At 44.7% G+C, this 72,089-nt stretch overlaps 3 protein-coding genes across 4 annotated transcripts; all 3 read right to left on the reverse strand.

Moving 5' to 3' along the window:
- Positions 1–4,380: 4,380 nt before the first annotated feature.
- On the reverse strand, positions 4,381–8,480 carry LOC109742413 (ribose-phosphate pyrophosphokinase 3, chloroplastic). Its single transcript, XM_020301499.4, has 7 exons — positions 7,821–8,480; positions 6,807–7,122; positions 6,617–6,712; positions 6,450–6,518; positions 6,221–6,349; positions 5,958–6,057; positions 4,381–4,817 (listed from the first exon to the last, which is right to left on the reverse strand). Exons 1-7 carry the CDS (start codon positions 8,198–8,200, stop codon positions 4,684–4,686), a joined length of 1,224 nt encoding a protein of 407 aa, XP_020157088.1. The 5' UTR covers positions 8,201–8,480; the 3' UTR covers positions 4,381–4,683.
- A 4,960-nt stretch (positions 8,481–13,440) lies between these two features.
- LOC109742414 (B3 domain-containing protein Os01g0723500) lies at positions 13,441–15,535 on the reverse strand. 2 transcript variants are annotated; one of them, XM_040404202.3, is made up of 4 exons: positions 15,215–15,535; positions 14,528–14,966; positions 14,070–14,416; positions 13,441–13,977 (listed from the first exon to the last, which is right to left on the reverse strand). In XM_040404202.3, exons 1-4 carry the CDS (start codon positions 15,305–15,307, stop codon positions 13,708–13,710), a joined length of 1,149 nt encoding a protein of 382 aa, XP_040260136.1. In that variant the 5' UTR covers positions 15,308–15,535; the 3' UTR covers positions 13,441–13,707. The 2 variants fall into 2 exon arrangements, with proteins under 2 accessions (XP_040260136.1, XP_020157089.1); XM_020301500.4 differs by having other exon boundaries at positions 14,528–14,969; positions 15,215–15,533.
- A 3,868-nt stretch (positions 15,536–19,403) lies between these two features.
- On the reverse strand, positions 19,404–25,278 carry LOC109742405 (NADP-dependent malic enzyme). The gene is made up of 20 exons (XM_020301491.4): positions 25,112–25,278; positions 24,638–24,978; positions 23,626–23,746; positions 23,480–23,554; positions 23,236–23,387; positions 23,051–23,156; positions 22,751–22,816; positions 22,570–22,665; positions 22,409–22,480; positions 22,204–22,287; positions 21,938–22,036; positions 21,388–21,435; positions 21,239–21,292; positions 21,050–21,148; positions 20,846–20,935; positions 20,690–20,767; positions 20,499–20,573; positions 20,321–20,411; positions 19,973–20,101; positions 19,404–19,879 (listed from the first exon to the last, which is right to left on the reverse strand). The coding sequence occupies exons 1-20, from the start codon at positions 25,130–25,132 to the stop codon at positions 19,791–19,793; spliced, it is 1,986 nt and encodes a 661-aa protein (XP_020157080.1). The 5' UTR covers positions 25,133–25,278; the 3' UTR covers positions 19,404–19,790.
- Between the last annotated feature and the right edge of the window lie 46,811 nt (positions 25,279–72,089).

Consider the following 72,089-nt stretch of genomic DNA (forward strand, 5'->3'; position numbering starts at 1 on the left):
AGTATGCCATGCCATCTTTCCAAGGGTGTATGCCATGTATTTTTGTGATCTCTGTGGTGACTAGCACAAGCATGCAAAGTAGGCCCCGTAATGTTTCTGATTTCAGGGACTTAGTGATTTCTCTAAGTTTTTGTCTGCTGTTATTTTGTTGCCTTGTAAACTTGATGCTACAGAGAGATCCATGCATATTTTGGAGATGTTCAGTAAGGATGTTTTGTAGCTATAGTTGTAATTGATCCATTCCTACAATTGTTTGCAATTATGGAGTGCCATAGCATGACTCAATCTTGCTCTACTTTTGCTATAAAATATTTCTGGCAGATTCTTAACATGATATGCAATTTTGCCAAGCTTATTGTAGTTGATCCATACATGCTATGCAATTGTTCTTGCCATGGTTAGCTTCATAAACATGCCATCTTGCTGTAGGTATGCTTGGTTTGTCATGCATTTCTCTGTAGTGAGTGCATCAAGCTCACAAAGAGGCCTACATATTATTATTTCTGCCATGCTCTGTTTTCTACCAAGTCTGGAACCTGATAACGAAACTTGCTATGTTTACATGCTTTCCATCATATCTTCTGATCCTTTTTGGCTTATGGTCAGTAAGGTACTTTTGTCATATGCATTTAGTAGAACACTACCATGCCTTGTTTTGCTATGTTAAGTTTCTGTAGCATGTTGATTTCGTGCTCTGAACATTGCTACCTGATGCTGTTTTCTGCCATGTCCAGTTTTTCACTAAGTCTGTGATCCTGTTATCTTTTGCACTTTTACCATGCTTGTTTGAGCTTGATATGTTGTGAACTAGCCGTAGCTCAGTGTTCATCTTTTGTCAAGCATCTCCTGTAGATTACTTCCATGTTCTTTGTTGCTATGTTGGAGTGCTGTAGAATTGTTGCTTGTTGCATTTTAAGTGCTATCATGCTGTTAATCGCAGATTCGTGTCATTCTTGTTTTGCTTGCCATTTGCAAACCGTGCATCCGATTCCAGTGATCTTTATATCGATTTCGACCGAAATCATCTCATCTTTCCAGTGGCATGCTTGGTTTGCCAAGTTACTGCCATGTTCATCATTTTCCTTCCGGAGCACGCATATGCATCGCATATCATATCTTGCATATCATACATGTTTTGCATCATGTTGCTTGTGCATTTCTCGTTGTTGATTGTGGTTCCGCTTGTTTGTGTTCTTGTCCTGGGTAGAGCCAGGAGACGAGTTCGTGAACGAGGAACCTGTTGAGTACGCTTACGAGGATCAAGCTTTCGACAACTCTGAGAACCTTGCAGGCAAGATGACCACCCCTCGAAATCACTTTTATCTTTGCTTTGCTAGTTGTTCGCTCTATTGCCATGCTCCGCTACCTATCACTTGCTATATCATGTCTCCCATTTTTCCATGTCAGCCTCTAACCATCCTTTCCTAGCAAACTGTTGTTTGGCTATGTTACCGCTTTTGCTCAGCCCTTCTTATAGCGTTGCTAGTTGCAGGTGAAGTTGAAGTTTGCTCCATGTTGGAACATGGATATGTGGGATATCACAATATCTCTTATTTAGTTAATGCATCTATATATATTTGGTAAAGGGTGGAAGGCTCGGCCTTATGCCTGGTGTTTTGTTCCACTCTTGCCGCCCTAGTTACTGTTATACCGGGATTATGTTCCTTGAGTTTGCGTTCCTTACGCGGTCGGGTGATTTATGGGACCCCCTTGACAGTTCGCCTTGAATAAAACTCCTCCAGCAAGGCCCAACTTTGGTTTTACCATTTGCCGCCTAAGCCTTTTCCCCCGGGTTTTCGCGAGCCCGAGGGTCATCTTTATTTTAAACCCCCGGACCGGTGCTCCTTCGAGTGCTGGCCCAAACCGAGCGATGTCCGGCGCCCCCTGGGCAACCAGGGTCTATGCCAACCCCACGTCTGGCTCATCCGTTGTGCCCTGAGAACGAGATATGTGCAGCTCCTATCGGGATTTGTCGGCACATTCGGGGGCTTTGCTGGTCTTGTTTTACCATCGTCGAGATGTCTTGTAAACCGGGATTCCGAGACTGACCGGGTCTTTCCGGGAGAAGGTTTATCCTTCGTTGACCGTGAGAGCTTATGATGGGCTAAGTTGGGACACCCCTGCAGGGTATTATCTTTCAAAAGCCGTGCCCGCGGTTATGAGGCAGATGGGAATTTGTTAATGTCCGGTTGTAGAGAACTTGTCACTTGACCCCAATTAAAATACATCAACTGCGTGTGTAGCCGTGATGGTCTCTTCTCGGCGGAGTCCGGGAAGTGAACACGGTCTGTGTTATGCATGACGTAAGTAGGTGTTCAGGATCACTTCTTGGTCATTGCTAGATGACGTCCGTTCCGTTGCTTCTCTTCTCGCTCTCTTTTGCGCAAGTTAGCCACCATATATGCTTTTGCCGCTGCAGCTCCACCTCTTTGCACCACCCTTTCCTATAAGCTTAAATAGTCTTGATCTCGCGGGTGTGAGATTGCTGAGTCCCCGTGACTCACAGATTCTACCAAAACAGTTGCAGGTGCCGACGATGCCAGTGCAGATGATGGGGTCGATCTCAAGTGGGAGTTCGACGAGGAACGTGGTCGTTACTATGTGTCTTTTCCTGATGATCAGTAGTGGAGCCCAGTTGGGACGATCGGGGATCTAGCATTTGGGGTTGTCTTATTTTCATTTGGATCTTGACCGTAGTCGGTCTATATGATTGTATTTTGGATGATGTATGATATTTATTTATGTATTGTGTGAAGTGGCGATTGTAAGCTAACTCTTTATCCCATTCTTGTTCATTACATGGGATTGTGTGAAGATGACCCTTCTTGCGACAAAACCACTATGCGGTTATGCCTCTAAGTCGTGCCTCGACACGTGGGAGATATAGCCGCATCGTGGGCGTTACATAGGGCTATCTGCAGATTCTAGTAGTGCACGCACCACCTCGTGCACCACGATCTAGCCGCCACCACCACCGTTTGCGCTTCATCCTGCCGCGCCCGCGGCTCAGTGAGCATTGCCTCTGCTACGGCGGCGGTGTCTTAGAGCCAGACGAGGCAATCCTCCGATGTCCTCTGTCGCTCGACATGCCCGCCGAAACGTGGCTCTAATGCCAATTGTTTCCCGGAAATCAGCTCACTAGAGCTCCTCTCGTCTCTCGAGCTCTCTCTCCTCTCTCTCACACACACAGGCGCGCATGAGAGAGATGGTGCACTGCTAGTCCTGGCCATCTCAGGCCCGGCCCTGTCGGCCCACCCAGGCCCGGCCCTAAAATCCAGGGCCTAGGCCTGATGGGCTTGCCCATGGGCCGGGCTTGGGCCTGAGTTTTGAGCCCACTAGCAGGGCCTGAACGGGCTTGGGCTTGGCATATTGGCATTTTAAGGAAGAGGCCCGGCCCACGGCCCTAAGCCCTAAGGGCTTTTCAGGGCTTTTTACCAGATGGGCCGGGCTTGGGCTTGAAAAGTAGGCCCAATGGTAGGGCCTAGGAGGGCCTGGGCCTCAGTTTTCTGCCGTGGGCTTTTTCAGGCCCGGCCTGGCCCGGCCCATAGCCAAATATATGCACTGCCCACAATTCCTACATGTTTGTGCCATCCCACGAGCGAATCATGTGCGCCATGATAATGGCTCAAACAGGTGAGCCTACGAGCTACTCCCATGTGCACCATTTTATAGGACTCAAATCTCATCTAGCAAGGCATTTTGTGAGTGGAGGAATGTATCATGCAGCTTAGCCACTAGTTGAGTAGGAACATTATATGTGTTTTTTTTATTCTTGCATGCAAAGATTCAATGCGCATTGAAAACTAAAAATGAGATGGAGATGAGCCCTCTAAATTGGAAAATCAAAAGAGTTGAGATAAACCTTGTAACCAGAAAGGAGGGAGTAGAAGGTAGCTGTCCGCCAGCGGAGTTTCCAAAGCCAGTGAAACAGGGGAGAAGGCATAAAGTGAAACACAATTTCGGTTATGATGACTCGACGATTTAGATTCATCCATCGCGTCGCAACGGCTCAGAACTTTCCCGTCAACTGGAAGGAAGCCAAAGCGATTTAAGTTCAGTTATCCTTTGGCAGACAGTCTTATCTGCGATGTAAAATTGTTTAACCGCAGGGGGGGGGGGGGGGGGGGGGGGGGGGGGGGGTGGTCATATAACCCAGTGCTTGAGGAAGGGGAAGCCAAGGACTATCCTTATCAATCCAAATCCCGCTAAGATCCTGACACCAAGTGTTAGAGTCGACGAGCAAACATCCCACATGTAGCGGCACTGCGGCAGCATGGCAACAGCACTGGCAGGCACTTGCGAAATCCTTCTTACCACCGGAATCAGCCACCATAAATATGACATAAATCGGAAGAAAAGTATGCAAGAATACAAGCCAGATAAACTTATTTGATTTTTTATTTATATATAGCAAACATGTGACTCACTTGGCTTGTCCTGCCAAGTTATTAGGCATACTATCCTAGAAATGTTTTTGCGGTCCCAACAATCCATTGAACGCTTCCCTAAGGTGAAGAACTGAAGATGTAGGATCTGAGGTTTCTCGGGAATAATAAAGATTAAAAGATGAACTAAACAATATCCAAGGCAAAAGAAACTACTGCAAAAAAAGGTGGGGAGGAGATGTGCTAGAAAAATGAACTAAACAATATCGCAGCCGAGCGAGCAGACCAAATCAGCTTGCTAAATCTGAAGAGCGGAAGCAATAGAATCTGCCAGGCTGAGAATTTCAAACGGCCGCCTGTCCTTGACCGCTTCAACAGTGAGAGGGCACGAGTCGGTAATCCAAAAGTGGCTCAGGGCATGCTCCGGACCCTCTGAAATTTTTACAATGACCAAGTTGGTAAGTATAATCAAGAAAATGCAGAAAATTTATTTTTAACACAAAAGTGCTGAACTAGCAAAAGCTCTTGAAATTCCATTTGCGCAAAGGTGCTTCCACCATCGTCATGTACACAGAGGTAAGTATGGGCACGCTCAGTATTTTTAAGTCCTACCACAAGACCCTCTTCCACGGTTTAAGTTCTGCATCTGGCCCGCTTGCCAGGACAAATGAAGCATTGTACTCTGGGCTATTGGTCGCTTCTCAGGCTTGTAAATAACTTTCAATGCATCGAACCACAAAGCTTTCCTTGGGTAGTGCTTCACACAAAGTGTTTTGAACAGATGATTTTACTTGCATAAGGAAAGGTTACGGGGAACGATGCATCCTAATTGCCTCAATGGTGAATTAGGATGTGAAGAATATAACATTGGAGTTGAAACCTTATAAGACAGTTATTTGTGTGAACAGTCAAAAGTGGGTTCTCCAAATTGGTGTCTCAAGGTGTTAGGACAAAAGGGAAAACCTTGTTTTTGCCACTCCAGCTTTTGCCCACTTTGGACAAAAAGATACATAACATTGGAGTTGAAAACATGATGCAGCTCCATTGCATTAACAAGAAAGTAGGATGCAAGGAAAATCATGAGATTTTATGTGTCGCTGTAGGAACTGGAAGCCTTCTTTCTTTCATATCTTTAGGATTTCATCCCATGCCAGCCAAAAGTTGGACAAGTTTGCAGCTAGAAGTTGCCTTGGCAAAAAGAAGAGAAAAATGGTTTTCCCTCTAGGGCGAAGGACATTTCATATGTAAACTCCTTGGAAAAGTCAATAATTCAGTTGCTCAGTCAAAGATGTATGGTAGGTGAAAGGTTTGACAGTGAAAAAGCTAAGAAAAAAGAGAAACACAGGTTTGCCAACCAATTTGACCAGCTGTTCTAATTCGGTCACATGCTATTGAAAGGGTATCAGCTGAGAAAGAAACAAACTTGTCCATAATCATATTAATTCCCTCTGAATCTCTGATTCAGGAGCAATAAAGAGAATATTATTATTATTATTATTATTATTATTATTATTATTATTAAGGGAAACCTTTTAGCATGCTAATATTATGAAGCTAATGACGGGTACATACCTCCATTATCAGGCTTAAATTTCTCCCATGATTTGTTGGGGAAAATGCCATGTGTCACGTACGCACTAACCTTTGCTGCTCCATGAGCAGCCAACACTTTCTGCACAGGAAACTAGAGCATCAGCTTACACTCTTGATGAAGTATGGTAAAAAATACATAATTGAGAAATAAATTTATTCAACCACAAGGACACATGAGTTGAAGATCCACAATTAATCACCACAATAAAAGGAGATTTTAAGCCATAAACAAATTTCATTACCTGGCATTCAATCAAAGTACCACCAGACTGCACTAAGTCATCCACTATAACAACATGACGGCCTCTAGCATCTCCTTCTTTTATACGCACAATTCTTTGATCACCTTCTCTAACTTTGTTGCATATAATCTATTTCAAGACATTTTGCGGAAACAAGTCATTATTCAATAAATAGGTAAGAATGACAATTCCATTGGTGTTTAGAGGTATTTGGACAGAGCATATTTACCATAGGAAAATGTTGAAGTTGCTTATAGAAGCGCTTCCATGCGCCGTCATCTGGAAAAGCTATGGCTATCTGAAAAACATATTAAGGAGTGTATCAGACTGATACCATATAACACTGTAAATTAAAACCTGTTTTTCTTCATTTACTTGGGACTCGGGCGTACTCACATTATCAGAATCAGGTAGCTCCTGAAGCCTACTTTTCAACAAGGGGATGCCACTCTCGAAACATGGTAAGATTGCGTCTCCAAAGTAGAATCTCTCCTGATGTATTGTTGAACACAAGTTTACACGTATTAATTTTTTTAAAGGAACAGGTGAAGAACTCAACTGGATGATATGGACGAATTTCACTTACCTGCAAAGCATGAATATCAAAAATCACTAAACTGGTGGGTCCACCTCTGGATATTGGTATGTGTGACAAGCTTCTAGCAAGTGTAAAGGCGGTTGCGACATCTCCTTCGTCTTCCATACGCTCGGAAGTCCCAGTTGGGAAAAATGGCAGTATCAAAGTAAATGAAGCAATGAACAGCTTTGGCAGATTATATATAATCGATATTTGCTCAAATATGACACCAGGCGAGCTGAATGATGCTAAGAAAGCAACATGTCGCCCACGAATGTTCTGCGCATTTGGTATGAACAAATCTGGGAATCCATCCGGAAACTTCCTGAAAAATTGAGCAGAAGTTAACAGGAGAGAGAAGTTTGGCGTACTTCTACTAACATTAAATAAGTTGCTGCAGAGACAAATTTAAAAGTAAAAAAGTCCTCGTTCCTGCCTACTCCTAAATTACCATGATCAGAACATTGCGATGATTTACACTATCAAATCTACGTCCCGTGATGGTGCCCATGAGCAATCACGTATATGCTACTAAATCAGTTTTTGGGCCATGACAGGCGTTTGTGAAAGTAAGTACAGTTTCTACGCGAATTGTAGTATCAGTTGCTAGACGATAAGTGGGTAACATGCTTCTGTTCTCTCAAGTGCCTACTGGACAGTAATTGAGTTAGATCCCCTCCATGAATTATCAATTGAGATGTCTTCAGAATGTTTCCACTTTCCACCCACTTTGGGTATTTTTGCATAACATGATTTTCCCATCAGTTTGGGGAAGAAATGTCATCCTGATGCACTCTGCAAGTTTAAACGAGCCGACGCCAAAATCATCACATCTGCCAATTTTCCCTGAATTGAACTGCGCCAATCGAGAGACTTCCCTCCGACAGATTGAAAGCTTGGGGCTCAAATTGTGTGCCCAGAGAATCCGATATTCCGGAGGCACCAAATAAAATTCAAACACCCAATTAAAGAGAAAAACAGAGCAACGCAGTACTAGAAGTGAAGAGGGAGCTCGGGTGGGACCTCCAGGAGATGGTGCAGAGCTCGATGTCGTCGTTCCGGGCGGCCACCTGCTGGGCGAGATCCCTCATCTCCTCGCAGTGGTAGAGCAGGATGCTCTTCTGTGCCCCGGCGCCGCCGGCCATCTTGGGCACGGCCAGCGGCTTGACGTCGGGGTGCAGCACGTGGAGGCCGGTGCCGTTGGCGGTGCCGACGCCGCGGACCCCGCCGAGGTGGAGGCTGGCGTGGAGCCTGCCGGAGGCAGCGGCGGAGGCGGAGGCGGAGGCTCCCGGGGAAGGCCACGGGAATGCGAGGCTGGATTTCGGGCTGGGGTGCGCGCCCGGGGCTGGGGTTTTGGCGCGGAGAGCGGCGGGGGAGGCGGAGGCGGAGGCTGCCGTTGCCATCTTCGGTCTGCCTCGCCTGTCACGCGCGCCGGGAGGGGGAGGACTGGTTCTGATGTGGCAGGTGAACAGGCCGAGGGGGTGCAGGTGCGCGCGGTAGTTTATGTACTGCGCGTGTTTGTTTACCGTGGGAGAGAATTGTCGGGGTTGGACAGAGGTCAGAGGAGAGCGGCGTGGGCGCACCGGCGGCGGACGGTGGGTCGTCTCGTTTGGGTAGGTGCGGTCCAGGGCGGACTCGCGACCGGGGAGGACGGCGTGTGCCCGCCGGAGTGCTGGTGCGGTGTGGTCAGCCGATAAGGATCCGAAACGTCATTTTTCTGTTGTTATGTTAATAGGATTCGAAAAAAAAACATAACAAGTGTGATTCCCTAAAAAAAGAGTGTGATTCCGATTATCTAATGGTTTCTTCTCATTTTATGGTATATTGTCTTTTTTAACCGGGATTATCCCCTTTTCATTGCAAAAAAATAAAATAACATGCTCCTACAAATACAATATCAGAGTTTTGGTATAAAAGGCGTGAAGGAGGAAGAAGACAGTTCAAAGCACTATCAGAAAAGCCACCACTACGCACTACCCAAAAATCAGGTAGCACCACAGATAACACTAATCCTAACACCACAAAGCAAGCTCAGAAACCACAATCGAGAGACCACTTAAATCGCGCTTACAATACTAGATTTTTTGCTAGCCTTGCAACTCTCTACAATTGTATATTACCTGCCTCCAACAAATTTCTGATGGAGAGATAAATACGAGGGCCGGGGAAACCGGTCATAGGTGAGGCATTTTGTTTACAGGTTGGATACAAGGATAATCTAGGATACCCGTGGAACGATTACTGCTCGGAAACGATCATCGAAGCACGCAGTTGAAGTCTGCCGGTTTTTTCTGTATGTGGTATATTTGATGGTTGTATTCAGCTGAAAAACGACATTCCAATCGGACCCGTAGGCAAGAACAGCAAAAGATAAGATAGCCATCCGGTAAAACTGAAGTTGTGAACTTTGCATTAGGCAGAGGTCGCAGGTCCTGGCTCCACAACTTCATCAAGTTCATAGTGTTTGCCTTCAATGGCTCTGCTCCGATATTCAAAGCCTGCATGTCCCTGCTTTTTGGATACGTACATAGGAAAATAAAGACTTGCAGCTTGCAAAGATATCATCAAAGAGGGTTTTGATCCGATCATCATCTTCTCGGAAGTAGCTCTATTGTAGGTGTTCCAAATGGGGAAATGCCCTTTGGTACCTGATATGGAAAAATAATAATAATAAAAGTCAAAAAAGTTTAGAAGACTTTTTAGAATAAACTTGACTTTCTTTTGCATCAGTATATAAATTTTCGGGAATAAAAACTACTGTTGACTTTGGGGTAAAAAAAGCTTATTGATCTATACAAGAAACTGTTCACACTATTTAAGCCCCTTTTTTGCCCGAAAGTCAACGTTTTTTTCTTTCCGTGCAATTTTTTACGAGTACAGTGGAAAGTCAAATTTATTTAAAGAATATTTTTAGAATATATTGAATTTTTATATAATTACTTTTTTAAAATATATGGTGTATATACACCCATGAACCGAACATTCATGTCCTTGGCCCAAGTGACAGCCGTTAGACCAACAGTATAGAAACGTCCTCCCTGCCGTCGGAAAGAATAAGTTAAGCAAAGAATTGCCCGATGTTATTAGGACAGACATCAGTGCCGAAACCGATCCCCTCTACGTCAAACCGCTCCTGCTACAGGGCAGCAAAAGAAAATATGTTGAGATGATTCAAGTATATCACAGGAAAAAGGAAAAAGTATGTAGGGTTTCCGAACCAATTTCTTATTTTCGTAGCATCTCTAGTTAGCACAACATCTTGAAAAAGTTTCCACAAAAAAATAGTTTTTAAAGTGAATTTTAGTCCTCCGTTTCCGTCTGTACATGGATTTGACCAAGAAGGATTTGTAAAAAAAATTCAATACCCAATATACTTCATCTTACTCACTGGAAAATAGGTATATCAGCCAGAAAAGAGTAGAGGTTGTCCAATTGACCGAACAAATCAGGTGTTAGTCTCCTGCTAAACAAGGTGGAAATGTCTTTATTTCTAAAATCTTGGACAGTACGGTCCTGAAAGTTGCAAATGTCATAGAGTTGAGTCACACAAAGGAGTTTTCCCTAGGATTGCGTCTTTCCAAAGTTAGGCGAGGTTGCCAGAGTCGTATAGAAAATGCCACTTTCAAAATTGCTTTCCATCAAGAAGAATCATTAAATTTAGTTCCAATAGATGCAACAGTTTGCTTCCGCATGTTATTTAAACAATAGTTTGCAATAGTACATCCCCTATGTTCTAACTTCCACCACCATTTAACCAAAAGGCCAGTGTTTTGCTTTGTAAGACCCCCAGTCCTCCTTTATTTTTAGATGACAAATTATAGTCCGTTTCACTAGATAGTATCTCTTCTCAACATGGCATCCTTGACAAAATATCTTCTTCTAGGCTTGTCTAGTTTTCAATAAGGTCTTGTTAAACAAGAACGTGGACATGTGGTAAGAGGAGCTGCTAGAAAGGACATCATTTAGTAGGATATTTCTACCACCCATGGACACAAGATTCCCTTTTGTAGGCATCAAAGTGTTTTAAATATTTCCCTTCTAAGAAGTCCCAGTGAGAGTTTTTCAAAAAAGAGTAACTGATAGGGATACCAAGATAATTCATAGGAAAATTTTAAGGTATTGCTATATCTCATAAACTATCTTAGCAGATTTTGAAAAAAGGTGTGATTTTACTTTAGTACAAAGTGTAATTTGCATATATAATTTTTCACCAAGTTGCACTTTCCTGACAAAATGCAAGTCACAAAACTCGAGTTGTACTTTCTCGAAAATTATAGTTAACTATTTCAAGAATGCGACCTCGAAGTCGCATCAGATTTGTAGAAGACCACATACAGTGCCATTACAGCCGCCCAGACCAAGCATGCACAATGCACCCCAGCCGAATACACGCTGCAGACTACTCGCCACCCTCCATCTCGTCCTGCAAGAGAACACATCACCCTTGATAAAAAGGGAGAATATCACATGGGAACCAAGTCTTAAGAAAACTTTGTGGAAACCATGTTTGACAGTTTCAAAAAAAAAACTTAAGAAAAAGCATGAGTTTAAGAGGGTGATGCTTTGTTGCCATGTGGAATTTCAAGTTGAAACACATTACCATTTTACAAGCAATGAAAAGAACAAATTCAACAATAAATAGTGATGTTTACTGCTCGGCACTATTCAATATTGATTTTATTGTTTTCATACCTCGTAAATCGTAATACTTTTTTTCTAGGGTAAATGGTAGTGCTTTTGAACTTGGGAATTTCACATGCTAATATAACATCACACTCTTAACATCCCGTATTTTTTTTGGAAACTTCAAAACATCGTTTTTTTAAGCTAAACATCCTCCGGCTCTTTATTCATTAGGCGCTAGCATGTCTGACTGCAAACAATCTATCAGCCACCCAGGGATTGTGTCATACAAGTGCATAAAAATAGAAAGTTTTAACGAGTGCCTAGCTAGACAGTGTGCCGCCATGTTAGTCTGGCGACACGCAAACCGTAGCCTAAATCCCTGAAACAAAGTAGACATCTCCTTCATCTCCGTAATGAGGTGAAAACACGTCGACCTCTGAGGTACCTCCCAGAGCCGCTGGTCTCTTGACAGTCCGTCTCCACCACCACTTGCTGAAGGCCCATGTCACGTGCCATTAGGATCGCGTCTCTGCATGCAAGTAGCTCAATGGATAACGGGTCAGTAACCCCGTCATATCGTGACCCTCCAGCTCTAACGAGAGCTCCATGATGTTCTCGAGCAATGAAGCCCGCTCCTCCACGTATTAGACCCATATCCGTAGCACCATCGGTGTTGATCTTTATCCATTCCTCCTCCGGTGGGAGCCACCTGGGGGGGGGGGGGGGAGGGGGCAGTAGCTTGGGTCTTCTTCCTCTCGGGGATCTCAAGGGCCCTGATAATCTCTTCGATGATCACCATTGATTTGACCGGCTGATACACCAATTCACCATGAGTGTAGTTGTTCCTGGAATGCCACACAGCCCACATCACGGTAATCATAATAGCCGCCACCTCCTTCTTGTATAGTCGTTGATCTAACAGATCTCGAGACCATGAGGGTGTAGTCGTGGTATATCAATACCAAAGAAACGTTCTGCTGCCTCCCAAAAACGTCTTGCATGGTCACATTCCATCAACGAGTGAAACAACATTTCGTTGTCATGTCCACACATCGGGCAATTTGGTAGCTGCTTGATATGCCTCCTCTAAAGCTCGCCATAGGACGGCAAGAGATTCTTTAGCACGCGCCACCAAAACACCCGGATCTTTGGAAGCACATTGATTTTCCACAAAGCCTTCCACATGGCCGATTCACCAGATGATGAGCCAACTGTCTCAGTCACCTGTAGCTTAGTTTGCACCTCATGCCTGTATGCCGACCTGACCGTGAAGAGGCCTGACTATTCTCTTGCCCATGCCCACACATCCGCCCCTCCCACACGCAGTCTTGCCATGGCAAGAATAGCTGCCGCATCGGGGCGTAGAAAGTACTCCGAACGAGCTCCGTATCCCATTGATTTGACACCGGGTCAATCAGGTCCGACACTAATTGGATTGAGTTTGGCTTGAGAGCTCCCATCGGTTTCATCGATATGGTGCCATCTATCCATTGATCTATACATCGTTTCCACGTAATTTTCGTCGATTTTCACCGAAACTTGGTTTTCATGTGATATTCTCTCCTTGATCAAACCGGCATTGCGCCAAGCTTTGTACTCCCTTCGTACATGGAGTAGCACCTCCTGCAACGATACTGCTATCCCATCAACGGCCATGGCGTTCGTATGCCCCCACAAGTGCCACAAACACCATTAGACCAAGATCAAGCAGGTCCAAACATTCCTAGCCGCCCCGCTCCCAATCAACTTTTGCCGAACCGGGGTCGCGCGCACTGCCGGCTGCGGCGAGCACACGGCGTTTGGGGGGTTGGTAGGGACGACTAGTACAAGTGGGTAAAGAAAGGAATAGCCCAATCTTTCCACATCATGTCCACCTGTAGCGTCGGCGTCGTACAGCAGCAGCAGCAACCGGTGAGGCTGCGTTCGTTCAATTTCCTTCACGGTTTGTCACGAGCGACGTCGACTTACACCATTTCCACGTTCTTGCGATTACTTTTCCGCATTGTCCACATGAAGATTACACAGAAATTTCTTGGATACTTCATTCACCAGGGCACCAAACAAGGAGAAAACACTTCCAACGGTCCTCAGCTTAAATTACTGCATTGCATTTTTCTGGAGGAGACGAATGATCCAGCGGTGCTAGCTAGTACTATTTCCAGTATTGGTTGACACCAAGAGTGTGCACTCGAACAGTAATTATCCGTTGGGATTAATTGCTTTAGTTCAGAGTGTCTCTGACGATCCAATGCGCGCCAGATAATTGCAGGCGTACAGCTAAAGCTCAAGCTAATCGGAGCCTGACCGCCGGCACGGCCGGCTCCACCACCCGGAATATGTGGACGCGGAACTCGGCGGCGCCGGCGAGCTCGAAGACGCAGCAGTCCCCTTCCTCGAGGCAGTTGCCGCGCGCGAACGCGCACCACCCGCGCGACAGCCGGTCCCTCGTGCTGGGGATGTAGAGCGCCGCCCACGCCTTGCCGTCCGGGTCCCGGAGCACCATCTCCGTCTTCTCCCGGGGGAGGTGCTGCCTCGAGAACCCCGTGGGGAACCTCTGCACGCACGAGCGGACACATCGACACGCGTCACATACGGTCAGGCATTCGGCAAGTTGACGAGCGGGCTAGCTGCTCGGCCGGCGCTCACCATCATGAAGGAGTAGTAGACGTGCATGGTGCTCATGCGGATGACGCAGTACGGGAGCGACGACCGGAACGCGCGCGCGAGCTCCATGGCTCGCTGCCGCTCGGCGCTCGCCACGGGCCGCCGCCGGGACACGTACCCGTTGTACTTCCTCACGGAAGGGGGGATGCTGGCCGCGGCGAGGTCACCGTGGATGCTCCGCGTTTTCACCGCGCACCCGTCCTTGCTCCCGGCTGGCAAGCGGCCCGGCGAGAGCTGCCCCGACGCCGGCGGTGCTGCGGCGATCAAGCACAGCGGGAGCTCGCCGGCGCCCACCTCGGCCTTCATAGGGCTGGGAGGCCCGGCTGATCCTGCAAGACCGTTACATGCATTGTGTTGAACGGAGCACATCGCCATTGCGTCTGAAAAAACAAATCTGAATGCTATGTACCAGAAGGAAGAGAAACAGAGGGAACACGTACCATTTGACTTGTCCAACTCCGGCATCCGATCGGAGCACGCGACTTGGGGCAGCTGGTACGGGACCAGCTCCATGCCGGCCGAATCATCCACGGCCCGCGACGCCGTCCTCGGCCGGCCCCGCTTCCTGCGCGGCCGGGGCGCGTCGCCGGCGAGCAGCAGGTCCTCCCGCTCGCACGCGGACTTGTCGAACACCATGGCGGCGAAGCTGGTGCCGCCGTCGTGGCGGAAGACGAGGAACTCCAGCTCCCGCAGCGCCTGGTCCTGCACGAACTTGGCCCAGCCGGCGGTGAAGAAGGTGCCCTCGGCGGTCCGGCGGATGACGACCTGCCACGTCCGGCCGCTGGGGCCCTCCAGGGTGGCCGCCATGGACGCCTCCTTCAGGCCCTTGGCTTTCCTGGACGCCTCCCAGGGGATGTGCTTGCAGAACTTTGGCGGGATCTTCTGCATTTCCGTGCACGCAATGCATGGACGAGTCATTTTGAGAGGACGCGACATATGTGCAAACTTTCTTACACTTCGGATCCATCGATGGCATTGGCATGCAAGTTTTTTGTTCTCGGTATTTTGATCAGTTTGGCAAACGAAGTTAGAGCTAGAAGCCTAGAACACATGCAATGCAAGACACCACGTACGGGAAGGAGTCATTTACATGCATGTACCCGTGAAATCGTGAATGGTGCACTCACCAGGCGCTTCTTGAAGTCGCCGATGAGCACCTTGAAGAAGTGCGGCCGCCTCTCCGCCGACGCCAACGGCGACTGCCCCTCCGCGGCCGGCATCTAGGGATCGGAAGTGCTTCCTGAAGGTAAGCACTCACACCGCGATCAGCACCCGCGTGCTGTGCCTGTGCCTGTGCGCGCGCGCACCGTAGCAGGGAGGAGGCGATAAGGTTAAACCTGCCGAGGGCACTGGAAAAAAGGGCGAGGAATTAACCGCGGCCGGGGAAAGAGACGAGAGAGCTCGGCTTTTGATGGGGTGGTTTTTGGCCGTGGCCGGCGATCGGCCTCCGTGGAGCGCGCGGTGTCTGATTTCATTTCACGCGCGCGGTGCCAGCTGATGATTAAACTACGCCAAAAAGCCCCCGGAAACCAGGGTGCAACACACCGTCCCACTCGGCCACTCCCAAGCCAAAATGCTCATTTCACTGGCTCACCGGCCATGTGGCCCTACCATGCACCCTGGGCCCAGGCTCCAGCGAGTGCACTTCGCTTTTATTTTTTGACACCAACCGTGCACTTCCGCTCATGGAAACCTTGCTGCATGCAACGCGAGCGGACGCGGTCGTACATGTCAAATGCATGCCTCTGTTTTTCTCAGGAAAATACCAAAATACATGCCAATTATTTTTTCCCCAAGTTTTTACTTCTAACGTAGATATGTTGAAAAACATCTAAATGTGAATTAGACAAACTGATGTTGAAAACCAAGCGTTATATGAAGCTAATAGCGTTGACTCCAGCTCAAAACTGCATTTTATTTTCCACGAAAAATACCGTATTCCATAACCTTGGTACGGCGTGCAGTTCCTCTTTCCAACGACAATGTTTGTAAAATGAGTCGAACATACATAAAGTTGCCACGAGAGGTGACACAATAATAGCGCAAACGATACACTTGGTAATATATAAATAACACCGTACATTTGTAACAGAAAAGAACGCATATATATAGTGATATCACTGTGCGAGATCACCCTTTTTTAGATTGCAGAGTATATTTCAATCTGTTGTCATGTCAAAGATTTACCTTCTATCATTGATGGTTGATTACAGTAAAAATGTCCAATAATAGAGGTTATATGATGGTTTTACGCATAGCCGGTCGAAGAGTGCCTAAAATGTGTACCTTCTCAAGTTATGTGAGAAAGTTTAAGGCCCAACCCTCCCTCCAATTCAATGTGTTTTAATTTAAGTTCTTCTGATGAATAATTAAATTTTCAAATAGGTTCCACTAATTCACTCGGGAAGAATAATATGACAAAGGATGTGCTACATGTAACTTATGGTGTCGGCTCCTGCTGAAAACTCCACTTTATTTTTCACACAAAATACCGTATTCTATAATCTAGGTACAACAATTTTTCTTTGCAACGACAATGTTTCTAAAATGAGCCCAGAATACATAAAGTGGTCACGAGAGACACGACATAATAATGACACAAATAGTACACTTGCTAATAGACACAAATAGTACACTTGCTAATATATAAATAACATCATACAGTTGCAACAGGAAAGCACATGTATGTACAGTGATATCATTGTGCGAGATCACGCCTTTTCGGATTCCTGAGTATATTTCAATTCGTTCTCATGTCAAAGATTTACCATCTATTATTGATGGCTGATCATAGTAAACTGTCCAATAATAGAGGTTATATGATGGTTTTACGCATGGCTGGTTGACAAGTGCCTAAGATGTGCATCTTCTCAAGCTATGTGAGAAAGTTTAAGGCCTGACCATCCCCCAATTTCAACGTGTTTTAATTTAACCTCTTCCGGTGAATAATTGGATTTTTAAATAGGTTTCAGTCATTCATTTGGGCACAACATGACCAAAAAAAAACAATGTTCGGGGACTGGTGATAGACATCCCCGCATGTTTGGGCAGATGTTGCCCCTGATTTGGGGTGACTAGCGATATGGCTAGGATCCTAGTCTAAGTGGAATAGAATTTCTTCCTTTAAAAAAAAAGCAGTGCACCCTTTATTTCACTTCCCTTGGCTAGCAGTACTACAAGATGGTATGGGAGGGCAGAAATTGCAAGAGTCTCAATTTGCATCTGCATAATCTCGCTTTAGCCAACCTAGATTCGTTGCTACAGTTCATAGGTCTCTGCTCAATCAGATGAGAATTGCCGCTAGCGTCTTGCTCCATGATTAGCTGCAGCTTTCTGCCACAGTACAATGATGATCGAATTGGAACCCAGCATGGAGACTTGGACAGTGTCATTTACACCCAAAAACGCAAGAGACGAGCTTTATCAACTACTCTCGCAGTTAAATGGCCTTTCTCAGCGTGCTCATCTCTTGGACAATATAGAATGAAAGAAACTCTAAGATGTTCCGCAACAAAAATGCACTGCCGCCAATCCTCCTTAAAATTGTAGTCGACGAGGCTAACCTTTTGGGTTACCGCGGGTGCTAAGAAACCAGAGAATATTGTTTTCCACAAGTAATTTCCATGTCATGATTGTGGGACACTTGTAAAACTCTATTCTTTCTCGTTTAATGACGAGGCAAATCTTATGACTTCATTTTGAAGAAAAAAAACTATCACGGTCAAGGTCACGACTTATGCATCCCAAGATGCACAGATTGCAATTATTATTGCGCCATACGGTAGAGGAAAGCACTGGAGTGAATTGCAGAAAACCACCACATTTGAGGCTTCGTTTGCGGAAAACCACCGGGTCACTAATTTTTGGCAAAAATCACCGCGGATTCAGTAAACTTGTTGCAAATAGCACTAATCTTGTGATTTGCTGCGTTTTATCACTTTCTGACAAATGGGGCTGGGCTGTAAGGAGCTGACATGGCAAAACAATTGCATACACACCCCTGAATTTCACAAATACACCCTTATTAAAAAATTAAAAAAGCAATCAGCCCCCCTTTCACCCCCATCGTCTGCCTCCTCCCAGGCGGCGGCGGGAAGCCGGACACCAAATCCGGCGAGGCCTTCAACGCGGCGCTCCTTCGGGACATCAGGGTGACCGCGCCGGAGCTGGCGCCGCCGTCTTCGGCAAGGAAGAGCCTCCAGCCCACCAGTGTGCCCAACGAGGAGCCGTCGCGGGGCCCAGCTCGGCCAGCACACTGCCGTTGTCGTCCGGCTGGCCAACCACTGTCGTTCACCAAGTCGGCCCCCGACGCCCTCCTGTAGCCGTCCATCACGCTCACCGGACCAGACAACACCGTTGCCGCTGCGGCTCCACATGCTGTCGAGGCAGGGGCGAGCAAAAGGGCGAAGCCGGCGGAGGAGCAGCCAGGATCTGGTTGGGGCGAGGTGCAGGAGGGTTGGGAGCACGGATCCACATACGCCGGTGGGTCAGAGGCTCTTCCTTGCGACGACGGCGGCTCCGGCTCCGGCGCGGTCACCCTTCCATCCATAGAGACGAAGGTGAGAGGGAGCTCGAGATCCCGGCAGGTTCGCCGGTGGCAGTCATCCCACCCTCAGCCGTCCCCCCTTCCATCCTCCATCCCGCCCACGAGCGCCAGCAAGGGACGACCTCCCTCAGCCGAGCACCCGGCGAACCAGCCTCCCTCCCACGCGTGACAGCTCCGGCCAGGGCGCGGCATCCCGGCGGGTTTGGTCGATTCGGTCCTTGCAGTTTGTGCACAGGGATCTGATTGAGTTTGTTTTTTAGATTCAGGGGTGTGTATGCAATTGTTTTGCCAAGTCAGCTCCTTACAGCCCAGCCCCACTTGTCAGAAAGTGATCAAACGCAGCAAATCACCAGATTAGTGCTATTTGCAACAAGTTTACCGAATCCGCGGTGATTTTTGCAAAAAATTAGTGACCCGGTGGTTTTCCGCAAACGAAGCCCCAAATGTGGTGGTTTTCTGCAATTCACTCAAACTGTTGCATCATAGCAACTCAAACACTGCATAGCTTGGTGAGCTACTACCACGTTGGATTTTTTGCTTTTCAAAACATGCAATGACATGCATATGCTTAGAGCATGCTGAGAAAAAATGATCTTTACCTGGTGTCCGTTGCACCTGCCTACCAAAATCTCCCCATGGACATGGAGTATCATGCATGTATGGGCGCCGTGCCCACGGCCTACGGGAGGAGAATCTTTTCTGGTGTCGCCACCAAAGAGCCAGGAATGCATGCGGCCAACTACTTGCAGAAAACAATGGCCATAGTACCGAGGAAGAAACTGTAGAAACTTTTATTCCAAACCTGTCCTTCTCCGGCACATGCACTGGACGATAACTTTGTCCGATGAGAATACAAAGACTTATCTTACCTTGCCACAAAGGCAGTTTATACATCACATCCAGGGCAAAAGCACTACAGTATACAGACCAAGTAGTAGTAGCAAGCGAAATACTCCCCCCGTCCCAAAATAGCTTGCAAAACGTCTTACATTGTGGGACGGAGGGAGTACTACATAATAGGCAGCACAGGAAGTAAATACGAAACAGAGCTTGAACCAACCCCGGTTGCACAGCTTAACCACAAGTGGTGTTCTTCAGGGATTTTGAAGCAAGTAGTTGGACAAACAGTTTCTGTACACAGCCGGATGAATGCAGATTCACCGGTAATTGCGGTAAATCGGGCTGTACATGCAGCTCTCCGCATACTTGACCAGGTCCTTTGGCCGAGGGCGCCTACTCGCCAAACCTACAACGGGTGAGACGGATTGATGGTGAGCAAAGACGATGATAGGCATTTATATTTAATAACTTGAGAACATTGGCAAGTGTGGTGGCTGACCAAGTTCATATGCCCTTGCTGCAACGTTGGCCGCGATGTGAGCAGAGATCTTTCTGATATTTGAGAAGGGAGGGTAAATGAGCCCCTTGTCAAAATTCTCCTGTGTGACCTGCTGAGCCAGAGCCTCCGCTGTTCCAGGGAAGGAATGGATCAAATTCAGTTTGCTGGATTAGCACATAGTACTATTTCAAGAAGACCTAAAGTATGCGTATATCAGTTTCATGTAAACTAAGTTGGGTCCTGAAGAGCTTCTTAATTAAAAAGAAATAGTTATTCTGAAATTTGTATTTTGTCTGGTGGAATTACACAGCGATATGTTGCACATTAGCTATCCCGGCGAGTACTTACAGGCTGCAAGAAGCATGTCATCATGCACACGGATTGCCCCAGACATCACCACTCCAAGGCCAAACCCTGGAAAGATATATGCATTGTTTGCCTGTGACCAGGACCAATATAAAAAAGTTCAGTGCAGACCATTTGAAGCAGATAAAATCTCTGAATGAACAGATTTCGCTGTTCAAACCTGGCCAGGCACATGTGTCTTGCCATTGTACTCCACTGGATCAAATGGGCTTCCAGTTGCAAACACTGCTCGACCCTGTTAAGCCATTCAGTCAACACGGAAAAGTTAGCACTGATAACGTTGCATACCTCTATCAATAAGACAACAGTTTCCGAGTACAAAGCAAGTTGACTGCCGATAGAGATTATTACCTTGCTCCATGTGTAAGCTTGTTCAGCTGTGCACTCAGCCTGCGACGTTGGGTTGGACAGGGCAAGAATGATAGGCATCTACATTTTCTTACAGAACACCATTAGATACTGTTCAAAATAATAAAAAGTAAAACAAGTTAGCACGATGAAAGTTACCTCATTAAATGAGGAAATTGCTTCAACAACCTCCTGTGTGAAAGTTTGCCCCTTTCCAGATGTGCCAATCAACACTGTTGGTTTGATAGCCTGGAATGTCAGAAGACAAACTTGGGTCAGAAGAGAAGCTTGCAAAGATTCAAGTGACTGAGAACAACTAAGGTAAACTCATGAGATTATTCTTTTTCAAAAGCGTACTCATACATTCACTGCATCTAAGAGGTTGCCGACATGCTCATGCTCATGAGCCCATGGTTTCTTGAAGTGTTGAAGGGACTCCTTTCGCGTACTGACGATCAGGCCCTGTCAATGGATTAGCATCTATAGTTAGCAAGTAGGCATACACTGAAATTCTGGGCCAAATTACTGAAAGAGATACAAGATATTCCTAACCTTTGAATCAACAAGCCAGATTTTCTTGCGACATTCGTCTATTGGTGTTTTTGTCTGCACAGGCAACAATTATTAGACAGTCCAGATTCATGACATGTGTGCACAAGCTGCAAATGACAGCAAAACCCAAGATAAAAAAGATGCACCACCTGTCTTGACATCTCAAGAGCTATAAGTTCTGCAATACCTGTCCCAGCCTGCAAGCACCAGAGCAAATACATTGGTTTGTGGAGAAAATATGGTACACAGCCTCCAATAAACCGACGAATAGAAACTTAAACTCAATGAAATTAATAGTAATTATTTATAATAGGAACCATAAAATAAAGGAGAACTAATCCTGATAAAATTGGAATGATGCAGTTTTTTAATACAAAACTGCAAATAGCTGGCACACATAAAATTGTATAGTCTTTTTTTTTGCGTGAAAAATTGTGTAGTCAAATAAGGGACCATCAAGTATTCTGAACTGTGGGGGAGGGAGGGGGGAGGGTAGGAGCAAATACAAGTTACTAAACCTTGGAGGGGGGCAAGTAGAAACTGTTTGCTGTTTTACACATAAAATTGAAGGGTATATGCAGAAAAATTTCAATCTTAGAAATGCCCTAACAACTTAGAAAACATTGAAGCCCAGAGAAAGCAAGAGTGATCCTTTTGTGTGAACTAATGATATGTCAAAACAAGAAAGCACAAAGAGACCTCTCCAGCTCCCAAGAACAGGTAGGTGTGCTCTGCTAATGTACCACCAACTAATTTCAGTGCTGCAACAAGCCCAGCAAGGACCACCGAAGCTGTTCCCTGCAATATGTAAACAGTAAGTCAACATTAGTACATTCGAAAAGCCCCAGACCCCAGTTAACATTTGTATGGACAACAAAAATCTAAGGGCAACTCTATGCTACATTTAATTATATTTTACAATTTACTGTATCACAACCAAGCTAACAGTCATTCAGTTACAGTACCTGAATGTCATCATTGAATACAAGGTGGGTTGTTCCGTATCTTGCAAGGAGATCAAAGGCATTGTGGTTTGCAAAATCCTCGAACTGCATGATAAGAAGGCGTTAACTCGTAATAATAAACACGAGGCAACTCATTTCGCATCAGCATGTATTTTCTGCTCCCAAACTTTGTTCAAAATATAGCTTTTCTTAGCATGTAAGCTACCTGAATGAGAACTTTCTCCCCATAGTTTTGCTTCACAGCAGCCATAAATTCATGCAGAAAATCAGCATACTCCTGATAGCACAAAAAAGGCCAATTAAGAATTTCAGGTGGTAACTAGAATGAGTTAAGAATACAGGCAGAAGAAAACGTCGTCGTCCAACCTGGCCAGTGACCCTTCTTTGCCTCAAGCCAATGTAAAATTCATCATTCAGAAGCTCCTCATTATTTGTACCAACATCCAATGTGATTGGCAAGCACTTCAGGAATACCAACAACATGTTAGTCCATGCAACCAAGAAACGGTAGTCTGAGGAAAAGAGGTAGGTATAACTGGCAACTTACTGCAGATGGACGAACCCCTCCCAGAGCAGTGTAAAGGGAAAGCTTACCAACAGGAATCCCCATTCCCTGCATATAAAATATTGCATTCAGCACGAGGTCCTGAGAGGCAGTTCACCATATATTTTTCTTTCTTTTTCCCGTTAGTCCATGAGTGTGCCCCCATAAGGTCCCGTTTACAAGGGAGACACGTACAGACACACGAACACCCACATGAGTGTGCCCCCATAAGGCCTAGAACTGAAAGAGATAGGAACAAGTCGTTGAACATCATAATTTTTCAGACACATAAAAGGAAAATACCTGGCATCCAAGATCTCCAAGCCCCAAAATACGTTCACCGTCAGTAACGACAATAACCTGAATGCTCCTCTCAGGCCAGTTCTTCAGCACCTCAAGGATCTTTCCCCTACACCGCCAGCAAAATTCTATATGAACATGAACAGTAAATAGAACCTCAACGAACAAATCCATGAAGCAAAGCTTACTTCTCTTTCAAGCTGATGTAAAGACCCTGCGGACGACTAAATATAGACCCGTACTTTTGGCAGGCCTCACCAACAGTTGGAGTGTACACAATAGGAAGCAGCTCCTCAACATTGTCAATGAGGAGCTTGTAGAAAAGCCTCTCATTCCCCTCCTGCAATATGGATTAAAACAACAGTGTAACCAAAGTAGATTTCTCACATCAGCTACACTATGGAAGCTAAGAAAAATATAGTGAACAGTTACTTGAAGGTCCATCATAGCCATGTAACGCTGCAGAGGTAGCTGGTACTGGCGAATATTATGCATGATCTTCCTCTCCTGATAATATCAGAGTAGACTGGATCAGAGATGAGCCCACACATGAAATTAAGAATCAAGGATTGTCAGACCTGGAGCTCCTGGGATGTGACTGCTGGTGGCAGAAGGCCACGAAGGTAGTGTGTCTCACGCTCCTTCTCTGTGAAGGCAAGCCCCTTGTTGTAGCGTGGATCCCTCAACAAATTGTAACCGCTGCCACGCACCAAACAAGTTAGAATTTCCATTTGAGCATATATATAGCCCACAAATTTCTCCTTACCTAGGGGTGATCATGCATTTCCACTGGTAAATGACTCAAATTCTACCATGTCAGTTTTATGATTAGGCGAAGTACTATTGTGTAGTGTCAACTACCGCATACTTAAGATCAAATCAGTTTGGCGACCTCAGGGATGCAAAATCAACACAAAGCATCATGATTTAAAACTTTTTTCCTGTCAATTGTCGTCAGTTACCATCTAGTAGGATAAAAAATACCAATAACTATTCCCTAAGCAGATTTTTTAGGGCCTGTTTAATTCTAAGTTGCGTGATTTTTTATTTCATATGTCATCATACTACCACAGTTTCATATGAAATCGAAACATATCACAATTTCATATGAAAACACGAAGCATCATGACGTAAAACATTTTTCCTGTCAATTGTCGTCAGTTGCAGCCTAGTAGGATAAAACATATCAATAACTATTCCTTCAGCAAATTATTTCAGGACTTGTCTATTTATAAGTTGCATGACTTTTTATTTCATCCTAGTCACCTTCTGAAGCATCTGACCATCATACATAACTTAAGAGTAAGCTTGCAATTACGTTTATTTTCTTCTTCTGAAATTGCACACTTCCAAGTTCAATACTGCAACATTAGGTGACTGAAGTTTATGAAAAATTGGCAGCTGAGAATTGATAAAAACCGTGCGAAATTCTGATGACCAGAAGACACAAAACGCCATAACCTCCTACTAAATCGTTTGTCTTGGGGAAGAAACAGAAATCCCTGCCCCTAGGGCCCAGGCCACGGCGGATCAGAAAGCTTATCCCGAAAAATGAACCAAGCGAAGTAACCCTCCGACTGGGACGCTCACCTCGCGACAGAGACGGTCCACGGCGTGACGAGCTGCTCCTCGGTGGCGCGGTCCTCGCCGTAGGTGTCCTCGACGCCGCCGCCCACCGTCGCCGCGTCGTCCATGTCCAGCACGCACGGCGCCCCGCCTCCCCGTATCTCCTTCATGGTGCTCTCCATCTCCCCCTTCGCCCCCGCCTCCACCGATGCCACGAACCCCCTCCTACCGACGTGCCACCACCTCGCCGCCGCCGCCGCCGCCGCTAGTCCCCTCCGCGTTTCCCCGCACTGGTGGCGCCCGCAGCAGCCTCTCCGCGCACCGCTTGAGCCGCTCGCCCGATGTTGCCACTGCCGCGCTAGTAGCTGGTGATGGAGCAGTGGTGTTTATCAAAGGTGGTGGTGTGATTAGCCGGGAGCAAATATATTAGTATTGTTGATTGATCCAAGACAGCAACTGGGCGTGGACCGAAGGAGGGAGTCGAGGGCGCGAGATTACCGGAAGGAAGCGGGCGCGCATGGCCGCTGCCGAGCGGACCCCACCAGCCACCGCCCTGACAGCGACGGCGAGGCGCCTCGCCCCGGCGGCGGAAGGGGTGGAGCGGGGAGGAGGGAAACAGGTGGAAGCTTGAAACGTGGTTGGTTTGTGTCTGCTTTGTCTTTCGTCATTTGGTGGTGCGACAAATCAAAGGTTTTGGTAAATGATCTGTTTTTTCTCTTCGGAAATGCTAAAAATCAGATGCCAGATTTTTAAGTATGGCATCCAAGACTTTTAACGGCGTGGCAATTTCCTTCACCAAGCATGACAAAAGCTTGCGACACGTATTTTATTTTCGGAAAAGCTATTTTCCTGATGTTGTATCACATCCATCTTTAGAGTATCTTCAACGGTCGCCCAACGCGCCGCGTCCTAAAAACTACTTTGCTGCGCGTCCATCGTCTGGTTTGGCGCGACGAGCAGCGCTGGCTCCAGCGGCCGCACTAAAATGCAGCGCGCGCGACTCTCGCACAAACAACATATGCATTTCAAACACAAGTAAAAAAATTAAACACAAACAAAATAAATCAACAAAATAAATAGTTCAATTTCGTTATTACAACTCAAACAAATAATTTATCGTTCAATACAACAAATAGTTTATCGTTCAATACAACAAATACTTCAACAATACAACATCAAACGCACAAATCATGATGCTCTTTGTCGCCTATTCCATGCCCACCACTCCTCAATGAGATCCTTCCAAGATCATCATGCGCTGCCGGACGTCGGATGGCATGATAGGAGGCAACAAAACGGGCCACCCTTTCAGCCCTCCGTCGCACTCGCACAGGATGTCCCAAGAGCTCATACTGAGAGTAGTCTACATCTTAGTCACACTCATTCTCGATGACCATGTTGTGCATGATAACACAAGCGTGCATGATGTACCAAAGCATCTTTTGATCCCAAAATCTAGCCGGTCCTCTCACAATAGCAAATTGGGCTTGCAAAATCCCAAAAGCTCTCTCCACATCTTTTCTAGCCCCCGCCCGAGCATTATGGAAATCAAGATTTTTCTTACCTTCCAGTTTTTTCAACGGCTTCACAAATGTTTGCCACTTTGGGTAGATGCCATCCGCAAGATAATAGCCATAGTTGTATGTACGACCATTTGCTACAAACTGCACCGGTGGCAAATCATCATTTGCAATCTTATTCATCAGTGGTGACCGGTTGACAACGTTGATGTCATTCAAAGATCCAGGCATTCCAAAGAAAGCATGCCAAATCCAAGTCTTTTGATCGGCCACCGCTTCAAGGATTATAGTGGAACCCTTTTTTTGGCTGTGGAATTGCCCATGCCATGCCTTTGGACAATTTTTCCAACTCCAATGCATGCAATCTATTGAGCCAAGCATACCTGGGAAGCCGCGAGCTTTGTTCATCTCCAATAGCCTTGCGGCTTCTTCAGCATTGGGAGATTTCAAATACTCCTGGCCAAACACTTGGACAATTCCGACTGCGAAGCGCTTGACACACATGATGGCCTGGCTCTCACCCATAGCCAAGTGATCATCAACTAGATCAGCCGGGATACCGTATGCCAACATACACAAAGCGGCTGTCACCTTCTGAAAGGTGCTATGCCCGAGCTCTCCGGCGGCATTCCTCCTTTGTTGAGAAACCGGTCATGGCTCGCTACTTTCTCTGCAATGCGCCTGAACAACTCGGTGCTCATCCTAAACCGGCGATGAAAGTACGACTCCGGGTATGTAGGATTCTTCATGAAATAGTGCCTCATCAATCTGTTATGGGCATCGATCCTATCCCTCCAAATTTTCTGCCGACCCATAACCGAACCACCGTGCTTCAGCTTTTTATTGATGTGCATAGCTAGGATCATTGCAAGATCCTCCTCCTCTTCCATATCAAATTCTTCTTCGGAAGAATCATATGACGAACTCATCTCCAATGTTCAATAATAGGCTATAAAAACTATAATCGACATGCACCAAATTCATGAAGTTTGAGCAATATATACCTTGCGGGCGCCGAGCGGCAGCGAGCGGCCGCGCGCTGTTCGTCGGAGTACCGCCGCGCACGAAGGGCGGCGGTGACTAGAGGGAGGCGGAGGAAGCCGCCGCGGCGCGGGGATAGACCAGGGAAGCGCCGGAACAGTCGCTGGGTGGCGCGGGTGGGGGCGGCGCGGCGGCTGGATGTAGCGACCAGACCTCAAACAGTCTGATCTCTGTGCATCAGTGTCATCCTTGGATCGGTAATGCTGACACGCACAGTACTTGAAGGATTTATAACAGAGTAGCAATCACACACTTATTACATCGAATGTCTCAAAAGAGAACTTATTACAATAAATATGGCTTAAGGCCATCTAATACGATAACAGCGGAAGGCTTGGAAGATAAAGTGAGTCCATCAACTCCAACGACATCACTGAGTGAAAGACCACGACCTAAGGCTCCTTACTCGTCGTCTGAAAAGTCTGCAACATGATACGTTGCAGCCCGAAAACGGGTCAGCACATGGAATATGCTGGCAATGTAACACAAAAGAGTAATGAACAGAATAATGCTATCACTACATGCATATATGGCTGGTGGAGGCTGTATGGTTAATAGGTTTTTGCGAAAAGCCAATTTTTCCCTACAACAAAAGGAATATATTTTATTTAACTATCATGGTGGCTGTTAAACATTGAGAATGGTAAACCCCATCTCAATCCCAATTAAAAAGTAATTAGTAACCCAATCAAATTTTATAATTAAGAGTGATGAGATCCACATGATAATCCAAGAACCAGATACTCAAGATGTTCATAACCGGGGACACGGCTAACCATGATTAGTTTGTACACTCTACAGAGGTTTGTGCACTTTTCCCCACAAGACTCGATCTCCTCCGTTGGATTTCTCGCACTACAAGGTGTTTGAGAAACGAATGACCGAGACACAGTCTTTCAGAAGAGTTAGCACCTTACGATGGGTAGACAGTACCACCTACATCCCCTACATCTGCTAGTCTACCACTGTAAGAGTTCACACGACTTAATCAACTATGCTAGAGCCCATAATAGCTTGTGGCTGCACACGGAAGTTTCTAGCATGAATAATCTCATGATCCCTTTGAGCCTGGGTGGCAGTCCATAGGAGAATCACACGGTACCCAGGGATTTCCAAAAATACAGGCAATCACTGGATTCCCCAGGTGCCTCAATCCACCCAGATGTGTATTAAAGTTGCCACCTTAAGTAAACCATTAATTAACAATACTCACAACTGTCATGAATACATTGATACGTCTCCGTCATATCTACTTTTCCAAACACTTTTGCCCTTGTTTTGGACTCTAACTTGCATGATTTGAATGGAACTAACCCGGACTGACGCTGTTTTCAGCAGACTTTCCATGGTGTTATTTATGTGCAGAAACAAAAGTTCTCGGAATGACCTGAAACTCCACGGAACATCTTTTTGGAAAATATTAAAAATACCGGAAGAAAAATCCACGTCAGGGGGCCCACACCCTGTCCACGAGGGTGGGGGCGTGCCTGCCCCCTGGGTGCGCCCCCCTGCCTCGTGGGCCCCCTAACGCTCCACCGACCTCAACTCCAATTCCATATATTCACTTTCGGGGAGAAACAAATCAGAGAGAAGGATTCATCGTGTTTTACGATACGGAGCCGCCGCCAAGCCCTAAAACCTCTCGGGAGGGCTGATCTGGAGTCCGTTCGGGGCTCCGGAGAGGGGAATCCGTCGCCATCGTCATCATCAACCATCCTCCATCACCAATTTCATGATGCTCACCGCCGTGCGTGAGTAATTCCATCGTAGGCTCGCTGGACGGTGATGGGTTGGATGAGATCTATCATGTAATCGAGTTAGTTTTGTTAGGGTTTGATCCCTAGTATCCACTATGTTCTGAGATTGATGTTGCTATGACTTTGCTATGCTCAATGCTTGTCACTAGGGCCCGAGTGCCATGATTTCAGATCTGAACCTATTATGTTTTCATGAATATATGTGAGTTCTTGATCCTATCTTGCAAGTCTATAGTCACCTACTATGTGTTATGATCCGGCAACCCCGAAGTGACAATAATCGGGACCACTCCCGGTGATGACCATAGTTTGAGGAGTTCATGTATTCACTATGTGTTAATGCTTTGTTCCGGTACTCTATTAAAAGGAGGCCTTAATATCCCTTAGTTTCCATTAGGACCCCGCTGCCACGAGAGGGTAGGACAAAAGATGTCATGCAAGTTCTTTTCCATAAGCACGTATGACTATATTCGGAATACATGCCTACATTACATTGATGAATTGGAGCTAGTTCTGTGTCACCCTATGTTATGACTGTTACATGATGAACCGCATCCGGCATAATTCTCCATCACCGATCCAATGCCTACGAGCTTTTCACATATTGTTCTTCGCTTATTTACTTTTCCGTTGCTACTGTTACAATCACTACAAAACCCAAAAATATCACTTTTGCTATTGTTACCGTTACTTCCATATTACTTTGCTACTAAATACTTTGCTGCAGATACTAAGTTATCCAGGTGTGGTTGAATTGACAACTCAACTGCTAATACTTGAGAATATTCTTTGGCTCCCCTTGTGTCGAATCAATAAATTTGGGTTGAATACTCTACCCTCGAAAACTGTTGCGATCCCCTATACTTGTGGGTTATCAAGACTATTTTCTGGCGCCGTTGCCGGGGAGCATAGCTCTATTCTTTGAGTCACTTGGGATTTATATCTGCTGGTCACTATGAAGAACTTGAAAGACGCTAAGACAACAATTTATCCCTCAACTACGAGGGGAGGTAAGGAACTGCCATCTAGCTCTGCACTTGATTCACCTTCTGTTTTGAGTAAGCTTGCGACACCCAAACCTGCTTCTGCTATTAATTCTGATATGTCGCATGTTCTTGATGATGCCACTTCTGCTATGCATGATACTTATGATGTAACTAATACTATGCTTGATACTACTGTCCCACTTGGTGAATTTCTTGATGAACAACTTGCTAGGGTTAGAGAGAATGAAATTATTGAAACTGATAACATTGATGAAAGTGATGATGAAGACTCTCCCCCTAATAAATATGAATCGCCTGTTGTTCCTGAGGGTTATGTTTTGGAAAAAGAAGCTGCTTTAGCTATTTTAGCTTGCAAAGATAGATACGAGCTCAAGAGGTTATTAGCTAAATGGAAGCAGCAATCTCTTAATGCTAGAATGAAACCTGACCCTGCTTTTGCTACTTCACCTATCTGTGTTACAGATAAGGATTATGAATTCTCTGTTGATCCTGATGTAATTGCTTTGGTTGAATCTGATCCTTTTCATGGCTATGAATCTGAAACTGTTGTGGCACATCTTACTAAATTAAATGACATAGCCACCCTGTTCACTAATGATGAGAAATCTCGCTATCTTTATATCCTTAAAATATTTCCGTTCTCATTAAAGGGTGATGCTAAGATATGGTTCAATTCTCTTGATCCTGGTTGTGTGCGTAGTCCTCAGGATATGATTTATTACTTCTCTGCTAAATATTTCCCTGCTCATAAGAAACAAGCTGCGTTAAGGGACATATATAATTTTGTGTAAATTGAAGAAGAGAGTCTCCCACAAGCTTGGGGGAGGCTTCTCCAATTACTTAATGCTTTGCCTGATCATCCTCTCAAGAAAAATTAAATACTTGATATCTTTTATAATGGACTAACCGATGCTTCCAGAGATTACCTGGATAGTTGTGTTGGTTCTGTTTTCAGGGAAAGAACACCAGATGAAGCTGAAATTCTATTGAATAATATGTTGACCAATGAAAATAATTGGACACTTCCTGAGCCAGCTCCTGAGCCAATTCCTGAGCCTATTCCTAAACCAGCTCCGAAGAAGAGAGGTGTTCTATTTCTCAGTCCTGAAGATATGCAAGAGGCAAAGAAATCTATGAAAGAAAAAGGTATTAAAGCTGAAGATGTTAAGAATTTACCTCCTATTGAAGAAATACATGGTCTTAATTTACCGCCTGTTGAAGAAACATATGATCTTAATCCTCCACCTATTGAAGAAACTCATGGTCTTGATAACCCGACACAGGTAGTAAAGGTAAATTCTCTCTATAGATTTGATGAAGGTGACATTCCTCACTATAAGTCTGCTAGACAATGCTTAGAAGAGTTTGATAATTTTATTGTCAAACAAGAAAACTTCAATGCTTATTTTGGTAGACAATTGAAATACAATTCCGATACGCTTGAATAATTGGGTGATTATATGTCTAGAGTTAAAGGTGAACTTAAACTCATTACTAAACATGCTTCTATGGTTACCACTCAAGTAGAACAAGTACTTAAAGCTCAAAATGATTTGCTCAATGAATTGAATAGTAAGAACAATGATTATGCTGTTAGAGTGGCTACTAGAACTGGTAAAATGACTCAGGAACCTTTGTATCCTGAAGGCCACCCTAAGAGAATTGAGCAGGATTCTCAGAGAACTAATGTTGATGCACCTAGTCCTTCTAAAAGGAAGAAAAAGAAAAATGATAGGACTTTGCATGCTTCTAGTGAACCTATTGCTGAACCACCTGAGAATCCAAATGATATTTCTATTTCTGATGCTGAAACACAATCTGGTAATGAACATGAACCTAATGAAACGTTAATGATGATGTTCATGATGATGCTCAACCTAGTAATGATAATGATGTAGAAATTGAACCTGCTGTTGATCTTGATAACCCACAATCAAAGAATCAACGTTATGATAAGAGAGACTTTGTTGCTAGGAAACATGGTAAAAGAAAGAGAACCTTGGGTTCAGAAACCCATGCCTTTTCCTCCCAAACCATCCAAGAAAAAGGATGATGAGGATTTTGAGCGCTTTGCTGAAATGATTAGACCTATCTTGTGTATGCGTTTGACTGATATGCTCAAAATGAATCCTTATGCTAAGTATATGAAAGAAATTGTCACTAATAAAAGAAAGATACCGGAAGCTGAAATTTCCACCATGCTTGCTAATTATACTTTTAAGGGTGGAATACCAAAGAAACTTGGAGATCCAGGAGTACCCACTATACCATGCTCCATTAAAAGAAACTATGTTAAAACTGCTTTATGTGATCTTGGAGCCGGTGTTAGTGTTATGCCTCTCTCTTTATATCGTAGACTTGATTTGAATAAGTTGACACCTACTGAAATATCTTTGCAAATGGCTGATAAATCAACTGCTATACCTGTCGGTATTTGTGAGGATGTGCCTGTTGTGGTTGCAAACGTTACTATTTTAACGGACTTTGTTATTCTTGATATTCCCGAGGACGATAGTATGTCTATTATTCTTGGAAGACCTTTTTTGAATACTGCAGGGGCTGTTATTGATTGCTACAAAGGCAATGTCACTTTTCATGTTAATGGTAATAGCATACGGTACACTTTCCGAGGAAACAACCTCAAGTTCATAGTATCAATTCTATTGGAAAAATTCCATCGATTATATTTGGAGGTTTTGAATTTCCTCTTCCTACTGTCAAGAAGAAATGTGATATTCTTATTATTGGGGATGTGCATATCCCCGTTGAGTAACATAGTGTTATTCGAAATTTCTTCGGTTCCATGTTATTCAGAATGAGTTTGTTAACAAGACTTGATCAACCTTGTTAGTGGATTCCTTTTGATGAGCATGAGATGGATGAAACTAGAAGGCACAAGCTTCTGTACCCTCTCTCTACTTTCTGTTATTTAGTTGAAATAAAGTAAAAATAGTATTTTCCTGTCTGTTTTCTGATTTATCCGTGCAATATAAAAATACCCCGAAAATAAAAGATCTCCAAATGCCCTGAAAATGGAATATGATTTTTTCTGAAATATTTGAGAATATCTGGCACTGAGAACACAACAGGGGGAGCAAGCACCTGGCCACGAGGGTCCAGGGCGCGCCCACCCCTACAGGGCGTGCCCTCCTGCCTCGTGGGCCCATGCTGGCTCCCCTCCACTTATTCCTGCACCCACACACTTCTTCTTCCTCCCAAAAAAATCACCATCCAGCTCAAGCACGAGTTCTAGCTCATTTTGCTGCGATTTTTGATCCCCTTGCTCAAAGCACCTCTCACAAAACTGCTTGAGGAGATTGTTCCTTGGTATGTGACTCCTCCATTGGTCCAATTAGTTTTTGTTCTAGTGCTTTATTCATTGCAAATTTGTGCTGCCTAGGTGACCATGTTCTTGAGCTTACATGTCAAATTTATATGGTTCCAAGTAGTTCTAATGCTTGATATAGGCTCTAGGCACTTGTAGGAGTAGTTGCTATCAATTTTGTTGAGTTTGGTTCATTTTTATTTGAAGTTACTAAAAATTTCAGAAATTTTTCAGAGGAAGAAATATGCTTAGGAAAATGTTCCAAGGTGGTTCTTCAAGGAAGCAAGGACCCAGGCTTGCAATGCGTGATGCTGACGATGAGCCACCAAGGGACGCTCCAGTGCGGCCTTGTGAATGGCCTTCAGAAAACTTTATGGATCGAGCGGGAATCAAGGAAGAATTTAACGCATATTTGCGTAATGCTGATCTTGTGAGCTTCGAGGAGGAAAAGTGCCGCCAGTACCACTATCTCACTAGTTCCTTTGTGAGGAGGTTTGAATTTTCATCTTCACGCAATTCTCCAACTGTCCTGTTTGATCTTTATGAAAAATCTTACACTATGGACTTAGAGGATTTTACCACTTCTTGCAAACTCCCACAATGGGGTAGTACTAGTGAACCTCGCAAATCTGAATTTAGAGAATTTCTTGCTAGTATAACTGTGGGGGAATCTAGAGATATAGCACAAGCTACCATAGGGAGCATTCATTTTCCTGCTATACATTATTTTGCTCTCTTCATAGGTAGATGCATAAATGGTAAAGATGAAGCATGTCATATGTGTGTCCCCGACCTCAGTATTCTTAGGAGTGCTGTGTTAGGAGACAAATCTTATAATTTGGGAGCCATTGTTGCACGTAGGTTGCATAATAATAGATTTAATGGAGATTTCTTTGGTGGAATTTATGCAACCCGCTTAGCTGATTTTCTTGGTGTAACCATACGTGATGATGATATTGAGTTTCCTCCTACTTATTTAGACTTTAATGCTATGGTTCACCACCAGTTTGTCGAGAGGAATGAATCACCTCTCCGGTATCGCTTAATCTTTGACAGACGTCATGCTGTCCGTATTACTCTCCCTGCTCCTGCCTTCTTTGATTGTCAGGCAAAAGGAAGACATATCATTACCAGAGAGGAGGCAGATGAGTACGAGAGGAGGGCGGAGGCAGCTCGCCGCCACGCTGCAGCTCAGGAGGCAATAACTGCCGCAGCTCAGTACGACCCCAGCTACAATTATGGGTATCCGACAGGCCATCCGTGGCAATAAACCAACTTAGGCCAAAAGCCTAAGCTTGGGGGAGTACGTATCTCTCACTGACATTACATTCATGTTCACACACTCATTGCTAGATGTCGGTGCTCATACTTTTTCACTGTAATATCCATGCTAGTTTATTTTCTTTTTCTTGTTTCTTCTTGTGTGTTTGTTAAACCTTAAGAAAAACCAAAAAAAATTAGTGTAGCTTTTAGTTAGTTTACTTTTCTTGCTGTAGTAGTAATAATTAAAAAGAAAACCCAAAAAGATTTCCCGTTCTTCTTTTGCTTGTAGGGAGCTTTCCCGTGTAAATAGTTTTATTTCTTTTCTTTTCTTTTCTTTGGGGGTCGATAGGAGAAGACCATGATTAAATTGTTGAAGTGGCTCTTATATGCATTATTGTTGATTTAACCAAGAGCCCATATTGCCTTGTCTTCTCCTGTTTATTGAATGCTCGCAGATTCCAGCTTAGTCCAATGCACGTGCACTCTTATTATTATTCACATCGTTCAGTCATGCAAGTGAAAGGCAATTATGACAATATATGATGGACTGACTGAGATGAGAGAAGCTGGTATGAACTCGACCTCTCTTGTTTTTGTAAATATGATTAGTTCATCGTTCCAGATTCAGCCTATTATGAATAAACATGTTTGCAATGACAGTTAGAGATCATAGTTGCTTATGCCATGCTTGATTAGCTATGAGTTATAATGGTTTACCTTGCGTGCCAACATGCTATTAAAATGGTTGTGATTGTTGGGAATCATAGCATAATTTAAAAAATTTCCTACGCTCACCAAGATGCATCTATGGAGTGTACTAGCAACGAGGGGAAGGGAGTGCATCTACATACCCTTGTAGATCGCGAGCGGAAGCGTTCCAATGAACGTGGATGACGGAGTCGTACTCGCCGTGATCCAAATCATCGATGACCGAGTGCCGAACGGACGGCACCTCCGCGTTCAACACACGTACGGTGCAGCGACGTCTCCTCCTTCTTGGTCCAGCAAGGGGGAAGGAGAGGTTGATGGAGATCCAACAGCACGACGGCGTGGTGGTGGATGTAGCGGGTCTCCGGCAGGGCTTCGCCGAGCTTCTGCGAGAGAGAGAGAGGTGTTGCAGGGGAGGAGGGAGGCGCCCAAGGCTGTAGGTTGCTGCCCTCCCTCCCCCCCTTTATATAGGCCCCCTGGGGGGGCGCCGGCCCCAAGAGATGGGATCTCAAGGGGGGGCGGCGGCCACAAGGGGGGGAAGGGGTTGCCTTGCCCCCCAAGGCAAGGGGGAACTCCCCCCTAGGGTTCCCAACCCTAGGCGCATGGGGGGAGGCCCAAGGGGGGCGCCCCAGCCCACTAAGGGCTGGTTCCCTTCCACTTTCAGCCCACGGGGCCCTCCGGGATAGGTGGCCCCACCCGGTGGACCCCCGGGACCCTTCCGGTGGTCCCGGTACAATACCGGTAACCCCCGAAACTTTCCCGGTGGCCGAAACTGGACTTCCTATATATAATTCTTCACCTTCGGACCATTCCGGAACCTCTCGTGACGTCCGGGATCTCATCCGGGACTCCGAACAACTTTCGGGTTTCCGCATACATATATCTCTACAACCCTAGCGTCACCGAACCTTAAGTGTGTAGACCCTACGGGTTCGGGAGACATGCAGACATGACCGAGACGCCTCTCCGGTCAATAACCAACAGCGGGATCTGGATACCCATGTTGGCTCCCACATGTTCCACGATGATCTCATCGGATGAACCACGGTGTCGAGGATTCAATCAATCCGTATGCAATTCCCTTTGTCAATCAGTATGTTACTTGCCCGAGATTCGATCGTCGGTATCCCAATACCTTGTTCAATCTCGTTACCGGCAAGTCTCTTTACTCGTACCGCAATGCATGATCCCGTGACTAACGCCTTAGTCACATTGAGCTCATTATGATGATGCATTACCGAGTGGGCCCAGAGATACCTCTTCGTCACACGGAGTGACAAATCCCAGTCTCGATCCGTGCCAACCCAACAGACACTTTCCGAGATACCCGTAGTGCACCTTTATAGTCACCCAGTTACGTTGTGACGTTTGGCACACCCAAAGCACTCCTACGGTATCCGGGAGTTGCACGATCTCATGGTCTAAGGAAAAGATACTTGACATTGGAAAAGCTCTAGCAAACGAAACTACACGATCTTTTATGCTATGCTTAGGATTGGGTCTTGTCCATCACATCATTCTCCTAATGATGTGATCCCGTTATCAATGACATCCAATGTCCATAGTCAGGAAACCATGACTATCTGTTGATCAACGAGCTAGTCAACTAGAGGCTTACTAGGGACACGTTGTGGTCTATGTATTCACACATGTATTACGATTTCTGGACAATACAATTATAGCATGAATAATAGACAATTATCGTGAACAAAGAAATATAATAATAACCATTTATTATTGCCTCTAGGGCATATTTCCAACAGTCTCCCACTTGCACTAGAGTCAATAATCTAGTTACATTGTGATGAATCGAACACCCATTGCGTCCTGGTGTTGATCATGTTTTGCCCTAGGGAGAGGTTTAGTCAACAGATCTGCTACATTCAGGTCCGTATGTACTTTACAAATATCTATGTCTCCATTTTGAACACTTTCACGAATGGAGTTGAAGCGACGCTTGATATGCCTGGTCTTCCTGTGAAACCTGGGCTCCTTCGCAAGGGCAATAGCTCCAGTGTTGTCACAGAAGAGAGTCATCGGGCCCGACGCATTGGGAATCACCCCTAGGTCGGTAATGAACTCCTTCATCCAGACTGCTTCCTGTGCTGCCTCCGAGGCTGCCATGTACTCCGCTTCACATGTAGATCCCGCCACGACGCTTTGCTTGCAACTGCACTAGCTTACTGCTCCTCCATTCAAAATATACACGTATCCGGTCTGTGACTTCGAGTCATCCAGATCTGTGTCGAAGCTAGCGTCGACGTAACCCTTTACGACGAGCTCTTCGTCACCTCCATAAACGAGAAACATATCCTTAGTCCTCTTCAGGTACTTCAGGATATTCTTGACCGCTGTCCAGTGTTCCATGCCGGGATTACTTTGGTACCTTCCTACCAAACTTACGGCAAGGTTTACGTCAGGTCTGGTACACAGCATGGCATACATAATAGACCCTATGGCCGAGGCATAGGGGATGACACTCATCTTTTCTCTATCTTCTGCCGTGGTCGGGCATTGAGCCGTGCTCAACTGCACACCTTGCAATACAGGCAAGAACCCCTTCTTGGACTGATCCATATTGAACTTCTTCAATATCCTGTCAAGGTATGTACTCTGTGAAAGACCAATGAGGCGTCTTGATCTATCCCTATAGATCTTGATGCCTAATATATAAGCAGCTTCTCCAAGGTCCTTCATTGAAAAACACTTATTCAAATAGGCCTTTATACTTTCCAAGAATTCTATATCATTTCCCATCAATAGTATGTCATCCACATATAATATGAGAAATGCTACAGAGCTCCCACTCACTTTCTTGTAAACACAGGCTTCTCCATAAGTCTGTGTAAACCCAAACGCTTTGATCATCTCATCAAAGCGAATGTTCCAACTCCGAGATGCTTGCACCAGCCCATAGATTGAGCGCTGGAGCTTGCATACTTTGTTAGCATTCTTAGGATCGACAAAACCTTCCGGCTGCATCATATACAACTCTTCCTTAAGGAAGCCGTTAAGGAATGCCGTTTTGACGTCCATCTGCCATATCTCATAATCATAGTATGCGGCAATTGCTAACATGATTCGGACGGACTTCAGCTTCGCTACGGGTGAGAAAGTCTCATCGTAGTCAACCCCTTGAACTTGTCGATAACCCTTAGCGACAAGTCGAGCTTTGTAGATGGTCACATTACCATCCGCGTCCGTCTTCTTCTTAAAGATCCATTTGTTTTCTATGGCTCACCGATCATCGGGCAAGTCAGTCAAAGTCCATACTTCGTTTTCATACATGGATCCTATCTCGGATTTCATGGCTTCTAGCCATTTGTCGGAATCCGGGCCCGCCATCGCTTCTTCATAGTTCGAAGGTTCACCGTTGTCTAACAACATGATTTCCAGGACAGGGTTGCCGTACCACTCTGGTGCGGAACGTGTCCTTGTGGACCTAAGAAGTTCAGTAACTTGATCTGAAGCTTCATGATCATCATCATTAACTTCCTCCCCAGTCGGTGTAGGCACCACAGGAACATTTTCCCGCGCTGCGCTACTTTCCGGTTCGGAAGGGGTGACTATCACCTCATCAAGTTCCACTTTCCTCCCACTCAATTCTTTCGAGAGAAACTCCTTCTCCAGAAAGGACCCGTTCTTGGCAACGAAGATCTTGCCTTCGGATCTGAGGTAGAAGGTATACCCAATGGTTTCCTTAGGGTATCCTATGAAGACGCATTTTTTCCGATTTGGGTTCGAGCTTTTCAGGTTGAAGTTTCTTGACATAAGCATCGCATCCCCAAACTTTTAGAAACGACAGCTTATGTTTCTTCCCAAACCATAATTCATACGGTGTCGTCTCAACGGATTTCGACGGAGCCCTATTTAAAGTGAATGCGGCAGTCTCTAAAGCATAACCCCAAAATGAGAGCGGTAAATCGGTAAGAGACATCATAGATCGCACCATATCCAATAGAGTGCGATTACGACGTTCGGACACACCATTTCTCTGAGGTGTTCCAGGCGGCGTGAGTTGTGAAACTATTCCACATTTCCTTAAGTGTGCACCAAACTCGTGACTTAAATATTCTCCACCACGATCTGATTGTAAGAATTTTATTCTCCTGTCACGTTGATTCTCAACCTCACTCTGAAATTCCTTGAACTTTTCAAAGGTTTCAGACTTGTGTTTCATTAGGTAGAAATATCCATATCTACTTAAATCATCAGTGAGGGTGAGAACATAACGATGTCCTCCGCGAGCCTCAATACTCATTGGACCACACACATCGGTATGTATGATTTCCAATAAGTTGGTTGCTCGCTCCATTGTTTCGGAGAACGGAGTCTTGGTCATCTTACCCATGAGGCATGGTTCGCACGTGTCAAATGATTCGTAATCAAGAGACTCCAAAAGTCCATCTGCATGGAGCTTCTTCATGCGCTTGACACCAATGTGACCAAGGCGGCAGTGCCACAAGTATGTGGGACTATCGTTATCAACTTTACATCTTTTGGTATTCACACTATGAACATGTGTAACATCACGTTCGAGATTCATCAAAAATAAACCATTGACCAGCGGGGCATGACCATAAAACATATCTCTCAAATAAATAGAACAACCATTATTCTCGGATTTAAATGAGTAGCCATCTCGAATTAAACGAGATCCAGATACAATGTTCATGCTCAAAGCTGGCACTAAATAACAATTATTGAGGTTTAAAACTAATCCCGTAGGTAGATGCAGAGGTAGCGTGCCGACGGCGATCACATCGACCTTGGAACCATTCCCGACGCGCATCGTCACCTCGTCCTTCGCCAGTCTCCGTTTATTCCGTAGTTCCTGTTTTGAGTTACAAATATGAGCAACCGCACTGGTATCAAATACCCAGGAGCTACTACGAGTACTGGTAAGGTACACATCAATTACTTGTATATCACATATACCTTGGGTGTTGCCGGCCTTCTTCTTGTCCGCTAAATATTTGGGGCAGTTCCGCTTCCAGTGACCACTTCCCTTGCAATAAAAGCACTCAGTCTCGGGCTTGGGTCCATTCTTTGACTTCTTCCCGGTAACTGGTTTACCGGGCGCGGCAACTCCCTTGCCGTCCTTCTTGAAGTTCTTCTTACCCTTGCCCTTCTTGAACTTAGTGGTTTTATTCACCATCAACACTTGATGTTCTTTTCTGATCTCTACCTCAGCTGATTTCAGCATTGAATATACCTCAGGAATGGTCTTTTCCATCCCCTGCATATTGAAGTTCATCACAAAGCTCTTGTAGCTTGGTGGAAGCGACTGGAGGATTCTGTCAACGACCGCGTCATCCGGGAGATTAACTCCCAGCTGAGACAAGCGGTTGTGCAACCCAGACATTCTGAGTATGTGCTCACTAACAGAACTGTTCTCCTCCATTTTACAGCTGAAGAACTTGTCGGAGACATCATATCTCTCGACCCGGGCATGAGCTTGAAAAACCAGTTTCAGCTCCTCGAACATCTCATATGCTCCATGTTTCTCAAAACGCTTTTGGAGACCCGGTTCTAAGCTGTAAAGCATGCCGCACTGAACGAGGGAGTAATCATCAGCACGCTGCTGCCAAGCGTTCATAACGTCTTGGTTCTCAGGGATTGGTGCTTCACCTAGCGGTGCTTCTAAGACATAATCTTTCTTGGCTGCTATGAGGATGATCCTCAGGTTCCGGACCCAGTCCGTATAGTTGCTGCCATCATCTTTCAGCTTGGTTTTCTCTAGGAACGCGTTGAAATTGAGGACAACGTTGGCCATTTGATCTACAAGACATAGTGTAAAGATTTTAGACTAAGTTCATGATAATTAAGTTCATATAATCGAATTATTTAATGAACTCCCACTCAGATAGACATCCCTCTAGTCATCTAAGTGATACATGATCCGAATTTAACTAGGCCGTGTCCGATCATCACGTGAGACGGACTAGTCAAGATCGGTGAACATCTCCATGTTGACCGTATCTTCTATACGACTCATGCTCGACCTTTCGGTCCTCCGTGTTCTGAGGCCATGTCTGTACATGCTAGGCTCGTCAAGTCAACCTAAGTGTATTGCGTGTGTTCCGAGGCCATGTCTGTACATGCTAGGCTCGTCAACACCCGTTGTATTCGAACGTTAGAATCTATCACACCCGATCATCACGTGGTGCTTCGAAACAACGAACCTTCGCAATGGTGCACAGTTAGGGTGAACACTTTCTTGAAATTATTATAAGGGATCATCTTACTTACTACCGTCGTTCTAAGCAAATAAGATGCAAAAACATGATAAACATCACATGCAATCAAATAGTGACATGATATGGCCAATATCATCATGCTCCTTTGATCCCCATCTTCGGGGCACCATGATCATCTTCGTCACCGGCATGACACCATGATCTCCACCATCATGATCTCCATCATTGTGTCTTCATGAAGTCGTCACGCCAACGATTACTTCTACTTCTATGGCTAACGCGTTTAGCAACAAAGTAAAGTAAATTACATGGCGTTATTCAATGACACGCAGGTCATGCAAAATAATAAAGACAACTCCTATGGCTCCTGCCGGTTGTCATACTCATCGACATGCAAGTCGTGATTCCTATTACAAGAATATGATCAATCTCATACATCACATATATCATTCATCACATCTTCTGGCCATATCACATCACATAGCACTTGCTGCAAAAACAAGTTAGACGTCCTCTAATTGTTGTTGCAAGTTTTTACGTGGTTTGTAGGTTTCTAGCAAGAACGTTTCTTACCTACGTATGACCACAACATGATTTGCCAATTTCTATTTACCCTTCATAAGGACCCTTTTCATCGAATCCGTTCCGACTAAAGTAGGAGAGACAGACACCCACTAGCCACCTTATGCAACTAGTGCATGTCAGTCGGTGGAACCTGTCTCACGTAAGCGTACGTGTAAGGTCGGTCCGGGCCGCTTCATCCTACAATGCCGCCGAAACAAGAAACGACTAGTAGCGGCAAGAAGAATTGGCAAACTCAACGCCCACAACTGCTTTGTGTTCTACTCGTGCATAGTAACTACGCATAGGCCTGGCTCATGATGCCACTGTTGGGAATCGTAGCATAATTTAAAAAATTTCCTACGCTCACCAAGATGCATCTATGGAGTGTACTAGCAACGATGGGGTAGTACTAGTGACATGCTTCATCTTTACCATCAATGGGGTAGTACTAGTGAACCTCGCAAATCTGAATTTAGAGAATTTCTTGCTAGTATAACTGTGGGGGAATCTAGAGATATAGCACAAGCTACCATAGGGAGCATTCATTTTCCTGCTATACATTATTTTGCTCTCTTCATAGGTAGATGCATAAATGGTAAAGATGAAGCATGTCATATGTGTGTCCCCGACCTCAGTATTCTTAGGAGTGCTGTGTTAGGAGACAAATCTTATAATTTGGGAGCCATTGTTGCACGTAGGTTGCATAATAATAGATTTAATGGAGATTTCTTTGGTGGAATTTATGCAACCCGCTTAGCTGATTTTCTTGGTGTAACCATACGTGATGATGATATTGAGTTTCCTCCTACTTATTTAGACTTTAATGCTATGGTTCACCACCAGTTTGTCGAGAGGAATGAATCACCTCTCCGGTATCGCTTAATCTTTGACAGACGTCATGCTGTCCGTATTACTCTCCCTGCTCCTGCCTTCTTTGATTGTCAGGCAAAAGGAAGACATATCATTACCAGAGAGGAGGCAGATGAGTACGAGAGGAGGGCGGAGGCAGCTCGCCGCCACGCTGCAGCTCAGGAGGCAATAACTGCCGCAGCTCAGTACGACCCCAGCTACAATTATGGGTATCCGACAGGCCATCCGTGGCAATAAACCAACTTAGGCCAAAAGCCTAAGCTTGGGGGAGTACGTATCTCTCACTGACATTACATTCATGTTCACACACTCATTGCTAGATGTCGGTGCTCATACTTTTTCACTGTAATATCCATGCTAGTTTATTTTCTTTTTCTTGTTTCTTCTTGTGTGTTTGTTAAACCTTAAGAAAAACCAAAAAAAATTAGTGTAGCTTTTAGTTAGTTTACTTTTCTTGCTGTAGTAGTAATAATTAAAAAGAAAACCCAAAAAGATTTCCCGTTCTTCTTTTGCTTGTAGGGAGCTTTCCCGTGTAAATAGTTTTATTTCTTTTCTTTTCTTTTCTTTGGGGGTCGATAGGAGAAGACCATGATTAAATTGTTGAAGTGGCTCTTATATGCATTATTGTTGATTTAACCAAGAGCCCATATTGCCTTGTCTTCTCCTGTTTATTGAATGCTCGCAGATTCCAGCTTAGTCCAATGCACGTGCACTCTTATTATTATTCACATCGTTCAGTCATGCAAGTGAAAGGCAATTATGACAATATATGATGGACTGACTGAGATGAGAGAAGCTGGTATGAACTCGACCTCTCTTGTTTTTGTAAATATGATTAGTTCATCGTTCCAGATTCAGCCTATTATGAATAAACATGTTTGCAATGACAGTTAGAGATCATAGTTGCTTATGCCATGCTTGATTAGCTATGAGTTATAATGGTTTACCTTGCGTGCCAACATGCTATTAAAATGGTTGTGATTGTTGGGAATCATAGCATAATTTAAAAAATTTCCTACGCTCACCAAGATGCATCTATGGAGTGTACTAGCAACGAGGGGAAGGGAGTGCATCTACATACCCTTGTAGATCGCGAGCGGAAGCGTTCCAATGAACGTGGATGACGGAGTCGTACTCGCCGTGATCCAAATCATCGATGACCGAGTGCCGAACGGACGGCACCTCCGCGTTCAACACACGTACGGTGCAGCGACGTCTCCTCCTTCTTGGTCCAGCAAGGGGGAAGGAGAGGTTGATGGAGATCCAACAGCACGACGGCGTGGTGGTGGATGTAGCGGGTCTCCGGCAGGGCTTCGCCGAGCTTCTGCGAGAGAGAGAGAGGTGTTGCAGGGGAGGAGGGAGGCGCCCAAGGCTGTAGGTTGCTGCCCTCCCTCCCCCCCTTTATATAGGCCCCCTGGGGGGGCGCCGGCCCCAAGAGATGGGATCTCAAGGGGGGGCGGCGGCCACAAGGGGGGGAAGGGGTTGCCTTGCCCCCCAAGGCAAGGGGGAACTCCCCCCTAGGGTTCCCAACCCTAGGCGCATGGGGGGAGGCCCAAGGGGGGCGCCCCAGCCCACTAAGGGCTGGTTCCCTTCCACTTTCAGCCCACGGGGCCCTCCGGGATAGGTGGCCCCACCCGGTGGACCCCCGGGACCCTTCCGGTGGTCCCGGTACAATACCGGTAACCCCCGAAACTTTCCCGGTGGCCGAAACTGGACTTCCTATATATAATTCTTCACCTTCGGACCATTCCGGAACCTCTCGTGACGTCCGGGATCTCATCCGGGACTCCGAACAACTTTCGGGTTTCCGCATACATATATCTCTACAACCCTAGCGTCACCGAACCTTAAGTGTGTAGACCCTACGGGTTCGGGAGACATGCAGACATGACCGAGACGCCTCTCCGGTCAATAACCAACAGCGGGATCTGGATACCCATGTTGGCTCCCACATGTTCCACGATGATCTCATCGGATGAACCACGGTGTCGAGGATTCAATCAATCCGTATGCAATTCCCTTTGTCAATCAGTATGTTACTTGCCCGAGATTCGATCGTCGGTATCCCAATACCTTGTTCAATCTCGTTACCGGCAAGTCTCTTTACTCGTACCGCAATGCATGATCCCGTGACTAACGCCTTAGTCACATTGAGCTCATTATGATGATGCATTACCGAGTGGGCCCAGAGATACCTCTTCGTCACACGGAGTGACAAATCCCAGTCTCGATCCGTGCCAACCCAACAGACACTTTCCGAGATACCCGTAGTGCACCTTTATAGTCACCCAGTTACGTTGTGACGTTTGGCACACCCAAAGCACTCCTACGGTATCCGGGAGTTGCACGATCTCATGGTCTAAGGAAAAGATACTTGACATTGGAAAAGCTCTAGCAAACGAAACTACACGATCTTTTATGCTATGCTTAGGATTGGGTCTTGTCCATCACATCATTCTCCTAATGATGTGATCTCGTTATCAATGACATCCAATGTCCATAGTCAGGAAACCATGACTATCTGTTGATCAACGAGCTAGTCAACTAGAGGCTTACTAGGGACACGTTGTGGTCTATGTATTCACACATGTATTACGATTTCTGGACAATACAATTATAGCATGAATAATAGACAATTATGATGAACAAAGAAATATAATAATAACCATTTATTATTGCCTCTAGGGCATATTTCCAACAGTGATGTGGTATAGTGGGGTGGTATCCTCCTGTGAATGATTCAAGTGACTTGACTTGGCACATGTTCACACATGTAGTTGAAACAAATCAACATAGCCTTCACGATATTTATGTTCATGGTGGATTATATCCTACTCATGCTTGTACTCAATGTTTATTAATTTTAATGCATGTTCATGACTGTTGTCGCTCTCTAGTTGGTCGCTTCCCAGTCTTTTGCTAGCCTTCACTTGTACTAAACGGGAATACTGCTTGTGCATCCAATCCCTTAAACCCCAAAGTTATTCCAGATGAGTCCACTATACCTTCCTATATGCGGTATCTACCTGCCGTTCCAAGTAAATTTGTATGTGCCAAACTCTAAACCTTCAAATGAAATTCTGTTTTGTAAGCTCGAATAGCTCATGTATCAACTAGGGTTGTCCGTATCTTCCATGCTAGGCGGGTTATTCTCAAGAGGAGTGGACTCCGCTCCTCACTCACGAGAAAATGGCTGGTCACCGGGATGCCCAGCCCCATGCTTTATGCAAACTAAATCAAAACAATTGCAAACAAAACTCCCCCGCTAGTTGGAGGCACTCGTTGTTTCGAGCAAGCCATGGATTGATGCTTGTTAGTGGAGGGGGAGTATAAACTTTACCATTCTGTTTGGGAACCGCCTATAATGTGTGTAGCATGGAAGATATCGCCATCTCTTGGTTGTTATGTTGACAATGAAAGTATGCCGCTCAAAATATTATTTATCTCTATTTCAAAACCGAGCTCTGGCACCTCTACAAATCCCTGCTTCCCTCTGCGAAGGGCCTATCTATTTACTTTTATGTTGAGTCGTCACCCTCTTATTAAAAAGCACTAGCTGGAGAGCGCTGCTGTCATTTGCATTCATTACTATTAATTTATATTGGGTATGACTATGACTGGATCTCTTTTACCATGAATTACAATGTCTAGTCAGTCCTTGATCTTTAAAGGTGCTCTGCATTTATGTTTTGCGGTCTCAGAAAGGGCTAGCGAGATACCATCTTGTTATATCATATTATGATTGTTTTGAGAAAGTGTTGTCATCCAAGATTTATTATTATTGCTTGCTAGTTGATTATGCCATTGATATGAGTAAACATGAGACCTAAGAGTTATTGTGAATGTGGTTAGTCATAATCTTTGCTGAAAACTTGAATGCTGGCTTTACATATTTACAACAACAAGAGCAAACAGAGTTTGTAAAAGTTTTTCTTTATCACTTTCAGTTTATCAACTGAATTGCTTGAGGACAAGCAAAGGTTTAAGCTTGTTGGAGTTGATACGTCTCCGTCGTATCTACTTTTCCAAACACTTTTGCCCTTGTTTTGGACTCTAACTTGCATGATTTGAATGGAACTAACCCGGACTGACGCTGTTTTCAGCAGACTTTCCATGGTGTTATTTATGTGCAGAAACAAAACTTCTCGGAATGACCTGAAACTCCACGGAACATCTTTTTGGAAAATATTAAAAATACCGGAAGAAAAATCCACGTCAGGGGGCCCACACCGTATCCATGAGGGTGGGGGGCGCGCCTCCCCCTACCTCATGGGCCCCCTGGCGCTCCACCGACCTCAACTCCAACTCCATATATTCACTTTCGGGGAGAAAAAAATCAGAGAGAAGGATTTATCGCGTTTTACGATACGGAGCTGCCGCCAAGCCCTAAAACCTCTCGGGAGGGCTGATTTGGAGTCCGTTCGGGGCTCCGGAGAGGGGAATCCGTCGCCGTCGTCATCATCAACCATCCTCCATCACCAATTTCATGATGCTCACCGCCGTGCGTGAGTAATTCCATCGTAGGCTCGCTGGACGGTGATGGGTTGGATGAGACCTATCATGTAATCGAGTTAGTTTTGTTAGGGTTTGATCCCTAGTATCCACTATGTTCTGAGATTGATGTTGCTATGACTTTGCTATGCTCAATGCTTGTCACTAGGGCCCGAGTGCCATGATTTCAGATCTGAACCTATTATGTTTTCATGAATATATGTGAGTTCTTGATCCTATCTTGCAAGTCTATAGTCACCTACTATGTGTTATGATCCGGCAACCCCGAAGTGACAATAATCGGGACCACTCCCGGGGATGACCATAGTTTGAGGAGTTCATGTATTCACTATGTGTTAATGCTTTGTTCCGGTACTCTATTAAAAGGAGGCCTTAATATCCCTTAGTTTCCATTAGGACCCCGCTGCCACGGGAGGGTAGGACAAAAGATGTCATGCAAGTTCTTTTCCATAAGCACGTATGACTATATTCGGAATACATGCCTACATTACATTGATGAATTGGAGCTAGTTCTGTGTCACCCTATGTTATGACTGTTACATGATGAATCGCATCCGGCATAATTCTCCATCACCGATCCAATGCCTCGAGCTTTTCACATATTGTTCTTCGCTTATTTACTTTTCCGTTTCTACTGTTACAATCACTACAAAACCCAAAAATATCACTTTTGCTATTGTTACCGTTACTTCCATATTCCTTTGCTACTAAATACTTTGCTGCAGATATTAAGTTATCCAGGTGTGGTTGAATTGACAACTCAACTGCTAATACTTGAGAATATTCTTTGGCTCCCCTTGTGTCGAATCAATAAATTTGGGTTGAATACTCTACCCTCGAAAACTGTTGTGATCCCCTATACTTGTGGGTTATCATACACTCAAACCCAATCCACGTCTACGAGCATAGCATAGCAGTATAAGCGACGTAGAAGTAACTCCCAAAGGTTTGATAATAAATAGGTGAATAGGTACTACCTCATCTACTTCCCAACCCACAATTTAATTCAGATCCTAACCATGCAATTGTTTGAGGATTGATCTAATGCAATAAAACTTTGTAGTAAAGAGGTATGATCAAAGTGTTACTTGCCTTGCTGATGATCCGCGAAACCTAGAGACTCGTAGTAGCACGCTTCGCACTCTGGGTACTCTATCACAAACAAACAAGCATACAATAAGCAATCAAGCAAGGGCACGGGTAAAACTCAAATAAGAGATCTAACCAGAAAGTTCAACTTATGACTCCGGTTTGCAAAAAGAATCAAATCAAACGAAGCAACAAAACTCAAATGGTGAAAGAAACAAGCTTCGTTTACTAATCTGGACTAAAGTTAAATTTTACAGTAGCAAAATCTTGTTCAAGTTGGTTAAACAGAAAGAGGGCTTCGAGACGAAACTCTAGGCGCTTGAATCGCCTGATTCTGATAAACGAGCGAAAAGATAAACTAAAACGAAAATCGGATCAGAAATCGCGATCGAAATAATCGCGGAAAATCCGAGAAAAAGAAAAACTGACGAACAGGCTAACGAATGAACGTTCGCTGTCTGCGGCTAAACGGTGAAAACCGTCCGTTAAAACGAACGTACGAACGGGCGTTCGCTAAATAACTAAACCAAAAAAAACCGAACCAATCTAATCTAAAAAACGAATCTAGGTTTTCTAAAAAAACCGAAAAAAACAAAACGGAGACGAACGGCGGCGGCGGCTACCTCCGGCGGCGGTCCGGCGAGGCGGGGCGGCGGCGGCGCGCAACGGCGGCGGCGGCTAGGGTTAGGGTTAGGGCGCGGGCGTGGGTGGGCTGGCGGCGGCTGGGCCTTGGGGCGGCTCGGGGCGGCGGCTTATAAAGCCCCCCGGGCGGAGTCCCGCTCGGGTACGGCCCGTAGTCGGTTTCTCTTTTTTTAATTCCGACGTGCAGAAAAAGAAAGAAAAGAAGTACTAAACGGACTCCAAAAATCCTGAAATAAATTTTCCTCGTCCTATAATAATAGGCCGGACAAGGTGAACATTTATTTGGGCCTAAAATGCAATTTTGAAAAATGCATATTTTCCTATTCAAATAAAATAGCGATAAAATTACGAATAAAATTCTTATTTTATTTTAATATTAAATCTCCGATGTTTCTTTATTTTGAGGAAGTCATTTTATCCTCTCTCTTTTATTTTTATAAAAGAAATATTCAAAGAGAAAATAATTAAAATCAAACGATCCTCTTTTCAAAATTCGAGAAAAAACTCGAATATGAAAATAATGAAACCACCAACTCTCTCCGTGGGTCCTTGAGTTGCGTAGAATTTATAGGATCAAACCAAAATGCAATAAAATATGATATGCAATGATGATCTAATGTATAACATTCCAAATTGAAAATTTGGGATGTTACAAACCTACCCCCCTTAAGATGAATCTCGCCCTCGAGATTCGGGTTGGCTAGAAAATAGGTGTGGGTGATATTTCTGTAGGTCTTCCTCCCGTTCCCAGGTGGCTTCATCCTCGGTATGGTGGCTCCACTGAACTTTGCAAAATTTGATAACCCTGCTGCGTGTAACTCGCACTACTAGGGAAAACCCTAGTAGTAGTGCGGGTTTTGAGGCTATCAGCAGCGCGGAGAGCCGCACTACCAATAAGGCGCTACAGCTAACTGTTAGTAGTAGTGCGGTCTGTACCCGCGCTACTACTATGGACTGCATCAGCAGCGCTTTTCTGGAACGCGCTACTATTAATTAGCTGTAGCGATTTCCTGGCCCCGCGCTACTGCTATATCTTTCATCATTTCCCCCGGCTTCCTACCCCGTTTCAGCTTCAATAAACAACAATTTCGAGATACTAGGTACTACTAGATATCAATTTCATAAAGCATTATAGGTACTAGGTAGTACTCCCTTGGTTCCAAATTACTCGTCGTGGTTTTAGTTCCAAATTACTCGTCGTGGTTTTAGTTCAAATTTGAACTAAAACCACGACGAGTAATTTGGAACGGAGGGAGTACTAGATAATAATTTCATATATACTCAACATGCATCCTCAAGCAGTACAAGGTGATATCGGCGACGATCATCATATGTAGTTCTAGATAATATCGACGACGATCATCATATGTAGTTCTACATGATATCGACGACGATCATCATATGTAGTTCTAGATGATATAGCCACACACACACACATGTAGTTCTAGATGATATCGACGACGATCATCATTCTCAAGCCTGGGCGGTGGGTGTTCCTGATAGTAATTAGGATGGCCTGTCCAACATGAAGATTCTTGCCAACGAGGAATCTCTTCCACCCAACCGAGTTTAAGTGTGTGCGACCGTCTGTGTCCATGCGGTAAGTACAGGTGGTGACGGAGCCCCTTGCGGTAAGGCATAGTCCAACTGAGCCTTCTTCATCAGGCTCGATACCACAACTCACAGATAGGTTCTTTGGCAATTTCTGAATAAGAAAAACATATCAATTAATAAATAGCCTCGCACATACTCTTGCAAATATATTTCTATTAAGTCTAGATTTCTACACTATCAAAAGACACAATACTACGCATTTGTACTAACTAATCATGAATTCTACTAATAAGTATATATGGATTATCTACACTATTAATAGTTCATTGGATTCTACACTAATAAGAGCATGTGATCAGACTCTACACTAAAGCATATCATCGGCTAGATTCCACAAAGCATATCATTGGACTCTACACTAAGCATATCATCGGATTCACTAAGCATATCATCGAATAATTTGCATTTGTAAGTATAACAATAAAGCATATATATATATCATCAAATTACTACAGGCAGTACGTATAACATACCATTTCATGCCGATCGACCATGGTACTTATCAGGCGGGTCACGAATGGCACCCCGACAAAGTCATCACGTGGCGGAATTATGTCCCATAGGTTGCACACCTCCTTCTCGCTTAGCCTCATTCTTTGAGCTATGATGGCTTCATGAAGTGGGTTCTCATCATCTTCATCAAGTGGGTCCTCATTATCTTCATCATCTTCCACCAGGTTGAGATAAATGACAACCAGCTTGGGTCTTTCTACTCTGAAAGAGAAGCTGATCAACTCACCACCAGTAAGACGCATGTGGGCAAGGAAACGGGCCCATCCATCTCCTCCAATCTGCGACATATTGCGTCCTTTCTCGACCTCCATAGTGTATGGCCCCCCAGGAGCCTCAAATGTCACAGTGTCTCCTGTCAGCTTGTTGAATTTCAACCTCACATTGCATGGGACGATCTGTGTAAAAAAAGCAAAATGACACAATGCAGTAATGCCAACACTAAAAATTTCAACCTCACATTTCATCTAATTTCTTACCGCCGCATGACGAAAACTCGGCTGGAAGTAGATGCCGAACAGCTTGCCAGTTGCAAGGCTGCTGGCGCACCTTGACTTGCACAGTCGACATAGTGGTGGTGGTGGTGGCGCCATTTTCCTAAAGTAATATGAGCAAAGGATTAACGATTCACTTCACAGGAAAGAAAAACAGTAGCATGTGATATCTTTGGTTCTTCCGTGAGAAGCAATTTTATGGACAAAGCATTTCGGTGGCACCTATTGCCGAAAAAACTTTTCACAAATATGTACCAAATAAGGGTACCACCTACCAATACATTTCATCTCATTTGGCCCCTATTGCCTAAGATAATTGATTAAAAAAACAAGTGGCAAATTTAACTAAATTGGCACCTACATTTTGCCAAAAAAATATCTTATTACAAAAAAGCAAAAGCATCTACCTATCCATGTACAGAAAAATAACAATAAAATGGTGCATACTAAATCAACTAGCCTACTAAATCCACTAGCATACTAAAATCCACTAGCATACTAAATCAACTAAATCAAAATGTTCTAAATCAACTAAATCAACTAGCCTACTAAATCAACTAAATCAACTACATACTAAATCAACTAAATCCAACTAGATGGAGGAGGGAGGAGAGAGAAGGAGGGGCGACTCAAGGAGGGAGAAGAGAGTAGGACGGAGGAGGAAGACGGAGCGAGGAGGGGCCAGCCGACGACGAGTGGAGGGAGGACAGAGGAGGAAGGCGGAGCGAGGAGGGACCGGCCAGCGGCGACTAGAGGGAGGACGGAGGAGGAGGCCGGTACCGAGTCCAGCGAGGAGGAGGAGGAGGTGGCAGCGGCGCAGATCGGAGGAGGGGCGACGGGGGAGGACCGGCGTGGGGGTTGAGGGCGAGATCGAGTGAGTGTGAGTGTGAGTGTGAGTGGATCGGATAGGTCCGAGAGTGGGGGAGATGGAATGGCTTAGCAGTAGCGCGCTATATCAAAAGGCGCTACTGCTAAATGACCTAGCAGTAGCGCCTTTCACAAAGAGCGCGTTACTGCTATGTGTCAGCATGTAAAAATAGACATCAAAGATACATTGATCATCAATGATCTTTTTGTGTACAATCTGATTTGTCAATATGAGTCCTCACCAGTTTAGGAACTGGTGAAGACTCATATTGCGGCCACAAATTCTACACATAGAGTTCAATGAAGACCAAGTGGTTGTGAAAGTTTGAGAAGTAGTATATTTAAGGTGGTACAAACTCTCTTCAGAAGCGAGGTGGGACTAATTTTTTTAGTAAACTTAGCAGTAGCAGTTATTGTGTAAATGCGCTACTGCTATGGTCCCTAGTAGTAGCGCTCTTCATATTAGCGTGCTGCAGCTAGAACTAGCCTCGCGGCGGCGTCGTGGCAATTATAGCAGTAGCGCGTCTTAGAGTAGGCGTGCTACTGATACATTTATTTCAGCAGCGAGGTTTGTGCGAGCGCGCTACTGCTAGTTAGCAGCAACGCCTTATTTTAAAGTGCGCTACTGCTAATTAGCAGCAACGCCTTATTTTAAAGTGCGCTACTGGTAAGATTCTGTGTATAGGCTTTTCCCTAGTAGTGTCAGCTAGCAAACTCGAGAATCCTGACTGGCTTCTCCTCGTAGGTCAAATCGCTATCCAACTGTATCGCTTCCAGCGGTACTGTATCTCTCAGAGGAATATCAGCCATCTCTGCGTGGCACTTCTTCAACTGAGAAACGTGGAACACATCGTGAACTTCGGACAATCCTTCGGGCAATTCCAACTTGTAAGCAACTTCTCCCATACGTTCCAAAACTTTGTATGGTCCCACAAAACGTGGTGCTAATTTTCCCTTAACTCCAAAGCGCTTCATTCCTCGAAGTGGGGATACACGAAGATACACTCTGTCTCCGACTTCGTAAACTGTCTCCTTGCGTTTAGAATCCGCATAACTCTTCTGCCTGGACTGGGCTACCTTGAGTCTATCGTGAATCAGCTTAACCTTCTCTTCAGACTCTTTAATCAAATCTGGTCCAAACAACTGTCGGTCTCCAACTTCGTCCCACAACAATGGTGTTCTGCACCTCCTTCCGTACAGTGCTTCGAAAGGGGCCATCTTCAAACTGGCTTGATAGCTATTGTTATAAGAGAACTCTGCATACGGCAAATTATCATCCCAACTAGATCCATAGTCTAGTGCACAAGCTCTCAACATGTCCTCCAGAATCTGATTGACTCTCTCAGTCTGTCCATCTGTCTGCGGGTGAAAAGCTGTACTGAACTCTACCCTGGTTCCCAAAGTCTCATGCAACTGATTCCAAAACTTTGAGGTAAACTGGGTTCCTCTATCTGATACAATGGTCCTCGGAACTCCATGCAGACATACGATCCTGGTCATGTATATCTTTGCCAACTTAGCACTGATGTAAGTGGTCTTCACTGGGATGAAATGAGCTACTTTCGTCAAACGATCGACTACAATCCATATCGAGTCATAGCCTGAACGAGTCCCCGGTAATCCTGTGATAAAGTCCATGCCTAGTTTATCCCACTTCCATTCGGGGATCGGCAATGGTAGTAGCAATCCTGCTGGCTTCTGATGTTCTGCCTTCACTCTCTGACATACATCACAAACTGCTACATACTCTGCAATATCCTTCTTCATTCCGGTCCACCAGAAACTATCCTTCAAATCCAGATACATCTTGGTATTTCCTGGGTGAATCGAATATGGCGAATCATGGGCCTCTTGTAGAATCAACTTCCTGATCTCCTGATCATTTGGAACATATACTCGGTCCTCAAACCATAAGGTATCGTGCTCATCCTCACGAAATCCTTTAGCCTTTCCTTTACTCACTCTTTCCTTTATTTTGGCTATCTCCTTGTCCGTCTTCTGAGCTTCTCTGATCTTATCCATCAAAGTAGACTGAATCTCCAAAGCTGCTACATAACCTCTCGGAACTATCTCCAAACATAGCTCGCAAAGGTCATCTGCCAACTCCTTGGGTAATCTCCGGTCATGAGTGTATTGACATGACTTTTGCGGCTTAGCGCATCGGCTACTACGTTAGCCTTTCCGGGATGATAATGCAACCTCATATCATAATCCTTAATGAGTTCTAACCATCTCCTCTGCCTGAGATTCAACTCCTTCTGCGTGAAGATATACTTCAGACTCTTGTGATCCGTGTATACCTCACAATGGTTTCCGATGAGAAAATGTCTCCAAGTCTTCAATGCATGCACCACGGCTGCTAACTCCAAATCATGCGTAGCATAATTTAACTCATGGGGTTTAAGCTGTCGTGAGGCATATGAAACAACTCTTCCCTCCTGCATAAGTACGGCTCCAAGTCCTCGATGAGAAGCGTCGCAATATACTTCGTAATCCTTGCATTGATCTGGCAGAATCAACACTGGTGATGTAACCAAATGTTTCTTCAATTCCTGAAAACTGGCCTCACATTCCTCAGTCCATTTGAACTTGGTGTCCTTCTTTAACAACTCCGTCATGGGTTTTGCAATCTTCGAGAAATTCTCAATGAACCTCCGGTAGTATCCTGCGAGTCCAAGAAAACTCCGAATCTCTCCAACTGACGTGGGTGACTCCCAATTTGTCACAGTGACAACCTTGGTGGGGTCTACTGCTATTCCTTCTCCAGATATAACATGTCCAAGGAATCCAACTTCCTTCAACCAAAACTCACACTTGCTGAATTTGGCGTATAGCTGATGTTCTCTGAGCTTCCCAAGTACTAAACGCAAACGCTCTTTATGTTCTTCTTCATTCTTCGAGTAGACCAGGATGTCATCAATGAACACCACGACGAACTTATCCAAAAACTCCATAAACACCTTGTTCATCATGTTCATAAAATAGGCAGGTGCGTTAGTCAGGCCAAATGACATAACGGTATACTCATATAGCCCGTACATCGTGGTAAAAGCTGTCTTAGGTATATCATGCTCTCGAATCTTCAGCTGGTGATACCCTAATCGCAGATCAATCTTGGAAAACACCTTAGCTCCTTGCAGCTGGTCAAACAAATCATTGATCATCGGCAGTGGGTACTTGTTCTTGATCGTCACTTCATTCAATCCTCGATAATCAACAACCATCCTTAACGATCCATCCTTCTTCTCCACTAGAAGTACTGGAGATCCCCAAGGTGACAAACTTGGGCGAATATAACCTTTATCCAGTAACTCCTTAATCTGCTTCTTAATTTCCTCCAAATCCTTTGCGGGCATTCTATACGGTCTCTTAGATATGGGCCCTGTGCCTGGCAAAAGCACAAGCAAAAACTCAATGTCTCTATCCGGTGGCATGCCTGGCAACTCTTCTGGAAATACATCTGGAAAATCCTTCACCACTGGTACTTTCTCCTGTACAACTCCTGATAAGGAATTTACTTGAGTCCTATTCGGCACATGCCGGGATACATACTTAATCCTTCTTCCTTCTGGGGTGGTGATTAAGATCGACTTACTAGCGCAGTCAATGTTCCCTCCATACTTCGATAACCAATCTATGCCTAATATCACATCCAATCCTTGTGACTCCAATACTATTAGGTCTGAGGGGAACAGATAGTTACCAATCCTTAATGGTAACCGATCACACCATAGGCTAGCCATATACTCAGCTCCTGGCGAGGTTACTAACATGGGTGACCTAAGGGCTTGGGTTGGCAGTTTAAACTTATCCACGAATCCCCTTGATATGTATGAATGCGATGCACCAGTATCAAAAAGTACGACTGCAGTAAATGACTTAACAAAAAACTTACCTATTACTGCATCCGGCTGGGCTACAACCTCCTCCACGTTAACGTGGTTCACTTGTCCCATGGTGAAAGGGTTGGGCTTCTTCCCAGAGCTTCCATTTCCGTTTCCATTCTTAGCTTCAGGACACTCATTGGCGTAATGTCCGGTCTTCTGGCACTTGTAGCAAGTAACATGGCTTAGATCTTTCTTGGCGGGTGTTGCCGGGTTGGAACGGTTCTGTCCGTTGCTTCCTCCATTACCATTCCCGTTCTTGGAGCCACTATGGTTGTGCGAACTTCCTCCATTATGAGTGTGGCCTCCATGGTTATGAACAAGTCCTCCCGAGTTTGGGGTGAAACAGGGTCTCTGCGGAGCTCCAAAATTATACTTCCCTTGTCCATACTTCCTCTTGCGGCTGTCAATCTGCTGCTGCTTCCCTTCAAGCATGAGGGCTCTATCCACCAACTCCTGGTAGTTATTGAAATTTGCCACCATCAACTACATGCTCAGCTCATCATTCAGTCCTTCCAGAAACTTCTCCTTCTTAGCTGCATCTGTAGCGACGTCATCCGAGGCATAACGTGCTAGCTTACTAAAGTCATCCACATACTGGCCAACAGTGCGCCCTCCTTGGCGTAAGTTGCGAAACTCACGCTTCTTCATGGCCATAGCTCCTGCTGAAACATGGGCAGTACGGAAAGCCTGTTGGAACTGGTCCCATGTCACAGTGTCAATGGGGTAAGTGACTATGAAATTCTCCCGCCATGATGTTGCGGGTCCATCTAGCTGATGCGCGGCAAAACGCACTCTCTCCGCATATGTGCATCCTGCAGTAGTCAACTCCCTTTCAATCTTGCGGAGCCAATCATCTGCAACAATCGGCTCGGTGCTACTGGAGAACACTGGCGGATTCAGCCTAAGAAAACGGGCTAAGTGGTCAACTGGTGGTGGTGGTGGTGGGTTGTTGTTGTTGTTGTTGTTCCCCTGGTTCTGATTCTGGACTAGTATCTGCATCAATGCATTCTGCTGCTGGATCAACTGAGTGAGCTCTGGTGGGAAAGCAAATCCATTGTCGCGTCTCGGAGGCATCTGCTGGGTTTAGAAAAGATGAGAAAACGGAGTAGAATGAGGTCTAGGGGAAACACTACCCATATGCACATGAGACAAACACAAACATATCACTCAATCAAATCAAACAAGGTCATACAATCGGTCTAGAACTATCGTTACAAAAGTGCTTGGACTATACTATAACATGGTGTAATACTACTACTGATACGGTGGTCGACTAGAAAAAATGATCGGTCGAAGACTCCATGATATCTTCTCCAGCTTCATCAACATAGTCATCATTGCTATCGTCAGGGTCCGAGTCAGTGTCGTCGATGATGATGTAGTTCTCTGGGCAAGTGGAATCGTCATCTTCTTCTCCTGGTGCGGGGTCTCCCATGAAAACTCCTAGCTTCCTTGTTAGGTCGTCATTCTTCTCCACTAGTACGACGATTTCCTCCTCATAATCTTCGCGTGTAGCCTTGAGTTCTTCCTCCAGTTCCGTGATCCTTGTCATCTCCTTCTTCAAATCTTTCATGCCTGCGCACATCTGGTTCTCCTGGCGTCGAATGTGCTGGTTTAACTCCTGGATGAAAGCTGCAATCGATCTATCCTTCCTGGTCCTGATCATCTCCCATTGCTCATCTCGGCGCCCACAAATCTGGTAGATTGTGTCCTTGAGATCATTGTGGTAAACTTCTCCAATGCGTCCCATGGTAATGTGAGCTGCCATACTCTTTCCTACACTCCAGGTTGGTGCATCAAAGAAAACTCTATGGCCTCAGTGACTGGCGTGAATGTCCTTCCTGGAACTTGAACTTGAATCATCCAACGCTCCTCTTCTGGTAAAGTGGCATTGCAAGTCCCGGCGAAGGTTGGTATTCCGATGTTCAGGTACCTAGTGACTTCCTTCAAGTGGCGTCCAAAAGGGGTGTCTTCATCCGGTTGCGTGAACTTGATCCTTGCATCCGCCATCCTAAAGAGTAGAAAATGGAGAGGAGACAGAAATGAGAAGAGAGTAGTGATCTAGGGCTTTAGCTTAGTGGTCGTGTCCTACAGTCAGCGTGTGCTCTGATACCATCTTGTAGCGACCAGACCTCAGACAGTCTGATCTCTGTGCATCAGTGTCATCCCTGGATCGGTAATGCTGACACGCACAGTACTTGAAGGATTTATAACAAAGTAGCAATCACACACTTATTACATCGAATGTCTCAAAAGAGAACTTATTACAATAAATATGGCTTAAGGCCATCTAATACGATAACAGCGGAAGGCTTGGAAGATAAAGTGAGTCCATCAACTCCAACGGCATCACTGAGTGAAAGACCACGACCTAAGGCTCCTTACTCGTCGTCTGAAAAGTCTGCAACATGATACGTTGCAGCCCGAAAATGGGTCAGCACATGGAATATGCTGGCAATGTAACACAAAAGAGTAATGAACAGAATAATGCTATCACTACATGCATATATGGCTGGTGGAGGCTGTATGGTTAATAGGTTTTTGCGAAAAGCCAATTTTTCCCTACAACAAAAGGAATATATTTTATTTAACTATCATGGTGGCTGTTAAACATTGAGAATGGTAAACCCCATCTCAATCCCAATTAAAAAGTAATTAATAACCCAATCAAATTTTATAATTAAGAGTGATGAGATCCACACGATAATCCAAGAACCAGGTACTCAAGATGTCCATAACCGGGGACACGGCTAACCATGATTAGTTTGTACACTCTGCAGAGGTTTGCGCACTTTTCCCCACAAGACTCGATCTCCTCTGTTGGATTTCTCGCACTACAAGGTGTTTGAGAAACGGATGACCGAGACACAGTCTTTCAGAAGCGTTAGCACCTTACGATGGGTAGACAGTACCACCTACATCCCCTACATCGGCTAGTCTACCACTGTAAGAGTTCACACGACTTAATAAACTATGCTAGAGCCCATAATAGCTTGTGGCTGCACACGGAAGTTTCTAGCATGAATAATCTCATGATCCCTTTGAGCCTGGGTGGCAGTCCATAGGAGAATCACACGGTACCCCGGGATTTCCAAAAATACAGGCAATCACTGGATTCCCCAGGTGCCTCAATCCACCCAGATGTGTATTAAAGTTGCCACCTTAAGTAAACCATTAATCAACAATACTCACAACTGTCATGACTACACTCAAACCCAACTCTCTCCGTGGGTCCTTGAGTTGCGTAGAATTTATAGGATCAAACCAAAATGCAATAAAATATGATATGCAATGATGATCTAATGTATAACATTCCAAATTGAAAATTTGGGATGTTACACTGGATGGGGTAGGTGGAGTAGCGAGCGCGCGCTCGAGAGTCCAGCGCGCAGGAGCGGGCGCAGCAAATAAGCGGCACGCGATGGGGTTTCGGCCCGCGCGCTGAGCTAGATATGCCACGCGCGCGGTTTTTGCGCCTCCGCTGGAGCGCCCGGAGCGGTAGCGCGCTCGCAAAAAACACTGATTTTAGCACGCGGCGCTTATATAGCGCGGCTGTTGGAGATGCTCTTAACCACTTGGGCTAGATTGAGTCTTTGTGTTTAGGTTGAGGTTAGGTACTATTTCTACATCTACTAATCTAACGTAAAGAAAATCACAGTCCAAAGAAACACAAGAATACCTTATTCTCCTCTTCTACGTTTGCACAACAATTAATGCAATGTCCAATCTTTTCCACACTTAAGTAGACTATTTTACCAACTCATCTATAGTTGATCACACCATGGTAATTTTTGCCAACCAGGTGGGATACCCCCGGTCACTTTTGTGTGAATATCAGGGTAACCCGCACATCACAGACCTGATAACTTATATAACTCAGTCCTGATAACTTTGGCGTAGGGGTGAGTGTTGATGAAATATCCCCCGGTAACTTTTGGTGTGAATAGCATGGTAATTCATACATCGAAGACCTAATAACTTATGCAACCCGGTCCTGATAACTTTGGCGAATAGAGGTGATGAAAAATTTGGCGACCGGGTGGAGGGAGGCACATTGATGAAATACCCTTGGTTATTTTTTGTGCGAATAGCTTGATAACTCACACACCACAGGCCTGATAATTTGTTGGAGAAAAAGATGTTGGAACAAATCTTGATGCTAGTAGTTTCCATATTGTAGTTTTATAGCTAAAAAATCATGTTGAAGCTAAGAATTGAACTCAAGTCTTCAATATTGAGATCTTAACACACTAGCCAACTCACCCACTACTTGGCTCCTGACAAGTTCAAATAAAATACCACTTTTTTGACAATCCGACGTGAAAAAGATATTAAAATATACCCCCGCCCCCATAACTTCTGTGTAAGTAAGATGATAACTTACGTACAATTAACCTGATAACTTACATATAAACGCACTGATAACTTTTCACCTCGGGCGAAAAGTGTTGGGGAACGTAGTAATTTCAAAAAAATTCCTACGCACACGCAAGATCATGGTGATGCACAACAACAAGAGGGGAGAGTGTTGTCCACGTACCCTCGTAGACCGGAAGTGGAATCGTTATGACAACGCGGTTGATGTAGTCGTATGTCTTCACGATCGACCGATCCTAGTACCGAACGTACGGCACCTCCGCGATCTGCACACGTTCGCCTCGGTGACGTCCCACGAACTCACGATCCAGTAGAGCTTCGAGGGAGAGATTCATCAGCACAACGGCGTGATGACGGTGATGATGAAGCTACCAGCGTAGGGCTTCGCCTAAGCACTACGACGATATGACCGAGGTGGATTATGGTGGAGGGGGGCACCGCACACGGCTAAAAGATCAATGATCAACTTGTGTGTCTATGGGGTGCCCCCTCCCCCGTATATAAAGGAGTGGAGGAGGGGGGAGGCCGGCCTCCTAGGTGCGCCCCAAGGAGAGTCCTACTTCCACCGGGAGTAGGATTCCACCCCCCTTCCCTAGTTGGATTAGGAGAGAAGGAAGGGGGAGGAAGGAGGAAGGAAAGGGGGGCCGGCCCCCTTCCCAATTCGGATTGGGCTTGGGGGGGGGGTGGTGCGCCCCCTCCTGTTCTCCCTTCTCCTCTCTCCCACTATGGCCCAATAAGGCCCATATACCTCCCGGGGGGTTCCGGTAACCTCCCGGTGCTCCGGTATATGCCCGATCTCACCCAGAACCATTCTGATGTCCAAATATAGTCGTCCAATTTATCGATCTTTATGTCTCGACCATTTTGAGACTCCTTGTCATGTACGTGATCGTATCCGGGACTCCAAACTACCTTCGGTACATCAAAACACATCAACTCATAATACCAATCGTCACCGAACTTTAAGCGTGCGGACCCTACGGGTTCGAGAACTATGTAGACATGACCGAGACTCATCTCCGGTCAATAACCAATAGCAGAACCTGGATGCTCATATTGGTTCCTACACATTCTACGAAGATCTTTATCGGTCAAACCGCATAACAACATACGTTGTTCCCTTTGTCATCGGTATGTTACTTGCCCGAGATTCGATCGTCGGTATCTCAATACCTAGTTCAATCTCGTTACTGGCAAGTCTCTTTACTCGTTCCGTAATGCATCATCCCGCAACTAACTCATTAGTCACATTGCTTGCAAGGCTTATAGTGATGTGCATTACCGAGAGGACCCAGAGATACCTCTCCGACAATCGGAGTGACAAATCCTAATCTCGATCGATGCCAACTCAACAAGTACCATCGGAGACACCTATAGAGAACCTTTATAATTACCCAGTTACGTTGTGACGTTTGGTAGCACACAAAGTGTTCCTCCGGTATTCGGGAGTTGCATAATCTCATAGTCATAGGAACATGTATAAGTCATGAAGAAAGCAATAGCAATATACTAAACGATCAAATGCTAAGCTAACGGAATGGGTCAAGTCAATCACATCATTCTCTAATGATGTGATCCCGTTAATCAAATGACAACTCATGTCTATGGCTAGGAAACTTAACCATATTTGATTCAACGAGCTAGTCAAGTAGAGGCATACTAGTGACACTCTGTTTGTCTATGTATTCACACATGTACTAAGTTTCCGGTTAATACAATTCTAGCATGAATAATAAACATTTATCATGATATAAGGAAATATAAATCACGACTTTATTATTGCCTCTAGGGCATATTTCCTTCAGTCTCCCACTTGCACTAGAGTCAATAATCTAGTTCACATCGCCATGTGATGTAACATCAATAGTTCACATTACCATGTGATTAACACCCATAGTTCACATCGCTATGTGACCAATACCCAAAGGGTTTACTAGAGTGAGTAATCTAGTTCACATCGCCATGTGATTAACACCCAAAGAGTACTAAGGTGTGATCATGTTTGTCTTGTGAGAGAAGTTTAGTCAACGGGTCTGCCACATTCAGATCCGTATGTATTTTGCAAATTTCTATGTCTACAATGCTCTGCATGGAGCTACTCTAGCTAATTGCTCCCACTTTCAATATGTATCCGGATTGTGACTTGGAATCATCCAGATCGGTGTCAGAGCTTGCATCGACGTAACTCTTTACGACGAACTCTTTATCACCTCCATAACCGAGAAATATTTCCTTAGTATTCTAAGGATAATTTTGACCGCTGTCCAGTGATCTACTCCTAGATCACTATTGTACTCCTTTGCCAAACTCAGGGCAGTGTATACAATAGGTCTGGTACATAGCATGGCATACTTTATAGAACCTATGGCTGAGGCATAGGGAATGACTTTCATTCTCTCTCTATCTTCTGCCGTGGTCGGGTTTTGAGTCTTACTCAACTTCACACTTTGCAATACAGGCAAGAACTCCTTCTTTGACTGTTCTATTTTTGAAATTACTTCAAAAACTTGTCAAGGTATGTACTCATTGAAAAAACTTATCAAGCGTCTTGACCTATCTCTATAGATCTTTGATGCTCAATATGTAAGCAGCTTCACCGAGGTCTTTCTTTGAAAAAACTCCTTTCAAACACTCCTTTATGCTTTCCAGAAAATTCTACATCATTTCTGGTCAACAATATGTCATTCACATATACTTATCAGAAAGGTTGTAGTGCTCCCACTCACTTTCTTGTAAATAGAGGCTTCATCGCAAGTCTGTATAAAACTATATGCTTTGATCAACTCATCAAAGCGTATATTCCAACTCTGAGATGCTTTGCACCAGTCCATGGATGGATTGCTGGAGCTTGCACATTTTGTTAGCACCTTTAGGATCGACAAAACCTTCTGGTTGCATCATATACAACTCTTCTTTAAGAAATCCATCAAGGAATGTAGTTTTGACATCCATTTGCCAGATTTCATAAATTGTGGCAATTTGCTAACATGATTCGGATAGACTTAAGCATCGCTACGATTGAGAAAATCTCATCGTAGTCAACACCTTGAACTTTGTCAAAAACCTTTTTCGACAAGTCTAGCTTTGTAGATAGTAACACTACTATCAGCGTCCGTCTTCCTCTTGAAGATACATTTATTTTCTGGCTTGCCGATCATCGGGCAAGTCAACCAAAGTCCACACTTTGTTCTCATACATGGATCCCATCTCAGATTTCATGGCCTCAAGCCATTTCTCGAAATCTGGGCTCATCATTGCTTCCTCATAGTTCGTAGGTTCGTCATGGTCAAGTAACATGAACTCCAGAATAGGATTACCGTACCACTCTGGTGTGGAACGTACTCTGGTTGACCTACGAGGTTCGCTAGTAACTTGATCCGAAGCTTCATGATCATCATCATTAACTTCCTCACTAATTGGTGTAAGCATCACTTGAACCGATTTCAGTGAAGAAATACTTTCCAATTCGGGAGAAGGTACAATTACCTCATCAAGTTCTACCTTCCTCCCACTCACTTCTTTCGAGAGAAACTCCTTCTCTAGAAAGGATTCATTCTTAGCAACGAATATCTTGCCTTCGGATCTGTGATAGAAGGTGTACCCAACAATTAATTTTGTGTATCCTATGAAGACGCACTTCTTCGATTTGGGTTTGAGCTTATCAGGATGAAACTTTTTCACATAAGCATCGCAACCCCAAACTTTAAGAAACGACAGCTTAGGTTTCTTGCCAAACCATAGTTCATACGGTGTCATCTCAACGGATTTAGACGGTGCCCTATTTAACGTGAATGTAGCTGTCTCTAATGCATAACCCCAAAACGATAATGGTAAATCGGTAAGAGACATTGTAGATTGCACTATATCCAATAAAGTACGGTTATGACGTTCGGGCACACCATTATGCTGTGGTGTTCCAGGTGGCATGAGTTTGTGAAACTATTCCACATTGTTTTAATTGAAGACCAAACTCGTAACTCAAATATTCGTCTCCGCGATCAGATCGTAGAAACTTTATTTTCTTGTTACGATGATTTTCCACTTCACTCTGAAATTCTTTGAACTTTTCAAATGTTTCAGACTTATGTTTCATCAAGTAGATATACCCATATCTGCTCAAATCATCTGTGAAGGTCAGAAAATAATGATACCCGCCGCGAGCCTCAACACTCATCGGACCGCATACATCAGTATGTATTATTTCCAACAAGTCTGTTGCTCGCTCCATTGTTCCGGAGAACGGAGTCTTAGTCATCTTGCCCATGAGGCATGGTTCGCAAGCATCAAGTGATTTATAATCAAGTGATTCCAAAAGCCCATCAGCATGGAGTTTCTTCATGCGCTTTACACCAATATGACCTAAACGGTAGTGCCACAAATATGTTGCACTATCATTACCAACTTTGCATCTTTTGGCATCACTATTATGAATATGTGTATTATTACAATCGAGATCCAACAAACTATTTTCATTGGGTGTATGACCATCGAAGGTTTTATTCATGTAAACAGAACAACAATTATTCTCTAACTTTAAATGAATAACCGTATTGCAATAAACATGATCAAATCATATTCATGCTCAATGCAAACACCAAATAACATTTATTTTAGGTTCAACACTAATCCCGAAGGTAAAAGGAGTGTGCGATGGTGATCTTATCGACCTTGGAATCATTTCCAACACACATCGTCACCTCGCCCTTAACTAGTCTCTATTTATTTTGCAACTCCCGTTTTGACTTACTACTCTTAGCAACTGAACCAGTATCAAATACCGAGGTGTTGCTATAAACACTAGTAAAGTACACATCAATAACATGTATATCCAATATACCTTTGTTTACTTTGCCATCCTTCTTATCCGCCAAGTATCTAGGGCAGTTCCACTTCCAGTGACCATTTCCTTTGCAGTAGAAGTACTCAGTTTCAGGCTTGAGTCTAGCTTTGGGTTTCTCCACGGGAGTGACAACTTATTTGTCATTCTTCTTGAAGTTCCCTTTCTATTCTTTTGCCCTTTTTCTTGAAACTAGTGGTCTTGTAAACCATCAACACTTGATGCTCTTTCTTGATTTCTACCTTCGCCAATTTCAACATCGCGAAGAGCTCGGGAATTACTTTCGTCATCCCTTGCATATTATAGTTCATCACGAAGTTCTAGTAACTTGGTGATAGTGACTAGAGAACTTTGTCAATTACTATCTTATCTGGAAGATTAACTCCCACTTGATTCAAGCAATTGTAGTACCCAGACAATCTGAGCACATGCTCACTGGTTGAGCCATTCTCCTCCATTTTGTAGGCAAAGTACTGTCAGAGGTCTCATACCTCTCGACACGGGCATGAGTATGAAATACCAATTTCAACTCTTGGAACATCTTATATGCTCCATGCCGTTCAAAACATTTTTGAAGTCCCGGTTCTAAGCCGTAAAGTATGGTGCACTAAACTATCAAGTAGTCATCATACCGAGCTTTGTCAAACGTTCATAACGTCTGTATCTTCTCCTGCAATAGGTATGCCATCTAGCGGTGCATCAAGGACATAATTCTTCTGTGTAGCAATGAGGATAATTCTCAGATCACGGACCAAGTCCGCATCATTACTACTATCATCTTTCAACTTAGTTTTCTCTAGGAACATATCATAAATAAAACGGGGAAGCTATTTGCGAGCCATTGATCTACAACATAGATATGCAAATACTATCAGGACTAAGTTCATGATAAATTAAAGTTCAATTTAATCATATTACTTAAGAACTCCCACTTAGATAGACATCCCTCTAGTCATCTAAATGATCACGTGATCCAAATCAACTAAACCATGTCCGATCATCACTTGAGATGGAGTAGTTTTCAATGGTGAACATCACTATGTTGATCATATCTACTATATGATTCACGCCCGATCTTTCGGTCTCCAGTGTTCCGAGGACATATCTGCATATGCTAGGCTCGTCAAGTTTAACCCGAGTATTCTGCGTGTGCAAAACTGGCTTGCACCCGTTGTATGTGAACGTAGAGCTTATCACACCTGATCATCACGTGGTGTCTCAGCACGAAGAACTGTCGCAACGGTGCATACTCAGGGAGAACACTTATACCTTGAAATTTTAGTAAGGGATCATCTTATAAAGCTACCGCCGAACTAAGCAAAATAAGATGTATAAAAGATAAACATCATATGCAATCAAAATATGTGACATGATATGGCCATCATCATCTTGTGCCTTTGATCTCCATCTCCAAAGTACCGTCATGATCTCCATCGTCATCGGCATGACACCATGATCTCCATCATCTTGATCTCTATCAACATGTCGTCATATGGTCGTCTCGCCAACTATTGCTTGCTATCGCATAGCGATAAAGTAAAGCAATTACATGGTGCTTGCATCTTATGCAATAAAGAGACAACCATAAGGCTCCTGCCAGTTGCCGATAACTTCAACAAAACATGATCATCTCATACAACAATTTATATCTCATCACGTTTTGACCATATCACATCACAACATGCCCTGCAAAAACAAGTTAGACGTCCTCTACTTTGTTGTTGCAAGTTTTACGTGGCTGCTGCGGGCTGAGCAAGAACCGTTCTTACCTACGCATCAAAACCACAACGATTTTTCGACAAGTATGTGTTGTTTTAACCTTCAACAAGGACCGGGCGTAGCCACACTCGATTCAACTAAAGTTGGAGAAACTGACACCCGCCAGCCACCTGTGTACAAAGCACGTCGGTAGAACCAGTCTCGCGTAAGCGTACGCGTAATGTCGGTCCGAGCCGCTTCATCCAACAATACCGCCGAATCAAAGTATGACATGCTGGTAAGCAGTATGACTATTATCGCCCACAACTCTTTGTGTTCTACTCGTGCATATAACATCTACGCATAAACCTGGCTCTGATGCCACTGTTGGGGAACGTAGTAATTTCAAAAAAATTCCTACGCACACGCAAGATCATGGTGATGCACAAGAACGAGAGGGGAGAGTGTTGTCCACGTACCCTCGTAGACCGAAAGCGGAAGCGTTATGACAACACGGTTGATGTAGTCGTACGTCTTCACGATCGACCGATCCTAGTACCGAACGTACGGCACCTCCGCGATCTGCGCACGTTCGGCTTAGTGACGTCCCACGAACTCACGATCCAGTAGAGCTTCGAGGGAGAGCTTCGTCAGCACGACAGCGTGATGACAGTGATGATGAAGCTACTAGCGTAGGGCTTCTCCTAAGCACTACGACGATATGACCGAGGTGGATTATGGTGGAGGGGGGCACCGCACACGTCTAAAAGATCAATGATCAACTTGTGTGTCTATGGGGTGCCCCATCCCTGGTATATAAAGGAGTGGAGGAGGGGGAGGAGGCCGGCCTCCTAGGTGCGCCCCAAGGGGAGTCCTGCTCCCACTGGGAGTAGGATTCCCCCCTTCCCTAGTTGGATTAGGAGAGAAGGAAGGGGGAGGAAGGAGGAAGGAAAGGGGGGCCGGCCCCCTTCCCAATTCGGATTGGGCTTGGGGGGGGGGCTCCCCCTCCTTTTCTCCCTTCTCCTCTCTCCCACTATGGCCCAATAAGGCCCGTATACCTCCCGGGGGGTTCCGGTAACCTCCCGGTGCTTCGGTATATGCCCGATCTCACCCGGAACCATTCCGATGTCCAAATATAGTCGTCCAATATATTGATCTTTATGTCTCGACCATTTCAAGACTCCTCGTCATGTCCGTGATCATACCCGGGACTCCGAACTACCTTTGGTACATCAAAACACATAAACTCATAATACCAATCGTCACCGAACTTTAAGCGTGCGGACCCTACGGGTTCGAGAACTATGTAGACATGACCGAGACTCATCTCCGGTCAATAACCAATAGCGGATCCTGGATGCTCATATTGGTTCCTACATATTCTACGAAGATCTTTATCGGTCAAACCGCATAACAACATACGTTGTTCCCTTTGTCATCGGTATGTTACTTGCCCGAGATTCGATCGTCGGTATCTCAATACCTAGTTCAATCTCATTACCGGCAAGTCTCTTTACTCGTTCCGTAATGCATCATCTCGCAACTAACTCATTAGTCACATTGCTTGCAAGGCTTATAGTGATGTGCATTACCGAGAGGGCCCAGAGATACCTCTCGGACAATCGGAGTGACAAATCCTAATCTCGATCGATGCCAACTCAACAAGTACCATCGGAGACACCGGTAGAGCACCTTTATAATCCCAGTTATGTTGTCACATTTGGTAGCACACAAAGTGTTCCTCCGGTATTCGGGAGTTGCATAATCTCATAGTCATAGGAACATGTATAAGTCATGAAGAAAGCAATAGCAATATACTAAACAATCAAATGCTAAGCTAACGGAATGGGTCAAGTCAATCACATCATTCTCTAATGATGTGATCCCGTTAATCAAATGACAACTCATGTCTATGGCTAGGAAACTTAACCATCATTGATTTCAACGAGCTAGTCAAGTAGAGGCATGCTAGTGACACTCTGTTTGTCTATGTATTCACACATGTACTAAGTTTCCGGTTAATACAATTCTAGCATGAATAATAAACATTTATCATGATATAAGAAAATATAAATCACAACTTTATTATTGCCTCTAGGGCATATTTCCTTCAAAAAGTTCTAGAAATATGCCCTGATACGTGCAAATAGCATGGTAATTTACGCACCAGACACCCGATAACTTACATACAACACATTTTGATAACTTTTTATCCATGTGAAAACGTTACTGATACATGTCCGGGTAACTTTTTTTGTCGAAACATACCCCGGTGTGAAGTTACCACTTCCCCATGCTAAAGTTATCATGCTTCTCATGGTATATCATTAACCTTCTCATATTATAGTTCTCATGCTTATCATAGTATAGTTATCATGTTGCTCAAGGCATAGTTATCACGCTGGTCATGCCAAAGTTACCAAGCCAAAAAAAATTATTATCGCTGGTATGACAGAAAAAATAAAGGTTCAAATAACCTTGTTTATATACAATAGACAACAACTAAAGGTGGCTTAGTTGGTTACTGGACTCAAAGTCTAATGTCCTTTTATTTTTGCGACACCTCATAAAGAACATTCGGTTTGCCATATTTAAAAATCTGACATTAAATTTGTAATGAGACTTTTTTAGGTTGTAAGATCAACTCCAAGAAGCGACCCAAATGGTCCGCGCGTGTCCGTTTGCATCGGGTGGACCAAAACATCAACCCAACACGCCGACCCAAACCCAAACAGCGTCCGTTCAGTGTTGGTCTGGACGCATTTCAGACCCAAATTTGCACCCGGTTTGCGTCCACACGGACATGAGACGGACGCACCCGCGTCCGCTCGGTGTTCGCTGTGGTCCCACCTATCGGTCGTCCAACCACCACCCGTAGTCATAATAAATGTGGCCACCTAACTTGGGCCCGCATGGTAGCATGTCTGCATGTGGAAACATCTAGTGTGTCATTGCTTTTAGATGCAAGCGTGCGACAGAGGGGGGGAGGGATCATCCACTTCTCTCCCGTCCACATCTGGCCACGCGTGCTCTCTCTCCGGCGACCAAAAAACCTTAGCTCTCCATGGGGTTTTTCGGCAAGAACAAGGGCAAGCTCATCCCCGGCGCCAGCTCTTCCCGCGCACCTCCTCCTCCACCTCCGCCGGCTCCTTCACGGGAGCGGCTGTACATTCCGGTGCACCAGACACGTTGGCACTGGCAGTACTGCCGGCCGCTGCCGTACTCGGGGAGGCGCAAAGTTTTTTTGTTTATTTTAAGTTTTATTAATGTTTAAGTGGACTTTGGCCAGTCATTTAATGTTTAGTTATGTTAATTTGGACATGAGTTTTTTCTTTTTATATAAATTGGCGCACACAAAAATGTGTCGGGCCAGCGATGTGCTGACCAAAACAAAAAAGCGGACACAACTGTCTGTCGGGCTGACCCAAACAAACAAAAAGAGGATAAAATGCGCGCCTGTTTGGATCGGCGCGTTGGAGTTGCTCTAAGAGCATCACGACTGGACTTAGCAAATCCGGTCCCCTAAACGTCCGCAGATGTGTCTGTGTGCATCCCTAAACATCATTGAATGGCCCTCAAATGTCTTGTCGGATGACCACTTTCCTCATCAAACCCTCAAATCCATGCGCGTCGATCATATAGCACAAATTCATCACATTTAACAATGCAACAAAACATAAAATAAATAAATCACAATTTAATGATCTAGACATGCCAAAATGAAATTCATCGTCCGGGCCATGGCTGGTCAACGTGATGAATCACTCGTCGAAAGCCATCTTTGCCGTGTCCGCTGCTTCGACCGCCTCGTACTTCTTATGCAAGTTGATCTTCTTCTTATTCCCCTCAGGCCACATCCTGCCTTCCAAAACAAAGAGGCTTGTGTCTGTCAATATTATCCTTGAACCCTTCGTGTCTTGGGCAAGTTGGAACCTCCTTCTTATCCTCTATTGATCCAAAAGTCCAGGCCTTCTCGAGTCCTCATCCAATCAATTGATTGTTGGGAGCTTGAGCTATCATTTTTCTTCAACCTCTCATTGCCGGTTTTGAGGTCTTGCACAAGTTGTATCCACTTTGGTTTGCCATTCAATTTCATCCAATAATGACTAAAACCGAATGGCTTCTTCTCAGTTTGTTGGTATAAAATAGCCGCCAATACCATCTATCAAACAATAAGTAATCATGCGAATGTGACATAAAAGAGTAGCAATACAAATTATGATAAGACAAAGCAATACAACTTGCGTGACTTGCGACTCCAATCCCAATTTGATTCCGACCAAGCACAGAAGTATAGTGGCCGACGAACTTGTTCAAGTTGTCTTGGATGGTGGACCATATATGTTGGAGAGTGGGCATATTGTGGGTGGTATTGATATGATGCAACTCCACAGATTCCTTTTGCTCCGTGCCACATATAAGGTCTATGCTTGCATTCAACCAATAAAAATTCCTAAAATGTTGTGAATGATGGGCCTCTTGCCTTAGGTATCTCTAACGTTGTTTTCTTACTAGTGCGCGATGTTCCTCCAATATTGAATGTAGGACAATTAGTATCCCCCAGTCATATTCCATAGGGTCCGTAGACTCTTGACCCTCATTGGTCATGTTGGACATGGAATTGTCCTAAAATGATAATGATTCCAAATAAACTAACGACACAGACATATGCAACTGATCGATCCAATGACATA

Source organism: Aegilops tauschii, chromosome 3 (genome assembly GCF_002575655.3).
Source record: "Aegilops tauschii subsp. strangulata cultivar AL8/78 chromosome 3, Aet v6.0, whole genome shotgun sequence".
Taxonomy (NCBI): Eukaryota; Viridiplantae; Streptophyta; class Magnoliopsida; order Poales; family Poaceae; genus Aegilops; species Aegilops tauschii.

Coding starts and splice junctions, on each gene's coding strand:
- LOC109742413 (XM_020301499.4), bottom strand. CDS start 8,200: ATGGCAACGGCAGCCTCCGCCTCCGCCTCCCCCGCCGCTCTCCGCGCC. Junction 6,058..6,220: donor GTACTTTGATTGAATGCCAG/GTAATGAAATTT, acceptor TTTCCTGTGCAG/AAAGTGTTGGCTGCTCATGG. Junction 4,818..5,957: donor ATTTAAGCCTGATAATGGAG/GTATGTACCCGT, acceptor TAAAAATTTCAG/AGGGTCCGGAGCATGCCCTG.
- LOC109742405 (XM_020301491.4), bottom strand. CDS start 25,132: ATGCGCGCCCGCTTCCTTCCG. Junction 20,412..20,498: donor AGACACATGTGCCTGGCCAG/GTTTGAACAGCG, acceptor TCCTGGTCACAG/GCAAACAATGCATATATCTT. Junction 20,102..20,320: donor TGACATGCTTCTTGCAGCCT/GTAAGTACTCGC, acceptor TCCCTGGAACAG/CGGAGGCTCTGGCTCAGCAG.
- LOC109742414 (XM_020301500.4), bottom strand. CDS start 15,307: ATGCCGGCCGCGGAGGGGCAGTCGCCGTTGGCGTCGGCGGAGAGGCGG. Junction 14,970..15,214: donor GCGACTTCAAGAAGCGCCTG/GTGAGTGCACCA, acceptor ACGGAAATGCAG/AAGATCCCGCCAAAGTTCTG. Junction 14,417..14,527: donor GGAGTTGGACAAGTCAAATG/GTACGTGTTCCC, acceptor ACGGTCTTGCAG/GATCAGCCGGGCCTCCCAGC.